Below are 72,089 nucleotides of genomic sequence, written 5' to 3' on the forward strand. Positions count from 1 at the left end.
TCATCCTTCAATTCTATTCCAACACATTTAACATGTTCATACAAGTTCATCAAACTTAATACACCTAGTATCATCTACAATATAGGTATCATACATACCTAATACTTTCCCGCGTTTATTCATTTCATTCTCACCTTTTTGTTCAATATATTAATTCGTTCGGAATCTTTTCAATTCCATAAGAATGTATCCATGATTAGCCGAAGCCGTAACAATCTCGCACACTTAGTGCCATCTCAATAAACCGAAGCTATCTCGGTATCGCACACTTAGTGCCTCCTATAGCTGAAGCTATTCCAATTCACACACTTAGTGCTATTTATAGCCGAAGCTATTTCAAACCGCACACTTAGTACCAAACATAGTCGATTTATCATCGTGCTCAAACCATAGTCAAATATATACCATTTATGCATTATCAAAGCATTAAAACATAATTGTAACATCATTTATTATGTACGAACTTACGTCGTACTCGGAATTGACAATTCGGATCGTTTACTCGATAACCTTCGATCTCCCTCGATCTAAATCCGAATTCCTCTTTTCTTGATCTATATGTATTCAAAATTAACTCTTTTATTCAAAAAATCATCCAATTCAATCCACATACACATATTTAGGGCATTTTACAAATTATCCCTCACATTTTTACATTTTAACACTTTAGTCCCTAATTCATAAAATCACAAAATACACAAAATTTCTTTATACACATGCTTAGCCGAATTTTCATCGAGTTCATATAACCCACATATTTCATTTATTTCATATTTTAGTCCCTCAAAATCTCATTTTTTACAATTTAGCCCAAATTACTCAAATTCATCAAAAATTCAAAGACAAAGTATATTTATCTATCACATATCTTTCATTTTTCATCATTTAACAACACAAAGCTCATAATTTCATCAATAGCTCAACTTAAAATCATCATCAAAATCAAAAATTGAGACATGGACTTAGTAAAACACAAAACAACGATAAAAAAAACATAGAAATCATAAAAAAACCGAACAAAATACATACCTAAATCAAAGAAAACATTGGTTGAACCCTAGCTTGTATTTTTCTTTCTTTTTCCTTGATAATTTTGGTAAACATGGATGAATGAAACACAAATTTCATGTTTTCTTTTATTAAATACTTAATAATACATCATTTACCATTTTGCCCAAAATTAATAAACATTTAAAACATTAATGTATAAGGCCATAAATATCCACTTACCATGTAAATGGAATATTAGCAACATAAGGACCTTTCAATTAAAGAAACATAGCAATTAAGTACTTTAACAAATAGAAGTCCACTTTTACATTTTACGCGATTAGGTCCTTTTATCAAATTGAGCACACAAACGATTATATTTTCATACGAAACTTTCACACACGCTTAACCACATACTGTACACACAAAAAATATTAAAATATTTTTCTGACTCAAATTTGTGGTCCTGAAACCACTATTTTGACTAGGGTCTAAACCGGGCTGTTACAGTATGTCACTTTTTAGTTCGCATCATTATGCGGTGTGTCACTTTTGTGTCCATGCAATTTTTGTGGAATGGATGCTTCACAGATAAGTTTATTCCTTCAAGAGGAGTAGGACAAAGATCTTATTTCCCCATATCTTTTTGTTTTAACAATGGAGAAGCTTGGTCAGATAATTAATTTGGTAGTCACGGAGTCTACTGTTCGACTAGGAATGGGAAGGCTTCCTCTTTCACATCTTTTTTTTTACGGATGATCTAGTTTTGTTTGGAGAAGCAAATAAGAAAACTATTGAATCCATGAGGTCATTCCTTTGACAATTCTGTTGTACTTGGTTCATAGAATGAATGCAGAGAAATCAAAAATCTATTTTTCAGCTAATGTTGATGAATTGGTTAAAGAGATGCTTAGTGAAGGGTTGAATTTTCAAAAGGTAAAGGACTTGGGGATCTACTTGGGAATACCATTGTTCCACAAAAGAGTCATTAGGAGCATGTTCCAATTTGTTATAAATAAGGTGCAGAAGAAGCTCAATAGGTTTGATGCTAAACTCCTATCTATGGCTGGTAGAGTTACTTTGGCTAAGTCAGTGTTGTTGGTTATATCAAGTTACTTTATGCAATCGACCATGATTCTTTTAGGAGTGTGTGAAAAGATTGAACAAGTTGTTAGGAGCTTTGTTTGGGGCTCTATAAGAGACTCTAGGAAAGTGCATTTAGTTAATTGGGATACATATTGCCAACCTATGAAGCATGGGGATTTTAGTTTAAGAAGATTGGTCCCCCAAAATCGCTCTTTTTGTGAAGGTAGATTTTCAGTTCACGACCAATGTAGATGCTCATTGGTTTTGTCTGTTATGGTATAAGTATAAGGTAATGGACTAATGTCCTAAATCTATTTATCGATTTTGTTGTTCTTATGTATGGCATTCTTTATCCAATATTTGGGAACAGTTTAGGCCTAATATTTCTTAGAGCATAGGCAATGGGAAAGATGTGGATTTTCTTGATAACATTTAGATTCTTGAATTGGGGGCCATTCGTAATCACATGTTGTTCAGCTTGAATGTAAAGATCAAGTTAAGTTAGCTGAGATGGTTAATGCAGAGATGTCTTGGAATATATAGACGAGGAGGGATAATTATTTTTGGTAACCACATAGAATTAAGAAGTTCTCTGTCAAATCGACGTATAATAATTTAGTATAGATAGATGGTCAAGCAAGGGATAATGTTTGGAGTGGAATTTGGAATAGCAATTTTCCTCCAAGAATCAAGCATTTTCTTTGGCTAGTTTTACACAAGAAGCTCTTAACAAATTTTGAAAGGAATAGGAGGAATATGTCTCCCATAATAGGCTAGACTCTGTGCGTGGATAAATTATTCATGTTTTGTGTGACTGCACTATTGCGACTAAGGTATGGGAAAATGTGATATCCTTATATTCTTTGTCTCACTTCTTTAGTTAAGATCTTTTGTACTAAGTAGTTGTCAATTTGAATGGTGATTTATGCTCATATGGGATTTTTTACTATTCTCATATGGAAAAATAAGAATAGTTTTATCTTTCAACAAGTAGCAAGTAGGCTTGAAGAGATTGTTTGCAGGATAGATTGCTTTGTTTCTAATATCCGCGAGCCATTAAAAAATTTTGGGTCCTTGGGAGTGAAGCAAGATGGGAGGGTAAAATGGCATCCATCGAGTCTGGGATGGGTTAAAGTCAATGCTGATAGGTCTTCAAGTGTGACCAGACACTGATTGATGGTTGGTGGAGTGGTGCACGATGTAACACCCCATACTTGAGCCCTACGCTGAGACGGGATACGAGGTGTTACCACACTTAATCACATGCATACAACCATTTCAATGTCATTAAGACTCGGTCAAATTAAAAACTTTTTCAAATTTTGTCTAAACTCCTTAATATTGGCCTATGAGGCCCTAAACATCCATTGGAAACCATTTAGGACCAACCCGAGTCCTTTAACTAACTTTAGAAAAATAACTCTTGAAACAGGGCACACGCCCGTGTGGTCATTATAACATGGTTGTGCTGATGGCGCCCGTGTGACACACACGGCCTAAGCATCTAGGGACACGCCCGTGTGAATTAAATTCTAAATTCGATCCTACAGGGGTTTTCACACGGCCTGACACATGCCCGTGTCTATGGCTCGTGTCCCTTACACAGCCATGACACGCTCGTGTCCTAGCCCATGTCTATAAATCTTGACATTCTGTTTCTGACGTCAGCATCCAATAAGGGGTACACGGCCAAGGCACACACGCATGGCCAGAGGCCGTGTCCTCCACACGGCTGAGACACACGGCCGTGTCTTTGCCCGTGTGTTTACTACCATGCATATTAACTTGCAAATTTTACGTGCAGGTGACACATGGCCAAGCAACACGCCCATAGGGCTGACTATGTGTCACACACGGCCTAGATACACTCCCGTGTGTCTACCCGTGTAGACAATATAAGGCTATCTACCAAGCCTTTTGCCAGCTTGAAACACCATCAAATGCCAACCAACATATCAAAGTCTAACTTACTATGATTTCTCAACCAAACAACCATAGTTAAGGCCTATATACATTTCTTATATTAAACCAACTAACAATTTTACATTCATGAAAGACTATCTTGCATTCATATATAAACTTTCAATATTAGCCATTTTCCATGGCCTTATACAAAATGAAGCAAATGCTAAAGTAAGCAAACACATTTGGCCAATTAACAATGACACAAAACTCAAAAGTCAGGGTCCTATACATGCCATAATCAAAATAAAAGATCTAACTATACCAAGCTCTTTGAATGATAGTGTAACTGGCTTCTCTGACATAGGCAATGATCCTCGAGCTACTTTGGTGACACTATAAGAAAATGGAAAGGAAATAGGGTAAGCCTAAAGCTTAGTAAGTTGCATGAAAATAAACAACAACTACTATTCATAAAGCAATATGCTCATAACCTTTCATAACTTATTCATGAATACCATAAATAGGCGTAAGTACAACTTACTCATCATCATCCAATACAACTCATGTAACACCCCTAACCCGTATCCGTTACCGGATTAGGGTTATAAGGCATTACTATATAAAACACAGTTCAGCACACTCATTCCTCACCTTTCATACACCAAGAATTAATAAACATTTAAAACTTATAAATTTCAAATATCCACAATTCACTTATTATAAATTCGAATACATGGGTCATAATTCCAATTCAGAAATAATCATACCTTACTGAACATATATCGCAAATAAGCACATTTCAAAAATTCCAACTAATTCAGTACGAACATATATCAAAACCCAACTGATTATGTTCCATAATTACTAAATTCGAACCAAACTTGTATATATCAAAGACATGTTCACATATGTAATACTTCCAATATTCAGTTCCTTATATCCATCATATTAATGCCACTTTCATAATTAAAATCATATTCCATTATATATCATTACATTTCATACTTCGAATATATGCCAATTTCTATCTCATTAATCGTATATCAAACATATCATTTGATAACTTCTGCACAAGTTCATAATAAAACCAACTGAATCATATTACATGAATTATTATGCAATCACATATGAAACTTAAATACATTATAACATGGCCGAACATACTAATGATGCATATATATATAAGTGCACAATTCATCCTAAAAATAAAAGTCATACTTAACACTTGAACACAAATAACACTCCAGCGTGCATCTAATTCATATCTATATTAATATACCTAAACTTCATATGTTTATTCTATTAACTAACCCAAAACATACTTAATCATTACCATCATTAACAATTTGAACCCAAACCAATACAATCAACCAAAACAATCATAAAACATATTCATTACTTACCACTTAGTAACCGAACATGTTAAGTTAATATACCACCATCCATCACTCTAATTATACCACATTTCATATTTCTAAAATGAGCTAACTATTAAAACGACTACCAAAACCAAACTCATTAAACATTTTAATTAAAAACATGTAAAACCAAACTTAAGCATAATAAGCAAGTCATTTTCGCATGGCTTTAAATACATATTTATTCAAAATAATTAACTCCAAGACTAGCCTATACATGCCACATAACCGAGTCTCAAAATATTATTTACTGAAATGATAATAGGATAGTGTGATGTCGTCTCCATCAACTTCCAACCTGAGCAAATCTCCGAAAATCTATAAACATAGGAAAAAGAAAACACAGAGTAAGCTTTTAAGCTTAGTAAGCTCGTATCTTAATAAACTTAACATAACAAATACTTTCATTATAATGTCGTAAACATAATATGCTATCTCACACAACCTTTCTAAATTTCATAACATGTTCTCATATCAAATTATCATCATTCAATATTATATTTACTCACTTAACCAACTTTAACTTTTACAAACTTATTCAATTAAATTTTCATACATCAACCCTTTCACACTTTCATATAGCCAAATGAACACATTATGGGAAATAACACATTTAATTATATATCTTTCTTATATGAATCTCGTATGATCATTTATAATCAAATTCACTTTTCATTCATATAGCATCTGACAAATTTCACATATGCAACTTTACAAATCACATCTTATTCATTCATTTATGTTTCATTGGCACATAACCATATTTCATTTCCACATACATCACAATACATTCTTTGCATATACTTACCTTATTTTCAAATAGGTAATCAATTATCACGTACCTAATCGTTTTAGCTCGTTTAACGTATTCAACTACCATATCAGCAATAAATCTTTTAGGCATAAACTTATAATAATTCACCGGCATAAAGCCTGCTAGGCCTAAGCTTATATCTCACACCAGCACAAGGCCTGCTAGACTCAAAGTCTGATTTTATACACCGGTAATAAGCCTGCTAGGCATAAGCCCGATTTAATTCACCAGCACATGGCTTGCTAGGCTCAAAGCCCGAATATCACCCTTATAAAGTCGTCTCATAAACAATTCATATAACATAGCATGTATACTTGTTCACTTTGCTCAATTTAATCATTCAATTCTCACATAGGTTCTGTACGTACCTGCATTGCTTAATTCATTTACACTTTCTTTCTCGACTTGACTTTGTCCGTTTAACCATTCGGAATCATTAAGGATACTCGGTATGGTCTTACATGTTATCACATATCAATGCCACTGTCCCACATAGGGTCTTACACGAAGTCGATTAACGATGCCGATGTCCCACACATGGTCTTACACGTAATCGCAATACAATGCCACTATCCCACACAGGGTCTTACATGTAATCACATCTCAATAACCTAATGTCATGACATTTGTATCCTATACTATTCTTAAGGTTCGTAAGGGCTTCCGAACGTCGTAACTCTGTTGATTTTTGGCTCGTAATCATGACCATCCAGTATTCAATTCAATTCAACAATAAATAAGCATTTATAACACAATTAAAGTACGTTTATTAGCATACGAACTTACCTCGTTCGCGGTAACGACGAATCAGATCGACGAATCTGATACTTTGTTTTTCCCTCGATATAGACTTGTATGAGGCTTAATTTGATCTAATCAATCAAATTCAACTATTACAATTCATATTCTATTCATTTTAACTCAATTTCATATTTTGGTAAAATTACTATTTTACCCCTAAAGTTTCAATTTTATTCAATTGTCCCTGAGCTAAAAAAAACATGCAAATTGACCATTTTTAACCATAATTAAGCTTAGCCAAATTTTCATGGTATCAAAACAGCCCATAAATTACTTTATAAAAAAATTACATTTTTGCCCCTGATATTTCAACTTCTTTACAATTTAGTCCCTAAGCTCGAAAAATGAAATTCATTCAATTTTGGCCAAACCCATGCCTAGCCGAATTTGCTACAACTTCATAACAGCCCATACTTTCATTTATTTACACTTTCAACCACATAATTTCAATAATTCACAATTTAATCCAAAATTGACATTTTTACCAAAATTTCACTTTACAAAACATGTATATCCAACAACAATAATTTATTTTCCATCATCAACTATCAAAATACTCATGCATTCAACAATGGCAACATTCAAATACTTTAATAGTTTTGAAATTAGAAATACGGGCTAGCTAAAATACGAAGCAACGATCTCAAAAACATAAAAATTATTAAAAACTGAACACAAAACATACCTAAATCACTTTATGCAAGTGCCGAAACTAAGGAAGATTCAATGGCTTTCTTTTTCTCCTCCATATTCAGCCAAGAAATAAAATTTGCATGGCCATTTTATGTTTTGTTTTTATTTAATACATTTTAATATTCCATTGACCTTTTTGTCCTTTATAATAATACATAATTTCATATATGCCAAACCACAAATCTCCACTATCATAAAATAATGGTTTAATTGATAAATAGGGACTTCTACTTTAGTAAAACATCGCAAATAAACACTTAGACAATCAGAATGCAACTTTTGCATTTTACGCGATTTAGTCCTTTTTGCTTAATTAACTATCGAAACGATAAAATTTTTCAATGAAACTTTAATACCATCTTTTTGCCACTCCGTAAATATTTATAAAAATATTTACGACTCGATTTATAGAAATGAGGTCCCGATACCTCATTTTCTAAACCCACTTGACCTTTGGGTCATACCATTTGAACTTAATAAATCACTTATAAAACAAATATCACAATATCAAAAACATTTTTAAAATCATAATTAACTCGTAACTATTAAATATAATATTTACAAACCTACTCGTCAAATTTGGTGGCCCCGAAACCACTGTTCCGGTTAATCCTAAAAACGGGTTGTTACAACTCATATTGCATACATTGAGTTCATATCTCATACATTTCAATTAGGTACCTGTACCACTCATCACATGATCGTAGCTTTTCTCATTTTGATAAAAATCATAAATCTTTTGTCAAACCATTAGGAATACTATCGGATACTCAATAGCCCTAACATGGGTTAAGATGCCGACGCCATGTCCCAGACATGGTCTTACATTGGCTTTCGTATAGCGAGGCCGATGCCATGTCCCAGATAGGTCTTACACTAACACACAACAAGCTGACGCCATATCCCAGACAGGTCTTACACTAGCTTGTATATCATGAGGCTAATGCATGTCCCAGACATGTCTTACACTAGCTCTCGTCTCAATGTCGATGCATGTCCCAAACATGTCATACATTGGCTTAAATATCTCGAGGAAGAAGCATGTCCCAGACATGTCTTACACTAGCACACAAATGATCCAAATGTCATGGCATGAATATCCGATGATTCCTAAGGCTCAACTAAGAGTTCTACTACCTCAATTCTCATCATGCTTAATCATTTCCACAATCAAATAATTTATGCTATAACAATTCATTCATACATGATAACAATGTAGTTATATTATTTACACACAACTTACCTCGGATTACAGAAAGTGGGCGACTAGTCGGTTTAGGTCTACTTGCTTGGCTTTCCATCGGTCTAGGTTCAGATTTTGTAATTCTTGATCTATAATGATAAAAATTCACAAATTTCATCATTTTATTGATCTAGGTATTCAACAATTTATAATTAGGCAAAATGACCATTTTGCCCCTAGACTTTCACAAAATGACTATTTTACCCCTAGACTCGAAAATTGATTTTTATCACATTTTCTCATTAAGCAAGCCTAGTTGAATACTTTTCATACTAGGAGCAGCCCACAATCCTCATTATTTCACACATTTATCACCTATTTTACAACTTATGCAAAATGGTCATTAGTTAGGGTTTCCATGAAAACTACTTCACAAAAGTTATTTATTTCACAACCATGATTCATTTTCTTCCATAAAATTTCAGAAAAAAACATGAACACTCTCATGGTAAAGCTCTAAACTTTCAACCACTTTGCAAAATAGTCCCCTTATTTGAAGGCTCATGCTACAAAGGTTCTAAAAGTACAAAAATCATCAAGAAAAACCATCAAGATCACTTACTTGTGAGGGTTACAAGTTGTTGAAATTTAAAGCTCCCAAAAACCCCATTTTTGCTGAAAATTTTGGTGGAAGAGAAGGAAGGAATGAAAAAGATGATGGCTAGACACTAGGGTAATATTTTATTATACATTAAGTTACCTACCCATTTGACCATTTGAATTTCTTGTCCCCTATGGTCGACCATCACCTTATAAGGGGTCTATTTTCCCTTTAAATACCCCTAATTTTGGTTCTCTAGCTATTTGACACCCTTAGCTATCAAAATAGGACTTTTGCACTTTATGCGATTTAGTCCTTTTTCACAATTAAGCATGAAATTGCTAAAATTAATTCACCAAAATTTTCATACTCTCATATAATCATGCCAAAACACATAAAATAATATTAAAGATAATTTCTTCGACCTCAGATTAGTGGTCCCGAAACCATTATTCCAACTGGGCCCAAAATCGAACCGTTACACACGACTCTACGGGGAATTGGTTGGAAAGTTTCAGAAAATACATCGGAAGGGGCTTTGCTCTTAAGTTTGAGTTATGGGCTATTTTAGTTGGACTTGAAGTGGCTCGATTAAGGAACCATAGTAAGATTATTGTTGAAAGCGACTCTTTGGATGTAATTGAGATGATATTGGGAAATTCTGTGAATATTCCTTCAATGACAATTATACGAAGGATTAATGAGTTCAGAAGAAAGTTACAATAAGTCAAGTTACAAGAATATGGTAACAGATTGGTTTGCTAAATCAGGCTCAATTAATGATGTTGAATTTACTTCTTTTTTTTTTCAGTTCCATAACTTTCCTGTAAGGAAATTATTGTTAGAAGATAAACTTGGTGCATCAAATGTAAGATTTTTTTGATCTAAAGGTAGTTGGTCGCCTTCTTCTATTATAAATAAAAAAAAAGTAAAAATTTTGTGAAATGCAATTGATAATGAAACAGAGTTTCTTAAAAAAAAGTCACTCATTTTATTCATCATAATCTTCTCTAATATTCCCTTTATTGTTTCTTTCTTTAAAGCTTTATTTTACAACTCATTGGTGGTTACGGACGTGGTGATCGGTTTTGTTATAGTGGATTCTCATATGGCCATCCAAAAAAGCCTATTTTAGGGGATAAAGTGCTTATCAGTTTTTTCTCTCCTTTTGTTTTTTTTAATAACTGAAACAATTTAGTTTCTTTATGTTTTTGTTTATTGTATTTAAATTTAAATTTTTCTTTAAGGTCTTTGTGCCTACACATCCATGAATTAAGCATCGGGTTTCAGTTTTAAGGAATAAGCAAATTCCTTGTCCCATTTTCAGTGAATTTTCTTCAAATTTTATCTGAACTTTAGATTGTTTTTAGCTTTTACATATCTGGATCAGTGGCAAAATCTTATTTTATTTTTCTTTTTTGATTTCTCTAGTTTTTTGGAGATGCTATGGCTACGTTAGGGGGGTTACTTATGTACAAAGCTTCAAGGGATTGGTTGGTAAGTTCTTACCTTGTACATATCTTTCTTCAAATTATATTGGAATTAAGGATGTGTTTTTCTATATGGAACATAAAATATCCTGGCTGGCAGCCTACTGTAGCAGGGGAGATTTAATCACCAATGGCTATTACTTCAGTTGAATTTATTGATCTAAAGGAACCTATAGTGGTTAATTTCACTTTTAACATTTAAATTCTATATTTCTTTAAATTTTTTGAATTAGTAACTAATACTTGTTTTTTTGGGTTTCTTAGATTGTTCCAATACTGAGAGTTGGTCTTACTCTAGCTGAACATGCATCATCCATTTTCCTAGCTACAAAAACATATCATTTAGGTAAAGTTGACATATTATCTTTGTAATGTTTTCTTCTGTAACACCCTATACCCGGTTCGACCACCTGACTCGAACAATAAGGTATTACAGCTATTAAACATTACTATCATACAAATATTTGGCATAAATAATCAACAAATCTATTTAAAAACATTAGCACAAGTGTGATGTAATTTACACTCAATATCAAGTATTAATTAAGCACACGAGACCCTTAAACCAACTCGGAATCATATCAAGACTAAATTGAAACTTTTACAAAAAAAAATCATGTAAAAAGTGTAAACAAGGGTAACATGGTTGTGTGGCCAAATTGTGCGACAAGGCTGAGGCTATGTGGTCCTAAGACATGGCCGTGTTGCCTAACCGTGTGATAGACTAATGCCATGTGAACAGACGTACACCAAAATCAAACAGACCACATGGTCGTGTCAGGCAACCATGTGTGGCACATAGCCATAGGCACTTAAACCTGCTTTTAGAACCAAGCTATCACACCTATAATCACTTAAGCCATAATTCATGCAATTACCATCCATTAAACCTACATAAAATACATCAAAACATACCAAATAACATCCAACCTAAGTGCCTAACCAATATGCCACCATTGGCACCACAATTCAAACATTAAACTTTAACCATTCAAGCATAACAACCTAACATTCCATGCCAATTCAACCATTAAACTAGTATCATTTCCTCATGTTCACATGCATGAAATCAAGTTAACCCAATAACCAAAACTTATGCACATTTCATAGCTAAGGTAGTATGAATAGCACTAAACAAATTTATACTATCACAAGCCAACAAACAACCATCATAGCTTACAAACTTATGCATTAATACATATAGCAAATGGCACAAAATGTAACTAAAAACTTATAACATACATTGCCAAACCCTATTTACATGCCACTTATAACCAGGCCAAAATAAGTAAATAGCTACCAAAAGAGTTGACGGATAGTGTGATCTCTAAAATTGATCCAATTGACAGCTCAAATCCGACAATCTACAAGGAAGAAAACAAAGCTTATATAAAGCTTAGTAATTTTGTAAAATTTAAACATCACATATCTGTCATTTAAAGCATATAATTCAATTTAACATATAACAACAATTCTTGCCATATTTCACATTACCTACCATGCCAAATGATTAGTAATATACATATAACATTGGCAAAATCACAATATACATGTTTTGCATACCATTTCACAACTAATAAGTATTTAGCCATTCATGCCATGAATTTAATTTCTAAACAATTCATTAATTGTTTTGCTCGGGGAACTATAGTAGATTAACTTCGAATATGCAGGGAAATAATGCTACACAAGCTAATCATCGGGACATTAACCATTACATAATGCTACTCACATAAGCTAACGAGAATTTGCAACAAATTCTAGATTCCAGCCATAGGTATGGTATCCACCACCGGTACATAGTATCTGAAAATATATCACTAGCACAAAGTGCCTGGAAATTGAAACACCTATACATAGTACCTAAAAACTATAATCACCGATATCTAGTGCCTGGAATACCCTAATGACATGTCATTTGTATCCTAATCATTCACTAAGCTCACACGGGTCTTAACTTGTATTCTATAATCTTTTCATATTTATAAAATTATACCTTGGTCAACTTGATTACATATATATATTACATAAAACAACATGACTCAACTCAAACATATACAATTGTCATACTTACAATTCAAACCTTTTTTTCCACTTTCAAACTTACCACAATTAACCAAATTCACCATACACACATACATATAAGCATATAATTAGAATTCAAACCATCAATAAGCTTAAGAAATCTAATACGAACTTACATAAACGAAACAACTACAAGCACTATACTGAGAACTACTTGACAACTTTCCTTTTTTCGCGATTATTGACCGGTTGATCCGTTTATTTATCTACATATAATAATTTAGCTCAATTAACTAATTCAAATCTCTTAAAATATCTAAATTCATATATTTGACCCTTTAATAACATTTTACATTATTACTCTAAACTTTTACCTTTTATTCGATTTAGTCTTTAAAACTAAAACTTTTACATATATCACAATCAAACCAAAAACACTTATGCTGAAATTAACCTTATATATATACAACCCATTATTACTGAAATTTTATAATAATTTCATGCTAAATTTATTATTTTATCATTTTAGTCCCTAAACTTAAAACTAACCAAAACTACTTTACAAAACAGTCCTATTTAACAATCAAGCTTCAAACTTAACCATTTAACTTCAAAAATATCCAAAAATCATCAATGATAAGTTTCAAAATGTTTATTAGTTTTACAAAATAGTCCATGGATTAGTTAAATTAAGCTAGAATGATATCAAAAACATAAAAATTATTAAAAACGGATAATAAATTCAGTGACATGAAAGGTGTTGAGCTTGGCCGAACTACTTGAGGTTTATCAATGATTGTTTCGGGTGGAATTGATGAAGAAAATGGAATGAAAATGGTCACATGTTTTGTTTTTATGTTTTAATCATTTTTAAATTATTAAACAATATTATATTAACAAAATATTACACCAAATATGTATAGTAACCAGCCATTATATTCCAACGTGATCAAGTTGCCTCATAAAACCCTCTAAAGATGATTTTATAACCATTAAGAAAATATATACTAATAGCGATTAAATTTTACGATTTTTATAATTTAATTTTTTTTCCTTAATTAACAATCAAATCACTAAAAATTTTGGACCAAATTTCAATTTACTTATATAACAAATCCATAAATATTTAATAAAAATATTTACGGTTCGATTTATAAAAATGAAATCTCAATATCTCATTTTTGAAAACCACTCGACTTTAATTAATTATCCAATTAACAAAACTTACCAAATCAGAATTTAATAAAACACTATAATCAACTCTTAAATATTAATAAACACTATTTACGAACTCACTTGTCGGGATTATGACCCCAAAATCTCTATTTTCGATGTTGCTGAAAAACGTATTTCTACATTTTCTCCGCTCAACCAACAAAAGATAACATAGTTCATTTTTAAAGATATCTTTATTTGGCTTTTGTTTCCTACATGTTACTTAAGACTACCTCTTATCCTACATTTTCTTATATGGCCAACCAGTTTACTTGTTTATGATTATTTATGGCTTTGTGAACGAAGGGCTAAGCAGAGATGTAAAAAGACTTTTGCCAACAGTTTATCTAAATAATAAGAATTTACTTCTCTTTCTATTATGTGGTTCCCACCTCCTAGTATGTTCCCAGTGGAACTGTGGTAATTTAGTTCGGTCAGCCCCCTTTCATCCTTTTGATTTGCTGAGTGCAGGCTTAACTGTGTGTGTAATTTGTGCTAATGTGCTCTTGTAGGTTGCCTAAAATGCTTTTTGAAGGATCTCGAGTTTTTGTGGTAGATCCTTTGTTGGCAACAGGTACTAATCTTCATCTTAGAGCTAGAAATCTTGTATCCATCTTAAAGAAATATAAATCTTTTTGGCATTTGTACCTCTTATTTCAGCATTCAATTTGTTGAAAATCAAGGAAATCATTATTTTTGTGTTGAAAGTGAAGGTAAGTATTATCATGGTAGCTGTGCCGCACAAGCGTTGTGTTTTAAGAGATCATTTTTCTTGAGACTGAGGTTGATAATGTTGCACTGCTTTTGCTAATTTTCTTGTTAAGAGTTTCATGCGGCACAATTGTGGCAGCACTTGACCTCTTAGAGGAACGTGGAATTGACAAGAAGCTAGCAAATGAAAGTGGTAAATAATTTGGAAGAATCTGTCTCTTTTCAGTTGAATTTGCATCTCGGAACTTCTTCGGAACTTCTTCGGAATGTGATTAAGTATTACATCCCACAGTTTGACCTTAGCTATTCCTATGAAGACTGGGAAAACTCTAGATAAAATGTGTCTATATTTTCCCATATTCAACTTTGCCAGAAATCATTACTTTCAATATGCATTTTTTATGCCAACTTACTAATATGAATGAAGCTGTTTTATTACAGATATCTGTTGTGGCAGCTCCTCCAGCCCTTCAAAAGCTCAGCGAGAAATTCCCGGGGTAATTAAATGAATCCGTACGGTAACTTGTGTATTTACTGGTTTTGTGATTATCAGGCTTCATGTTTATACGGGAATCATCGATCCCATGGTCAATGACAAAGGGTAAGCGCTGTCTTATTACAGAACTTGGGCTTATGAATGTTGTGATATGAGAAGTGTAACTTTGGGTGCTTTTAGGATTATCGTTCCTGGACTTGGAGATGTAGGAGATAGTGGCTATGGTACATGAGTAGAAATAAAAACAAGGAGAAAACTATCAATGATGTGAAATTTGGATTTGTTGACTCCATCATCTTGTTTAAAAGGCTTGCTAGTTGCCTTCCAAATTTGTTTACTTCTAATAACTTGAAATAGACTATTCTCATCTGGTTTAAAAGAACTAATGCCCTACGTATGATTCTTTTTGGCTTATTAGACATTCATCTTGGCAATAGCATCACCAGATTATCCAGTTTCTAACGACCACTTGCAATTCCTCCACCACCTACATGATAACCACCATCATCCTTCTCTGTTGATATTGCCACCACTATGGTCGAAGTATCTACTGCCATTCCGCCGATACTGAATCCTATATCTTGCAGCCGCCAGACATGGTTAGGCAAACCGAAAGGGAAACCAAAGCGGCCATCAAAAAGTCATGCATAACTTTACACGTTTATGTACAATCCGTTGCTCGTGTATGAAAGCAGTACTGAAATAATGTGTTTCAAGAGTTGAAACAGAAGTTTCAATAATAATAATAGTTGAAATAGAAGACTCATTCATCATTAGAGATTTTGATAAAACGCTTCAAAAATTTAAAATTTAGTCATTCTATTTTTATTTTCATGAATTTTGTTTCTTTATTTTTATATTTCAAAATTCAGATCCGATTATTAATAATATTTTTTTTCAATTTATTTGCATAATATTTTAACATTAAAAAAATAATTACGAGATAGTAATATAACTAAAAATAACATTATAATAAATTTCACTTTAACAAAATAATTTTAACTATGATAATAGTTAAATTTAAATTTTGAAATATGAAAAATAAAAAGATTAAAATTTAAAATAAATTTTAATTTTTACAAATCAAATAAATAGTAATTTTGCATTGCACTTCAAACATGGATATGAATGAGCTAGGAGGAACAAGCTTTATAATTTACATAATCAAATCAAAAAATGTTAATCTATTTTACATATAGCTTTTATATATATTTGTTGTGTTCTCCCATTGAAGTTAACCAACGAATCTTCGTTTTTTTGTCATTCTAATTACATACGTGATTTGCCTCTTTAACAGCCACCTCCTCCTCCACCACCACAGCCACCACCACCGCCACCTCCTCCAGCGTCAAAACCTCCTCCCCAACTGCTATACCCTGCATCACCAGAACCACCAATATATATGTTTACATGATCTTCGCCAAAGCGATGATGACCAGCATCAGCACCGCCACCGCCAATATTACTACTCCCTACGGAAGCACATCGACTAAGAGCAGCAAACAGAAGCATCATACATAAAAATACAGAGAATATAATAACCGGAATCACCCAAGGTTCCATTGATCTTTTTTTCTTTTTCCTTCTAATGTGTTGATAATGATGAACTACTTCTATATCCATCAACTCCTTTTATAGGTTATACGGTTGTCGTACGTTAGAAGCAATCTCTTATTGAATATCATACTTTTTAAACCCCTAAAAGAAGAAAGAAAGAAAGAAAAAAGTCATAAACCGCGTTTGGGTATATCGAAATTGAATGAAGCAATTATTAGGGTATAGATTAGTAACTACGAAACCATATGTTTAAAGGTAAAAGTCAAACATATATAAATATTTGAATTGATTACATCGGACTAGGCAATGGGCGGAGCTTTGAGTGTTTCTGCCAGAGTAACGCGGAATTTATTAAGGATACACTCTTAGATGCCCAACTTCCTAAGAGGTTAGTTCACGTCATTATGCGGTGTGTCACTTTTTAGTTCGCGTCATTATGCTGTGTGTCACTTTTGCTTCCATGCAATTTTTGTGGAATGGGTGCTTCACAGATGAGTTTATTCCTTCAAGAGGAGTAGGAAAAGTGATCCTATTTCCCCATATCTTTTTCTTTTAACAATGGAGAAGCTTTTTCAGACAATTAATTTGGTAGTCACGGAGTCTACATGGAAGCCTGTTCGATTGGGAATGGGAGGGCTTTCTCTTTCACTTCTTTTTTTTTTACGGATGATCTGGTTTTGTTTGGAGAAGCAAGTAAGGAAATTGTTGAGTCCATGAGGTCAGTCCTTTGACAATTCTGTTGTACTTGGTTCATAGAATGAATGCAGAGAAATCAAAAATCTATTTTTCAGCTAACGCTGATGAATTGGTTAGAGAGATGCTTAGTGAAGGTTTGGGTTTTCAAAAGGTGGAGGACTTGGGGATCTAGTTGAGAATACCATTGTTCCACAAAAGAGTCACTAGGAGTACGTTCCAAGTTGTTATAAATAAGGTGCAGAAGAAGCTCAATAGGTTTGAAGCTAAACTCCTGTCTATAGCTGGTAGAATTACTGTAGCTAAGTCAGTGTTGTTGGTTATATCAAGTTGCTTTATGCAATCGACCATGATTCCTTTAAAAGTGTGCGAAAAGATTGAACAAATTGTTAGGACCTTTGTTTTGGGCTCCACGAGAGACTCTAGGAAAGTGCATTTAGTTAATTGGGATACATACTGCCAACCTATGAAGCATGGGGGTCTTGGTTTAAGAAGATTGGCCCCAAAATCGCTCTTTTTTTTATGAAGGTAGATTTTCAGTTCACGACCAATGTAGATGCTCCCTGTTTTTGTTTGTTAAGGTATAAGTATAAGGTAATGGACTGATGTCCTAAATCTATTTATCGACCCTGTTGTTCTTATGTATGGCGTTCTTTATCAAATATTTGGGAACAGTTTAGACATAATATTTCTTGGAGCATAGGCAATGGGAAAGCTTGATAACATTTAGATTCCTGAATTGGGGGTCATTCGTAATCACATGTTGTTCAGCTTGAATATAAAAGATCAAGTTAAGTTAGCTGAGATGGTTAATGCAGATGGTTAATGCGGAGATGTCTTGGAATATATAGACGAGGAGGGATAATTGTTTTTGGCAACCACATAGAATTGGGAAGTTCTCTGTCAAATCAACGTATAATAGTTTAGTACATATGGATGATCGAGCAGGGGATAATGTTTGGAGTGGAATTTGGAAGACCAATTTGCCTCCAAGAATTGGGAAGATAACATGTTTTAATCTCATTCTTAACGCGTTTTGAATAATTATCTGATTTAATTGTGAATTTTATACTCATAATCCTTTAAATTCATATTTTTATGTTTAATAGAGCACTTGTGAGCGAAAAACGAACAAAAATTGGAGCACCAAAGCAAGTTGAAGAAGTCACATGGGCCACAACTTTTCACACGGCCGTGTGATATGCCGTATCGATTTCACGGGATTGTGCATTGAATAGTAGAAAATCACAATTTTTAGGTTTTTTTTTTTGCATTTTAAGACATATATATAACAAAGATAAAAAGATATGAGAGAGCCGTTAAAAAATACTCAAGAAAACAACTCGAAAAATACCATTGAAGCTGATTTGAAGCAGATTACCATCAATATTGAAGATTCTCAATTGATTTATTAGAAAGTTATCATGAATTTTTTTTTATTCTTTCGTATATACTATATATTTGATTTTTCTCTTCTCAAGTATGAACTAATTTTCTAAATGCCTTAGGGAGTTGAACCCTACGATGAAATATGTCATTTGATTTCTATTTTAATTGATAAATACTTAGTTTTTTGTTCTCAATTATATTTGCTTAATTCTTTGTTTGATATTTCTAAAGTATTAATCCATATTCAATATGCTTAAATCGATAGTTGAATAGACCTTGTTTAAGATTAGATATTGCGTAATTAAGTGGAGTTGCATGCAATCCTAGAAATAGGATGATATAAATCTACTAGATTAGAGTCAAATCTAATAGAAGAACCCATAGCACAAGTTAATGTGATAATAGTGGTTTTAATTAGAAAGAAATTTCAATTAATCAACTTAAGTCAGTTGCTCTTATACTTGAAAGAGATATTAGTATAATTTAAGGATTTCTACGGATCAATGTGCTAAGTAAAGAAATTGCGTTATTTATATTGATAGTGACAGATGAAATCGAGGTAGATTCTTACTTGGATATTGTTCTGTTTCTTAGTTGTTATTCGATTATTTTCGTGTTTTTTTTTGTCGCGTTTGTTAGTTAATTAAATTAGTTAATTTTAGTTTTAACGGATCATTTGAATTATTCGGTTAAATAATAGAAAGACGTTAATTACTAATACTTGTAGTCCTTGTGGGAACGATATCTTTACTTACCGTAACTGTACTATTAATTGATAGGTACACTTACCTTAATCAAATTTTTAATTAATTTCGTGGACATCATATATATATATAAATTAGCTTTTTTACCTATAAACTTAATCATATTAAGCTATTTTTTATAAAATTTTAAGATTTCATTAATAATATAATTGTAAAATTAAAATATAATAAGCTAAAAGTTAAATTTAAAAAACATAATAATTAGAATTGGAATCAATTTAAACAAACCATATATTCATAAATAAAGAAGTAAGATGAGTCCAATAAATTAAATTTTACATTTTAAAACAAACTCTGATCTAGATGTGCAACTTTTTTTTTCTTCCACCAATTTTTCAATCATTAATAAAAGATTTCAAACTATGAATAAATTTTTTTTATTTACAAATTCGAAATAGAAATAAGAACGATTTCAAACTATTAATCAATCGAATAATATGATAAATACGTTGAATATTTGACGGAAAACATGAAAGAAAAAATAATATAAATTACTTATTAATAAGTGTAATAACTTACGTGCAATGAAGTCATTTTATTAGAAATAAGAAGGCAAAAATTATCTAATCATTTACAGCCCGTAAAAGAAACAAAATACCAACAATCTACCTATCCAAAAACCCTTTCACAACAAATCACCAAGAAAGCAAATCAATCATAATCATGACTACTTTTAGTGAACCCACCATTGAAATGCTTCTCAAAGGATCACCAAAACATACCAAAACTATCGAAGCATGTGCAAGATTAAACATGGAAAAACCACTCCTTGATCACCTGAAGGCTCCAATAAATCCGACAATATTTGGTAATGCTAAAGCTCCTTAGAGCTGCCATTCTCCCAATAGAAAACTCAAAATCCACTTCTTATGATAGCATACATCACTTTCAAAAAGAAAGAAAATCATCTTACATGAGGTAGTACAAACATCCAACATGATCATCAAAAAAATTCATGACGAATGCATACAAAACGTCTCATGGAGGTCAACTGATCAAATAAGACTCGTTTAATCCACTTGAACTAGTCCGATTTGTGGAACACATGGAGAAATCCATCCACTTGAAGTCTTAGTGGCCCGATGAAACAATCCAATAAAACTAGAGTTATCAAGATAATTATTGTAAATCCTAAGGGATAAAGATTTTTAGAGTTTAAATCCCCTAGGCTCTCATATTGTAGATAGACACTAATCTCAGCCATTGATATAATTCAATCTGTAGCGTTGGATCTAGAGGAGTTCAACTATAAATAGAGGTCTTACCATCATTTGTAACCACTCAGTTGTAATCATTCATAGTAATCGAATACTATTGAGAACATTTATTCAAACACTTGGCGTGCTTTTACTTTCTTGTGGTTTTTCTGCTTTTTCGTTCTTCTTTTATCTTTGAGTTGCTTTTGCTTTGTTTTCGATGTCTTGGAGAATTTCTATCGAGAATACTCACTTTGTGAGAGTTAAGTTGACTTTGACGGATTTAAAACAAAAAAAAAAAGAATTGCTTAAAACTATATAGATTACAATACTAAAGTTTTAACCCCGTGACACAATATTGAACATGAAAAAATTACTCCTTCATCACCTAAAAGCTCCAATAAAACCAACAAAATTTGGTAATGCCAAAGCTCCTAAGAGCTTCCATTGTCCCAATCGAAGACTTAAAATCTTGTATATTCACATATTAAAATATTTCTCTCATTTTATAAACATAACATAAACACTTAATTTACATGTTCACATTTATCTTTATTTTCACATATTATTGCATATATACATACACTTTTATTCTCACATATCACTTTTGTAGTCCTTAATAAGTCTCAGAGGAGTTCAATAATTCCTTTACTTGTAGAGATCTAGGCTCAACACGAACTCCTGGCCTATAATAGAATTTTGATAATAGGAACTCCAAAAATATATATAGGAACTCTAGTAAACACATTACAAAACCCAATACTCCTCTCCTAATACCCTTCGGACTCCCATATCATCAACTTGATACTCATCTGAATCCCTAACCCTTTTCAACTTCAAAATCATTTCATTATCATATGTCATATTTCCTTTGAGTTCGCTAAGGCATTTATTCACATATCACTTTCATATAACATACTTGACATATCACACATATATCACTTTGTATCATATAACTTATTCACTTTGAATCACATAAATACATTCACTACATTTTTAATTCACATATTTATTTATTCACAATTCACAAAAATATAAACATAACATATATTCACAACACTTAGCGCTTTAGATTTCAATTCACTGTCATTAAACACTTTACTTATAACACTTCACTTAAATATTTTATTTCACTATTTTATCACACTTAGTAATTTTTTTAACATTTTACAATTTAGTCCTTAAATTATTGAAAATTCAATAATTATTATATCACTTTACACTTCACTACTATCACATAATAGTTCATTTAGGTCTTTAATCACAATATTGGTTTCACATAACACCTTTTGTACGCTTTACAATTTAGTCCTCTTTATAATAATTTCACTATGCTACATTTATTTACTTATCAATTTATGACAAATAAATAAATTTTCACTCTTTAAAATTTAATCCTCAGTTCCATGAAAATTACTAGTCACTAAATTATCACTTTATCATTTCTTCCATTACTAACACACCTTCTTCCTTTTTTTTTTGTGAAAACTAAGACACCTTTAATTTTATATTAACTACTAAATTCAATAACATATTCAATAATCTTAATTATATCTTATTTAATAATTTCATATTAAAATTTAAATACTTAAGTATTCAATTTAAAATAAACTAACTTGAGTTCAATTAATTATTTACCTATTTTTTCACTTGAAATTAACATTTCTCTTCACCTTCCTAAGCTTTCACTTTACTTTCATCTTCATCTAAGTTGTTTCCATGATTGAAAATATTCCATAGCACTCTAAGATCTAAAATTAAACTATGATTTTAAGGAAAAACTCAAGAAAAATGCATGAGAATTTTTCTTTTTTTTTTCTTTTCTCTCCTTTCTTTCCCTTTTATTTTTGTTGCCCCAAGCTGCTGCTGTTCAACCTTCTAACTGTGAGAAAACTCTACACTTTTCTTTCTTTTTTCAATTTAGTCCATTTACTCCATCATCCAATCAAATTTCAATACTTCTCATCCTTAATTTCCAAAAATTTTCCACCTCATCAGCTATGGAATTTTAATCCCATCATTATGTCTCTAAATATCAATTAAAGATGGAAATTTTTTTATTTAGGTCTAGGGATGAGCATTCGATCGAGTCGAGTAAAAAACAACAAACTCAATTTGAATTTTTTTAATCGAGTCAAAAAATTTTGAGTCGAGTTAACGAATCCTATTATTTTATACTCAATGTTGCGTTTACATGGACCGATTATTTAACTAGTAGACGAAGTACAAGATTATTTAACTACATAAATACTATAATGGTTTTGCTTTTTAACTTAATGTGTAAATGATTTAGAACGACGTAGTTTTGCCTTTTAACTTAATAGTTTTGACTTTTAACTTTAGAAAAGGTAAATATTTATCAAAACGACATAATTTTTCCTTTTCTTATTCGGATTTTCGGATAACTCAATATTCAAGTTAAACCGAAAATTTTGATTTTTTTTATTCGAGTTGATCTGAATAACTCGATTAACTCTAATAACTTAAACTATTTAATTCAAAATTTAAAATTTTTATTGAGTTTTTCAAATTGAATCGGATCTTGCTCACCCCAATTTAAGCTCCTCTTCCAAAAAAATGGGGAAATTACATTTTAGTCCATATACTTTCTATTTTATTCAATTTAATCCCTATATAAAATTTTCAACTCCACGTATCAATACATATCCATATCACATTCATAAAAAAATTTTAAATTTGCGCCCATTTTTCTAAAATGGTATATTTACACTTTTAATCCATCTTTCACAAATTTTCAATTTAATCTTTACTAAAATTTCACTATTCTTATTTCTCTTAATTGACCTTTGAAATACGTTTTCCTCCAAACACTGCTCCTGGTGTTGAATATATCTTGAATGTTAAATGTTTATAAACTGTTTAATATGAGTTTATTGTTGATGAGTTGATTTTATGTTTGATTGTGAATGTTAATGTTTTTGCTTATTTAACATGTAAAGCGTTTGTCATGGGAGAAAGTTGGTTTTTTCCCTTTTATCTTGGTTTATTGCCTCTAAGATTCACTTTTTAATTACCATCATGTACTTGCTGACTCAAAGAATATATATTTACCTAATTTAATTCATAAAAAAATTATTGAATTAATTTTGCCAAGTCAAAAGTTGGGCCGAGATAGGACAAAATTTCAAACCAATATTTCAGTGTTTAAGGCCCACAGATAGGTGAGCGGTGACTTGATTAAAAATATTGCTAGAGAAAATAAAGCAATATGGTATTATTATCGCAAACAAACAAGAACGGAAATCATTCACAACATTCTTTTCTCAAGGCACCAGGTTTTACACTATCTTAGCAATAAATTCACACGCAAAAGGAACTACAAGTAATCATGAATCAAGTGTAGCTAAATCCTGTCCCAACAACTATCATTGCTTAGGTAAATTCTGCACTTCTTTTCCTTCTCAAAGGAAGGGGTATTGAGTAAAAATATTCTCCAATAAGGAGTCAACACAGAAATGGTCTGCTTTACAGAAACAAATGAGGTACTGACAATTTACAACTTCTCCACTATTGCAAAGATTAGCAGCCTTCAGCCAAACAAGCTATCTTTTTAGAAACATCAACAGCACCCATCCAACCTTACAATAACATGTTGTACGAGTTTCCACATTATCACAACCTTCCTTCACTGCCTGAGGCTGAAACCAAAGAAAGCGGTAACAATAAGAATCATGAAATATAAAACAACCTACCCTGCCTTGTCTTTAAGCCAAACCACCCATGTACAAGAGGCAGTCGACAAAGGATTAGGCATTGATGAAGATAAAGGTTGATAGAATAAGTTGTAAGAGAAAGTAGCAGAGTTCAGAAATTATAAAACCAATAGTCTATACAACACCAACACCATGACAAGAAAATTTTTGAAGCAGTCCCATGATTTACTACACCAAATGTTCAAGAGCTGTTCAAATTAGGAAGTGTCTCGTCAGTCACTCAATTGACCTTTTGACATATAAACCCAAGAATTTTGCCAAATTCGATCTATGAAAAATTTGTTTACTAATCTAAAACAAAATCGAACCTTCCCATTTGCATGCCAAATGCAAACACAATCCTTTTAAGCACTAGGCCAATTACCTAATGTCAAATCCTAGTACCCAGGAGTGAAGCCAGAATTTTTTTTCGGGAAGGACAGAATTAAATTGTATATTTTACATCTATATAATTTTTAAAGGACTAAATCAACTTTTTATTTTTGGGAGGCCAAAGTGCAATTTTACCATTACTATTTTAAAATTTTATAAATTATAAAAGGGCTTAAATGGAAATTTTTCATCAGATGGAATAAAGAACTAAATGATACTTATAAATACTCAGTAACTAGTATCACTACATAGAGAAGGTTTCGAAAATAATGCATTTGTGTACATACAAGATAACACAAACAAAGCAAAGTTTTTAGGAGTGATACCAATATGCCACTGTGCATATGACAGTGGAGAAGAAAACCACAATCATGGAATACATAAAAATAGCATGTGAAATTGTGAATAAACATGATGATCTAAAATCAAGAATGTGAATTTAGTCAACAGATTCACCACTGAAGACTAGAGAAGTAAAACAAAAATAACAGTTGTAAATCCCTAATCAAGGTAAAACCTTAATTTTTTTAAAAAAAGAGGGAAACTGAAATCCGATATAACATTAGATGCAGATATACTTACATGCTATAGGCTATATGAGCTACAGCTCACTGTAATTGCGCCAAACTGCACGGAACTCCTCACGGAAAGTGTTAAGACGAGCCTTCAGGTTAGGTGTTCTAAAACTTGCATGGAGGATAGTGGCTGAGAGAGAGAGATGAAAAATGAGATCCTAAGGGGAAAATTAGAGGTAAAAAAAAAAAAGCATAAGGAGATGACTCACCAAGGAGTGCAATGGCAAGCGCCCAGAGCACAGTCAAGAGACCACAGGATACATACCAAAGGATGAAACTCACTGCAACCAGAATGGTAAAATTAATGGCTTCCTATACTACACAGGATGGAAAACAGATCGGTTCTCATTTATTAAGAAAGAAAACATTTCTGAAACATATCAATACCAGTTGAGAATACGAAGACAAAGACCCAACGAGGCCGACCACATATGTGAATTGTTCTTTTAGCTGACGGACGACCACGAATCACAGGCCTGACCAGAATGAAAAAGTTAATAACCAATCAAGAAAATAAGGCCTGCAAACACAAACAAAGTAATCAAAACTTACGTAAGAGGAGGCCTCATCTTAGCCGCTAAATGTGGAGAGAATTGCCTCACAGTTCTTGTCACCTTCTCACTAAAAGTACCAGCAAAGCTGTAACAAATAAATAAGTTGTTATACACACGTGAACCAGAAACTACCCTAACCATATGTTAACCTTCAATGCCAGGTATATCCATTTCAAAGGTAACATTCAAAATAACTTCACTGACTTGATATTCAGAACACTAAACAAAGAGGTCTAACATAACTTACCTATCATTCAGAAAAGCAATGCTAAGTGCTGTTAACATCGCAGCTAAAATAGCAACCGGTCTCCTCAAGAATCCCAAACCTACAAAATGAAATTAAAACACACACATACAAGGTTATTTAAGAAAAAATACATGAACTAAAATTAAACTCAAGCGCCACCGTTGATTTGTCTACTTACCAAGAATGACAACAATCATGATGAAATAATTGGTTCGGTAGCTGCAACGAGAAAGAAATGCATAAAATTCAAGTACAAAACTAAAAGAAATGACGTATTTGGTCTAGTATATGCAAAAGCACATTCCCGATTAAGATTCAACAATTATCTTCTCTCTTTTTTTTTTCTCATCAAATTTTCTTTTATTTTCTCTTATCGGAAAATAAACAGCATCGATCAAGATTCAAACTGATTCGAACAAAAGAAGAAAATAAAATTAAAAGATTAAAGAAAAAAAATACTAGTAGAGATTGCATTTAAGGCGGCTATTCCATTTGGCATATGATCGAGGGAAGGTGAAACGAGAGAAGAATTCGGGGAGAGGTCGTGGCGGTGATGACCAGTCAACTTCACGAAGCGCGTCGATCAGATCCTCTGCGGTTACGTTTCCCCAATCCATTCGATTTGATTATGTTCGATCCCCTCGTTCCTTACTATACGAAACCCTAGGGGGAAGGAGCGGCAAAAAGGAAACTTTTACGAGGAAGTGAAGCTGAGGAGAAAGAAATCGAAGTTTCGTGAGGGAAAGGGAGAGTTGATTTTTCTACGTGAAGGAAGCTTTACAGATTGTTATTGGAGAGGGTTTTTTGGACAGAAAAACAAAATGGTGTTTTAAAAATGAAAAATGCTTAACTGTGAAGGAATTTGGAAGGTTTGGTTTCAGCGATTGTGAAAGGCAAAACGGAAGTTGATTGTCATGTCTGAGCCCGGGTTCGAACCGGGGACCTCTAGTGTGTGAGACTAGCGTGATAACCAACTACACCACCCAGACAAGCTTTGTGTGAACTTTAACTTATAATATATATAACCATGAATTATTGGCATTTGATTAAGGATGTCCATAGGGAGAAGATGAGGATCCTTTTATGAGATTGCTGTAGTAGATGGGGATCCATAGGGAGAAGAGATGTTGATGATCCAATTATCTATCGAGGGGTTGGTAATGCCTACTTCTTTGTGTGTCAAAGTTGAATGAAGAGGGAATGGAATAAACAAGGTGGTTGGGTTTTTCCATGGCTCCAACCTGATTTGGGGTGATATTCTTGAAAATCAGCTTCTTTCTTCACTTCCATATTATCCATAAGTTGCATGTGAATAATGTGCAAAAGCATCTTGTGTCTTTTTGACCTCAAGCCATTGGGCACACAAATAGCAGACTTGATGTTGGAAAAATGTGTATGAAAAATAGTTAATTCGCACACTGATAATTTAAAATTTACCGTAAAAATAAGATTTGGTGGTAGTATCTATAGTATTAAATTTGTCTGGATAAAATACATGTGTTTTTAAACAAAGGATATATGCAGAATTTAAGATTTGATGCTCAAAATTTTTTAACTTTCAACTGAATGATCTTTTCTACTATCTTCAAGCTCTTAGATGTTTGGATAGTAAGATGTAATTCAAAGAATCAAACACAAGATAAAAATTAAAATTTCTTGAGAGTAGTCGACTTTCTCTTTTAGAGGTATTTAAGATAAAAAAAATTTAATTTCTAAAAAAGCACAATTATATTCTCACAAATTTCAAATAAGAAACACTCATGAAAAATTAAAATTTACTTAATTGAAGAAAATAATTTAAATAAATTTTTCACTAAAATTTAAGGGAGTTTCCCCACTTGCTTTTATATGTTTTTCGGCAACCCCTCAATCTCTATGTTGCACTAGAATAGGAAGATGTGGAAAATATAATATTTTAATAGAAAGTTGACCTTATAATAGAGGGCAGCACACATATTTGCAATCACATTTTAAATTAAATTAAAATAAGTTCGTATAGCACAATAATTTAATTTTCTATTTAAATATGTATTTTTCATAATTAATTAATTTAATGAATTAAATTAAATAATTTAAGCAAGTCAATTTTTATCTATAATATATATAAATAAAAGCGTTGGAAAAAAGTTTTTGAACAAATAAGTATATCTTTTATTTTTCTTTATATTACTAAATTCACATTTAGAAAAAAGTTAAAGTAAAATCAAAGTTGCAATAATTATACATTTAAAATAATTATAATTTATTAAAAATTGAAATTGTGACCAATTATATTTTAAAAATAATTATAATTTAATTTACAATTATTAATTAAAAATGTTGTGCTAATTTTAAAATAGATTTATTACTTAAATAAAAATCTAAGCTTAAAATATAGGGAAAACGTCAATTATAATTATAATTATAATTATAATATTTTCAATCATATTACTAAATTCACATTTAGAAATTAAATAGTTGAAGCAAAACAAAAGTTGTTATAAGTATACATTTAAAAATAATTGTAATTTAATAGAAGTTGTGATAATTACATATTTAAAAATAATTATAATTTAATTTACAATTATTAGTTAAAAAAATTCTACTAACTTTAAAATAGAGTTATTACTTGAATAGAACTCTAAGCATAGAATATAAGAAAATGTTGTGATAATTACGATTACAATTACAATTACAATTACAATTACAATTATTAGTTAAAAAATTTTGATGTGAACAAGAAGTTTTGCTAATTTTATTTTTAAAAAGTTGTGATAATTTTATTAAAGCAAAATAAAGTCATTACTTGAACATAATTCTAAGCATCTTAATTATCACTTAATTAATATTAGAGTTAATTAGTTATTGTTTTGAATAATATTGTTTTGCATAAATTATATAAAGTAAAACTATATTATATGTTCAGTATATTAAAAATATTTTAATTATTATTTAAAAAATTTTTATTATGATATTTGAATTGATAAATTAATATATTTAATTATATTCAATAATTTAAATAAAATATTATTTTAAAATAATTATTATAACTAAAAATAAAATATTTTAAAAATTGAATAAATATTAAGCACGTAAAAGAAAATGTGATGCTTGTGATATTAGAAATTAGTTCCATTAAAAACATGACGGTTTTACCGTATTAGAATTTATGCATAATTTACTTTGATTGTCCTATTAAAGTATAATTGCGATAACTAATTAATATAATTCTCACTTTAGACTCATTTATTTGTTTTATCGAATTAAATAATTCTTCAAAGAAATTAAATTAATTTGCACATCATCTCTTGTCATCTCGAGAAAATGCATTTATTACATATGATAATTCATATAATATATTTCTTATTCATCATTTTCTTCCATTTGTTAAAGAAGTTCTTATTATGCAATCTGTACAGAGCTATATTAAGCTAGCAAAGGAGCTAATTGAAAATATATAATTAGAGTTTAAATTATTTGTAATTAAGTTTTTGACTCTATATCTATTAAACACAAATTATTTAGTTATGGAGTCAGTCCATTAAAATACCATGATTTATCTCTCAAATATATTCCACTAGAAAACACCATAAATTATGCTTTTGTCATATGTGTGTTGCTCTCATAGAATATCTTTAATCCCTTTAGGTTAAATTCTTTCACCTAATACAATCTATTTTATCTTATGGTTATCATTGTATCTTCTATAATGAAAATAGCCATTACTTTCAAATAGTAATGATAGTTATTTGTCCTAGAAAAATAGCCATTGATCACATTCCATTTTCATAGTCCATGCAATGTGTTAGCTTTGATTTTCTAATGTTCTAATATAAAAAATAATCCCTTAATCAAATTTGATAAATTATGTTTTAAGAAAGTATTTTCAAGTTATTATTCATACTTAGAAATAAATTTAAAGCTTCAAAATATTTTTTAAACAAAATTTCTAAGTACTTTTGGGTGGGTGCAATACCTATGCCAAAAGGAATTGATACCCAACTTGGAAATAAGCAATTTGCCTTGGGGGTACCAAACCCTTTTGGCAAAGGAATTGATGCTCAAATTAACAGTGAGCTTTTTTGTCATACTGGTATCAAACTCAGTTCCCTGTATAGTTTAAGCCCCAACTCAAGAGGTATCAAACTTCTACTGATGAGGTATCAGACCTTCTCCATTTCTTGTTCGATATTCACAAGCTCAATACTCACATTTTTAAGGAATGAACCAAACCCGAAAAACCAAGGTACTGGTACTTATTCTCCTACAACTTACATTACATGCTCGAATTAATGTATCCAACGACTCAATTCACTCCAAGCGACTTCAAATCAACAAAAGAGTATAAATAGAGATCAAGAACACTCAAAAGAAGATAAGAAACATGCTTACAAAGTCTATTGTTCATAATTCCAATATTTATATTATATTTATCATATTTTCTTATACACACTTAGGTAGTTATTTCTTTTAATCTTTCAAGTGTTGTAAAATCATTTGAGTGAGTCATATTATTGTAAATCATGTTTTTAGTGGTATTCCTTGTTTTCCAATTTATTTCTTATCTTTGTGAGGGTTTACTTAAAATTTTGGGTAGAAAACCTTAAGGGGAAGTAACTCTATCTTGCCTATTGAAAAGATAGTGTTTGTAAAGGTTAAACATTGTCCTAAAAAAGTTTCAAATTAGTGAATTTGGGAAATCCTTAGCTGTGGTAAGCTAAGGTAGTGGAGATAGGCAATTGGGGTCAAACCACTATAAATTCTTATGTCATTTTTCTTCCAAAAATTTTAAACACCAATTCACTCCCTTTTGGTGTATATTGAGCTTTACATAATGCCATTGAAATGATATCATTTACTCTTATCCAGGTTGTGAATCCCACTATTGTGAGTAAAGTCATGTCATACATAAGTCATGCACCCAATATACCAACTTTTGGCTCATTACCATGAGAGCACATGTTTTCAATATAATAAAGTACATGAATTACATACACAAGGTCAATCATTTACTCAAGATTGAAGTAAGTCACACTATGAAGATCACAAATGAATAAATCCATAAATGAATCTAGGATAAATTTTACTTAAGTTTAGTCTAATGTATAGTCAATCTAGACAATCATATCTACGTCTCCATTTCTGGAAGTCAACCACTCTGATAGCCGAGATAAGCTATCTCCCCAAATCGAACTTATAGATAATATAATAGTCCATTTGAATCAACTGCTCAGTTTGATTCCTATGAATTATAGACAATTTAGATTATTTATTCTTTACAATACAACTTTATATTAGTTAAACATTAGGTAATCAATGAGCTAATATTTATTTATACATTTTGCTTTTCATGCAAAAAACCATTGAGGTCAATCATAAAAAGATATATAATTAATTATATGAAAATTTATTTATTCAATCAATTTGAAAATTATAAGTAGAATGACGAAATCAATACACTAATAGCAAAAATCCCAACACTCGAACCATAAGGCTCTTACAAAATCATAATGGATAAATAGATGCTTCATGGATTCCATGTTTATGAGGCCAAAAGGGAAACAATCATCTATGTTTATATTACACTATGGAAAAATATCCCCTTTTTGGTATATATTTGTTACAAATTTTCCAAAGAAACATGATAAGCTTGAAGGGTAGTTTTAGTTCCAAGAGATATTTCAAAAGGATATTATTACCATTCTTAATGGGGTTGTAAGAGTGTTGAATGGGCCATAGGTACATGTAAGCATTTTTTACTGAGAAGTTCCTATTGTGGTCATGACTCTAAACAAGTCTATCTTTTCCCCTAGGAAAAGCAACATGTCTATTGGTGAGGTTTCGAATAATGGTTGGCTCAAAGTTTTATCTAACTTTCATAGCATCCCATTCCGTTTTGCAAGAGTCAAAGTAATGTTAAGCTTTAATAATATTGTTGCATGTTTACACTAAATCCAACTGAGTGCCACTAGAATTCGAGTTGATCCAACAATCATTTCCACTTCAAATTTGAACATATTTACCTTGATTACAAATGTCTCTTCCAATGAAAATTCCTTTCCACTCCCAAGAGTTAGTAGGTTTAATAGTGACAACTTCGAAGCATGAGCACTTGTAGTACTTAGCTTTAAGGACTCTGGCAATAAAGCTATTCGGAAAAGACATGATTTTCCAAGCTAGCTTGGAAAAGATACCTCATTCATAAGTTTGTTTTAATAGATACCTAGTCAACAGTCATATAATGGGGCATATAATTTAATCCAATTATAAACATGTAATTTTATTTATCCATAATCATGCCCCCACTAGAAAGATCTAATAATTTTGTTAATCTTATCACACACATACAAAGGTGCTTTGAAAGCTGAGAGTATATAGAAAGGCATAAATGAGAGCGTTGATGTGATGAGTGTAACATACCTCTAACATAGAGACATTTCACTTTCCATGTAGAGAGTTTGTTATTAATTTTGTCGACTACTCCTTGAAAAAATTCACTTTTCCTATGATTTTTTCTATGTCAATTCCAAGGTATAGACTTGAACTGTCTAATCTTTTGAAATTAAGAATGCCACTGAACTATCTTTGGGCTTATGGTTTTATTGAGGGACTAAGATAAAGTTCTGATTTGTTAAAATTGATTAAAAGGCCCTTTTTGTCCTTCTTGTTCTTGATGTTCTTAGTGTTAGTTATTTGTCCTGGTCTAGTTAAAATTTATTAAAAGGCATTTACTTCTGCAAAAGCCCAAAGATCAAAAGGACAAATGAGATATTTAGAAAACTGGAATGGTTGGTTAGGGGATGATTAAATTCCAATCCTGCTCTAGTAAGATTGAAATCAGCTGGTTCTATGGTGGGGGACATAATGATTAGGAGTGAGTAGCAACAATGGTTTGTGGAAACTGTTTCGATAGAGTATATATATAAGTTCGATTGTGAATCTAACCACATAAAAGCATCATTAATAAGAGAGAAAGTGAATAACAAAAGACAGATAGCGTTATTGGATACCCCCATTATACTTGAAAGTATATCAAATGGTTAGAAATCTTTTTAAGTGTTGGTTTGGATTCTTATTCATTGACCCTTGAAATTGAAGGTTCGATTGTATCATCTGGATCATCGCCAGTTTGGTTTCGAAGTTATTAGCATTAACCATTGGGCGATTAATGCTACCTCAAACAACATCTAGGTTGGGCATCACGTTGTCGCGCAAAGTTTGTTGCTCCATGGGTAGGTGTGATGGTTGTTGTATCTAGCTTGCGGATTTTCGATAGGTTGCGGTGGGACATCTCTAAGGTCTTGCGCCTTCCTCGTGTGTGTGATGATACGTTCCAGTTTTGGCTCAAATGTTAAGACACTGTTACCAGTTCGAGTCAGACAATGCCTCTTACAAGCATAAAAAGGTAAAGAAAATTAACTAAACTTACAAAAAAATATAGAGAAAATAAAGTCGTTTTTATAAATCATACTTTGACTACTTATCTCTACTCAAAAGTGCACATTAAAAATGACTCAATCTTATACTATCTCCCTGGTAACAGCCCCAACAACTAGACCGATATCGCATATGTGTGCATAAAACAAAAAATTTATAAAACAATTTTTAAAGGTCGATTTTACTGCAAGCTTACAAGTCAATTGTAATATTTATAGTTTTACAATGGAAAAATAGAGTATTCCAAAGATCAAACCCAAAGGAGATGGTGATTGTGTGATAAATGGCATACACGATAGAGTCTAAGCGGCTATTATACAATTTTATAGTACGACAATTCATAACAAGAAAATACTGTAAGAAAACTAAATATGCTAATTTAAGATTAAATTGAAAATAGTATAAAACTAAGAAACTATTCAATAAATAACTAATGGTGGTTGGTTGATTTTGATATGGTTTATCGATCCTCAAACAAAGGAATTAAATCTCTTAAATTACTAAGTGGCTTAATTTTATCTTTCGTTCTCAATTTTATCGACTTAGACAAATTAGCTTCGATTTATCTTTCAACCTCACCAGCTAATCTAGGACTAATGAATAGGGGCGCGATAAGATTACCTTTTGGTCTAACTAGACTAAATAGTCCCTTAAGGATGCCACTTCTTAAGTTTTTAGATATATTCGATTTAGTCCAATTTGTTATGATTTAGTCATTTATTCAAAAATTTTAGTTTACCTACATCTCCATCAACTAACCCATTTGAGGTTTAGCTACTCATGTTGAAAGTAAAGGAAATTAACATGAAAATGGAAAACAAAGCACTCATTAGAGTAAAACTTAACAAAAATATAAATTTTGGATTTTTATGCTAGAAAACTTAAAAAACATAAAACTAAAAGCATTCGATAAGAAAATGTAAAGTACTAAACATGAAAGGAACAAAATTTGATGGATTTAAAGTAAAAGAAACTAAAATACATTAAACTAAAGCTAGAAATGTCTTACAACCAATGTACAGGGACTAAACGTGTAAATAAACCTAAGCTATAGTGATAACTAACTTAAATAACACTAATAGCATCAGGAACAAGAAGTAAATGTAGAAAAATAAACTCTAAACTAAGGAAGAAGAAGAGAATATGAAAACCCTAGAAAAAGTATAAAAAAATTAAGAGAAAACCTAAAGAAAACTAAACTAATGTGCGCCTCTCTCCTCTTCAGCCAATTTTGGCTATTTTAAGTTTTCTTTTGATAATTTTTCATTGCCAAAAATGCCCCTACTTGAGCCTATGGTGATTAGTGGATTGGGTGGACAAAGGCTAACCTTTTTTGTTTAAGTTTGTCTCCTTAATGAAAGTGATGTCGTAATATCTAGAAGTGGATATTGCGATACCTCGGGCAGTGTCAAGCCTTAGGGTCTTCTTTGAAGCTTGGATATCATGATAACACTAAAGAGTGTCTCCATTCTTCTAGGAGGTATTGTAATTCCAAGGGGAGGATATCGTGATACCCTCTCTTTTGGTGCCATTCTCATTCGTTTTCAACCTTCAACACGTCCCTACATTAGGCCTCCCAATGGCATCAAATTAGGTCACAAAATGGGAAAAAACGAGACATTTTCACTTATTAACTAAAAATCTAAAAAAAAACTATGCAAAAAACACTATTTTGCTCGAGAAAAAGCTTTTTAAATATGCCAGAAGAGCCTAATTTACCACATTAATTTGTGGCAGATCAAGGCCTCATTGATATACTCTACTAAATACTAGGGTTGGTTAAGGATTGGAAAATTATTTTAAACTTCCCTTAATTTTGAATATTGTTATATGTCAATTATGCAGAATCCCACTAAGTTCTATGGAGCTAATAAATGGTCTGCTTAAGTGTAGGATAAGATTTCCATCAGAAATCTAGTAGAAGGCAAAACCAGATTTTACCAACCTGAAATAAAAAGGAGTGATAGTCGTACCATGCGTATAAAGGAAGGCTTCTAGAGGTTATGCCTCGGAGTTTCAGGCTAGCCATAAATTCTTCAAGTTTTACATTTAAAATTGTAAATATTGTTGTTAAGAAATAGTTTTAAAATATGTATAAGCTAGTATAAACTATTGCGTGTTGTTGAGTTGTTGAAAACATAATTTAAATAAGGTTAGCCAGTTATCTAGAATTTGTATATCTAAGACCTGGACCCAGACCCAAAGAACTGGTCAGGTATGGGTGTTACAATTTAATGGTATCAGAGCTTCGGTTCAACCAATCCTCTAAACTTAGAAAGGTGAAATATAGTTATATAAGCATGTTACAATAGGTCTCGTTGAGTCATTCGGGTCATTATATTGTACTAACGAATAATAAAGAAGTGACTATAGTTGTACGGATTATGAAAGCTAGTATTGGGCATATCATGGCTGAGGAAAAAAAGAGGAGACAAAGCATGAGTGGTAAGGAGAAGAAGCAAAAAGAATAAATTTTCATTAAAAATCTAGAAAAATTGTTACAAAACAAATGAGCACTTTAATTCTCCCCTAGAGCATACTTTTTTGGAGAATCAAGGTTGGATACATTCATGTTTTGGTTGTAAAAGAATTTCCCAGACCCTCTCTATTCCCAATTAAATTCTTTTTAGCTCACTCCTGAAATGCTGTAAACATTAATGACGAAGTTAATGTTGGTAAACTGATGAATGCAACCGAAGTCTACTTGACTTAGTTCAAAGAGACCTACGACGACCTATGCGTGCAACACTAGGTTAGCTCTTAACCTAAGCAGGAATCTTGAATTCCCTACTGGGTTTCCGCCTTGTATTTCGCTAAGTCCTCCTCATTCTCTTCCTAGATGTGCTCCATATCAACGAGGTATTGTTGCTTGCAGGTCTCCAACTAGTGAACCATTTCCTCAGTTCCCTTACTCTAGTTCTTAAAGATTGGTACTTGGTCTTCCAGACGAAGAAAGACTTAGTGAGCTCAACTATCTGCTAGATAGAAGCCTTATGTAATTAGAGAGGCCGGGCAAGAGATTGTTCACTAGAGAGATGGGCCCATTCTGACTCGGCCTGCCTAGCTTCAGTTTCAGCATAAGCTTGCAAAAAAGCCCAGTTCGTGAGGCCACTCTCTACTGATAACATAGAACATGAACCCACTGACTTGCAAGAGTAGGCTTACTAAAGCCAAAAGAAAGAGAGGAAGGGTAGGCTTCTGGAGACAACTCTTGGTCCTAACGTTGCTGGACAACAAAAGGAGAAATGGGATATTGGCTTACATGGAGATGATTTTGCCAGGGGAAGAAGGTTTGGACCACCCCAGAAGGGGGAGTATAAGTAATGGCACCAATAGGAGATGTGTGGAAAGCTAGGTTGATAATAAGTGGGTCTGCAACATTGACAAACTCAACTTCAGATTCAAAAGGAACCGGAGGTGGAGATAAAGAACGTACTGGAGAAACGAATAAAGGGAATATTGTATTGGGTATAAAGGAATATAGGATACACCTTCTGGAAAGAACGACTGCTTTCTAGGTGATCTACCATAATTTGATATGGAAAATTATGCTTTTCTAGTATACTTAAGGAGTTTATTCTCAAGCAAAGTAGCGTCTTTTTCATATTTTTTAGATTTTAAGTTAATAAGTGTAAATGTCTCATTTTTACTTATTTTTGTAACTCAATTTGGCCAATAGTGACATTGGGGGCCCTAACATGTGGTTGAGTGGTATATAGACGTGTTGGATGTTGAAAATGAGTGAAAATGACACTAAAGGAAAGGGTATCACGATATCCAAACCTTGGAATCACGATACCTCCAAGAGGCTTGTAACACCTCTAACCCGTATTTGCTGCCAGAATAGGGTTTCGGAGCATTACTACCATTTACAGATCACTAAAAAAAATTAAATACTTACTGATTCAATGCATCATATAAATAAATATATTACCATTCAATCAACAGTTTGACACTTGTATAAGCATCAAACAGCAATATTGTTAGTATACTTGCACATATCTCATATAAATTCAACAGTGATATATCTATTTTCTCGACATATCGCACTTGAGTTTAATAATAGTCTCAACTTACATAATTTCCTTGTATCAACATATCAAAGATAATCATATATGTACATGTCATGAAACATATCATGCTCTTACCGTTTCTTCATAAACATATATCATTCATTTCATTATATCAATATTTCATGCTCCATCATTTCCATATATTTTATGTATATTTATTTCGGTAATAGCTTATATCAAACTTAACATAAATTATATTCCATGTACTTATACTTATTTCGTTTATCTATCTTCATAATTATTTCATATAACCATTCGTCATCTGATACATATTACCTGAATATCAATTGTTCAACAGATGTTAGAGCGTCTCCCATCCACGGTCTTATTTATCTTTGACATGATGCCATAGTGTCTTTCAACTATGGTCTTACTCATTTTCTGTCATGTTGCCATGGTATCTTTCAACCATGGTCTTATTCTTTTCATGTCACATTGCCATGTTATCTTTCAACCATGGTCTTACACATCTCATATCAGGTTGCCATGGTATCTTTCAACCATGGTCTTACACATTTCATATCAGGTTGACATGGTATCTTTCAACCATGGTCTTACACATTTCATATCAGGTTGCCATGGTATCTTTCAACCATGGTCTTACACACAGGTTGTCATGGTATCTTTCAACCATGGTCTTACACATTTCATATCAGAGAGCACACTCCCGCGAACCTCATCCTTACAGTGGGATGACCAGTCCAGGCTAAATCCCTTGTAATATAAACTCATAGAGTATTGTCGGGATTACCAGTCCAGGCTAAATCCCCTGCAACGACAATTACTCTAATGAGCATGAATCTGAATTACCAGTCCAGGCTAAATTCAGACCCTAATTCGGATTACCCGTCCGGGCTAAATCCATTTTACACGTATTCTTCGAGAGGGCTATATTAGAATAGGATCACCCGTCCGGGCTAGATCCTTTTTACCGTCAATTCCTTTTCAGAGATCCATCGAATTTTCCTTTCATTCAACTGGGATTTATTTTCAATTTATATCGAGTATTATCAATATTTCATCAAATATCATGAATTGAACATTCAAATCATATTTTCATCACATAACCACATATTTCAAGTATTTAAAATACAATTCAAGTTACACAAACTTACCTCATTGCTTGTTTGTGTTTATAATTTCATTAATCCGATATCTTTTCTTTTCCACGATCAAGCCTCATATTTGAGTCGTCCGGATCTTTATAAATAAATTTGATCATCATTTTCATTCATTTCATCTTCTAATGCATTTAATTAATACTCTAGGCAAAATTACCATTTTGCCCCTAAACTTTTAATTAATGACGATTTCGTCCTTAGGGTCAGGAAAATAAAATTCTTACAATTTAATCCTTATTTCCAGCTATTATTCTCATATATATTGATAACAGTCCATGAATTCTATTAAATATCAGAATTTTCCATAATTTCAACACTTTTCAATTTAATCCCTAAAACATGTTTTCCCCCTGATCTTGAACTAAATTAATAATTTCATTCAATTTTGTAATTTAAATAATAAAATAATCCATTTCATGCAATTTGGTCATTTCTGACATTTTTACAAAATTACCCATAAAGTTTTACTTTTATTCAATTTAGTCCCTAAGCCTAAAATATGCAAATTAGCCATGCTTAATGAATATTCATATATGTTTTTCCTTCTCCTCCTCTTCATTCCACATCCTTAATGTAGATAACGCACTTGTAAGTAACATTATCCATAATTTTTATTATTTACTTTTATGAATATTCAAGCTGTCTATCTGGATCATAGTCACTAAATTATTTATATCTGGATCTATAGAACTCCAAATTAATATCTGATAATTTTCCCTGAATCTAGACTCATATATATTATTACCATAAAATTTTCAGAATTTTTGGTTTAGTCAATAAGTACAGTTTATTCTTTAAAGTTACCCCTATTCTGCTGTCTGACAGTTGTGACCCTTCTTCACTTAAAATTGATTATCTCCTTGTACAGAATTCGAATGATGTTCATATTTGTTTCTATTTAAAATAGACTCATTCAGGATTCTAAACATATAAATTTAATCCCATAATTATTTTTATCCAATTTTTTTATGATTTTACAAATTTAGAACAGGGGAACCCGAAATCATTCTGACCTTGTCTCACAAAATTCATCATATCTCATGATTTAGAATTCCATTGCTTACATAATTTCTTATATAACAAACTAGACTTAATAATATTTAATTTCATATTTTATTCATCCTATAATTAGATTTCTACAATTTTTGATGATTTTTCAAAGTTAGACTACTGCTGCTGTCCAAAACTGTTTTAGTACAAGATATTAATTACCATGTTATAACATCCTTATTTTCTTTTTCTACACCATTTCTCATCACTTTCTCTTATTTTTTTCTTCACTAACATATCAAGAACATAGGACCTTATGTAAGAAAACTCTACTATAACATTATTTCCATGTTTTATCAATAATAACAAACTTAAAAACATATTGAAATCTTGATGTACTTACCTTTTCTTATTGACTTCAATCTTTAACTTGATTTTTCTCTCTCCTCCAGCTTCGATTTCTTGAATCCAACTTGATATTCTTGCTCCCCATCATCTCCTTGCTATCTTTCTCTCTTGATGGCTATGGAAATTCTTTCAATTTTTAGGTGAAAATAATAAATTTTTGGTAGAAGGACTAAATTGTAAAAAAAGAAAACTTCTTTTCTTCTTCTTATCTTACGTTAGTTTGCATGGGAAAGGAAATGTGTTGATAATTCTTTATCTTTCCTTCCTTTTATACTAAATAAATAATAATATAATAATAATAAACATCTCATAAAATGTTAATAAAATAATATTTATCTAATTAATTAATTTAAAATATCATCAACATAATCATTACATTCTAGAATTCTCTCTCTTACTAATTGACCATTTTGCCCTTCATGATCTTTTAGAATTCCATCCTTGAGTCATCACTTAATTTGGTAAAATTGCGATTTAGTCCCTCATAATTTTTTTACCTATTCAATTTGGTCCTAATTCATCAATTTTTCTTGGTTTCTATATCATTCCACCCTTAAAATATTTTCACCATTAGTCCTTCAACTTTTTTATATCACTTCAACCCCTTAAATTTTGAGTATTTACCCTTGTGCAACAAGACTTTTCTCATCTTTGCAATTTAGTCCTTTCTTGAATTAATATATCATAATATACTTCTCAATATTGACATCACTCAAAAATTCCCTTTTTGTCACTTTATTTCCTTATTTTACTATATCACGGATAATATTTTACTGTAAAAATTTTCGGGGTATTATAAGGCTTGAAGATTGGAGACCACCATTTAGTGGTATCGTGTTATCCACTTTGGGTATCACGATATCCATCCTCAAAAAAGACCCCCAAGTTCAAAACTGACTAGGGTATCACGATATCCTCTATTTGGGTATCACGATACCGATATCGTAAGGGGACAAAGTTGGAAAAAAATGGTAGTCTTTGTCCGCCCGATACACCAATCATACAAAGCTTATGTAGAGGTAATTTTAGCAATGACATTTCATCAGCAATCAGTCTAAAATAGACAATTTGGCTAAGGAGAGAGGAGACACACATTAGTTTAGTTTTAACTTTAGTTTCATTAAGTTTTCTTTTAGTTTTCCTGCAACTTTTCTAGGGTTTTTATTTTCTCTTCTCCTTTATTAGTTTTAGAGTTTTTTTTTTCTTTTTTGCATTTTCTTCTTATTTTTAGTGTTCTTAGTGTTAGTTAAGTTAATTATTATTGTAGCTTAGGTTTATTTGTATTTTCAATCCTTGTACCTTGGTTGTATGACATTTCTAGTTTTAGTTTAATGTATTTCAGTTTCTTTTACTTTAAATAGGCTAAAGTTTGTTCATTTTATGTTTATTACTTTAGATTTTATTATTGAATGCCTTTAGTTTTATGTACTTTAAGTTTTCTTGTATAAAAGTCCAAACTCTTATATTTTTCTTAAGCTTTACTTTAATGGCTTCTTTGCTTTTCATTTCCATGTCCATTAGCTTTATTTTTAGCATGAGTAGTTAAACCTTAAAAAGGGTTGGTTGATGGAGATGTGGGTAAGTTAGTTTTTTAGACAAGAAACTAAATCGTAATAAATTGGATTAAATCGAATAGACCTAAAAACTTAGGAATTGGTGCCCCTAATGGAATATTAGACAAGTGAGGTCGAGAGGTAATCTTTTTGTGCACCAATTCATTAGTCCAGGTTTAATCGGTGAGATCGAGAGATAAATCGAATTAATTTGTCTAAGTTGATAAAATTGAGATCGAAAGATAAAATTGAGCCACTTAGTAATTTAAATTGAACTACTTAGTAATTTAAGCAATTTAAGTCCCTCATTTGAAGATCGACGAACCACATCGAAATCAGCCGATCACCGTTAGTCATTTATTGGTTAATCTCATAGTTTTGTACTATTTACAATTTGGTTATTAGATTAGCATATTTAATTTTCTTACAAAACTCTCTTGTTATGATTTTTCGTACTATAAAATCATACTAGTAGTTTAGACTCTATAGTGTACGCTATTTATCACTCAATCACTATCTCATTTGGGTTTGACCCTTTGGAATATTTTGTATTCCATCAGAAATATAAATATTACAACTGACCTGTACACTTGCATTAAAACTGCACTTTAAATTTGTTTTATCAAATCATTTGCTTTACGTGTATGCGATCATTAGGTCGATAATGGGGCGACCTAATGTCATTGCTCTCCGCGGCACTAGAGGACCCCCTTTCAGCTCTTGACCTTTTATGGCTACTATTACCTGCTCAAAGAAACCACATACATAGTTTATTGTGCATTTTCAAATAGGGTCTCAGTATCCATGACTCTTAGATGGAACAAGGGTGTTAGGGCCAAGAAATGAGTAGGACCTGCAAGGGGAACAGCAAGGTCAGTAACATTTTCAGTTAAGTTCCTACCCGAAGACTCACCCCTGAACCCTAGAGTAGAGGTAAACCAGCAGCAGGGTGGAATATTGCACACAATATTGAAGAAATAAATGGGCTTCCTCCGTTTTCCTACAAGAACCTAAACTAACTCGCTATTAGCCCCAAACGGCCACTCCTCTTCGATAGATTGAACTATGTTGGGGTCTACGTCGAGATAACGATTGGATGCACGGTAATCGTTTGGGCTCCTTCCCTCTAAGCAATAGCAAAATACATTTATGAGGGTAAGGAGTCTTCTTAACTCCAAAATCTACCTTAGACTCAACCTATTAATTTATTCTACATCGATATCAATGTCTAAAGACTGAGATTGGTGGCAAGTAGATTTGGTAGGAACAAACCACCTTGTCGGAAAGTTAAAACTGTTGGGGAATCTATTTTTCACCAAAATAAATTTACTATAATCTAAATGAAATTCTAGAGGCCAATTTTTATGAATAGGTTCGTAGCTCTAGCGAATGCTGAAGTTAACCATGCTTGTTGGAAGCCTTTGTGTCAAAACCTTCAACCGATAAAAGCATTGGAATACGGTAAGAAGGGGTGGCTTGTTGCAGCTTTTACATTATAGGAAATATGCCATAAAAGTCCACCAGGAAAAACCAAATAATTGCTTTGCTACACTTATACTCTTTAAGCACATCGCCAAAAAAGGGATATAATGAGAGATAGAAGCCAACTTCTAAAAAATATACGGGTAGGATGAAGCCCTTATTTTATTACTATAGTGTATCTCCTCTGTCACGATATTAAATTGATATGCATAGTTGGGGAACGGATACCACGGGCTGCCAGATGGTTTACCATATCTTTCTAAGTGATAGGACATTTATACAGTGGCATCCCGAAGGAAGTACTGATTCTTGGGAGATAGGAACCACCATCATTTATAATGATAGAATTTCTTAAGGGACCCCTATGATTTGGAGGATTAGAACCCCTGGCTCGTTCATTAGATGTCAGGGGAAACCCGAACATAACATTACTATGTAGAACTAAAGAAAAAAGGTAAAACGTCGGGATGCCAGAAGCTTAGAGATTAGCTTTAGGAGAAAGGCCATGCTAGATTGCCATCTAGAGGAAAAACCTCTAAAATTTTAGAAAATTTGATTAGGTTAAAATATTAAAATTTATTATCAAATAAAAATTTTAAAGGTCATTGTCTAAGCTTGAAATTTGGAACGTTTGGACAAAAATATTAACTTTGGAAAATGGGCTTGTGAAAAAAATTAGCCGCTTAAAATATGTGACAAACTCAAGCTTTGAATATTGAAGCTGGAGTCCTACTCGACTTGACCCATTTTCAAATTTATAATATGAATTTTATTATAAATTATATTTATAAAGTAAATATAAAAAATATGGTAAATTGTTTATCTTTAGAATTAATATAAAATAATTGATAGTAAACATATAATTACTAAATATATATTAAAAAAAAGAGAGCATGTGTAAATGAATTTGTAATAACTATTTGCAAATATTAATGAGTTAGAATGGCTTATGCAATTAGGTATGAAATTGATAACCTATGAAATATGAATACCTATACGCTAGTATCAAAATCAAGACATTTTTATAATGAATATGTTTGGCTTCCTTTAATCGATAATTATAAGTTGAAAACAAGTAGCAAAAATAGAAGTATCCATAAATAAACCATACTAATTAACTTCTTTCATTCTATTTCCAACTTAATTCAGTTTCTTTATCAGAATTGAAAAAATAGAAAGTTATGATAAAAACGAAAATTCAACCATAAAAGTTTAGATTATTATCCTTTTATAATTAGGTTTTTAATTCTACATAGCCTCTTATTTTATTACTTTCTAGGTGAAGCATGTATGTCACTTTTTTTTTTTAATTTTAATAAATAATAAGGAGATATTTATAAGTAGAAGAAAAACAAATCGGTTCTTTCTCACATTCCTAATTCTCTACGCTTTAAGCTTGTGGTCTTACAGAAGCAATCAAAATCACCAAAGCCTAATCCCTAATCACAATTAATTAAGATCTCAATAATTGAGCATATAATAGTAATTAAACTCCAAATCTCCATTAAAAAAAAGTAAAATAATAACCTCACCCTCCTCTCTCCTCTCTCCTCTCTCCTCTCTCCTCTCTTACCTTTCCCTTTTCTTGCTCACCATATTATCCTCACATGGCCAATCAGAAATCCTTTTAAAATACGGGTCGAATCTTCTAAACTATCCAAATACCTCTAACGGATACTCTTTAATATTTAAGCTTCATATTCCGGCTTTGGATCCTAGGGTTTTCTTTTTTGTTTTCTTTTTCTCCAGCTTCGTCTGTAATGGCTCAACCAACAGGGAGGGGAAGAGTGGTAGGGGACTATTTAGTGGGCCGGCAAATCGGGTCGGGTTCCTTCTCGATTGTCTGGCATGCGAGGCATCGAGTTCATGGAACGGAAGTGGCGATAAAGGAGATCGTAACGAGTCGATTGAATAAGAAGTTGCAGGATAGTTTGATGTCAGAGATCTTTATCTTGAAGAGAATTAATCATCCTAATATTATTCGACTGCATGATATTATTGAGGTTCGTTTTTTTTTAACAAATATTTCTGTTTAGTTTTCAGGAGTTGTTTGGATGCTGAGAAAGCAAAGGAAGAAGTAGAGAATTAATTAATTAAGAGTAGAACTTTGAGTCTGTCTATTTTGTCTGTGTTAATCTCTATTTCGTTGAGACTTCTCGATTTAAAAGACCAAAAATTGAATTCAAATTTAAATTTGGTTTCTCTTTGATCTATAGCCATTAATACTATGTCAGAAGCATTTGTGTAACATTGGAAAACTTGCTAATTCGGCAGTGCTCTAGAAAAACTAAATTAAAAAGCTAATTTCATGTAAATGTTTGTGAAGCTCGCCAGGTCGGGGCTGTTTTTGTGTATATCTAAATCTTTTGTCTTCCTTCTGCAGCATTTAATGCTGTTACCCTTCATTCCATGGACTGCATGGAGTGGTTTAATGATTTTCATAGTTGCAATTTTGCTCTATCGATTGGTTAAGTTGAGGTCTTCTGGAAAATGTCACTCATGTTATACTTTGATATGGAACCAAAGTTATTCTGAGATAATGCTGATGTACATGTCAGAAAATTTTTACTTCCGCTTGTTATTTGAGTAATCTTATAGCATATATCTTACTCATATCTTAATTTTGGTTTGGATGCATATCTTTAGGTTCCTGGAAAGATACATCTTGTATTGGAGTACTGCAAGGGGGGTGATCTTTCTATGTATGTTACACGCTATGGAAGTGTCCCTGAGGCAACTGCAAAGCATTTCATGCAACAGCTAGGTATGCAGCAAACCATTGGTGCTTTTCTTTATCCATTGAATTTCAGTCACTCAAGACTCCAGTAACCATCTTCTTGCAGCGGCGGGCCTCCTAGTTCTCCGTGACAATAATCTTATACATCGGGATCTAAAGCCTCAGGTTCAGTTTGTTCTGTTTAGTTCAAGTTCGAATTTTGATCTAACTTTTTCGCTACTTATGTTTATGAGTAAAAAAGCATGCCTACTAAAAATTCGTATTATTTTCTTTCTGTAATTGTAATCAAATAGGACTAAGATGTAAGGGATGTCTCCTATTTTCCCTCTTAATTGGGTTTGCTTTTGGATCAGTATTATTGAATTTGATGAAGTTCTATATGTTGGTAAATTTGCATTTAAAAGCAGGTTCATTTTGTTGAAAGACATTTATTTATATGTCAGTCTTGTCCATGCTGTAAGGTTTTCTTTGGATATTTTCTTTATAATGTTGCTTTTTGAACAGAATCTTCTTCTCTCAACAAATGACAGCAATGCAGTTTTAAAGATTGCAGACTTTGGATTTGCAAGGTAAACTATCACATTGATCCACCCACTTATAGGGTGTTTTTCTTATTCCCTTTCTCTCTTCCCCTTTATTTATTTATTTATTATTAAGGAATCCCAGTGAGTAAAAAGTACACTTCCGTCTTTCTAGTCAAGGGCCTCATCCTTGGCTGTTTGATTTGGGTTTTGTGATGCGTTGCTAGCAATTCTTTTGGTTGTTAAGATTACATGTTGAGACTACCCATCTTCTTTAATAGTTTGTATTATGTGCTCAGCTGTAAATTGTTTGAGACTGGTTTCAATTCTCAAATTAAGAAATATAAGGTATTCTCTTAGGGCATAAGCACTTTGTATATTGCTGCTTGACACTGTGAAGAATGGAGACTGAAGCTTCTGGATATTCTTTGGAATTAATAGCTGAAAGAATTATGGCTGCAATGGTCCAGCATAATTGGTTTTTAATTGCTGATATTAGTCAAGGAAGTTCTTCATTATTATTTCTATTATATTTTTCTTGTTTGTCATAATGGAAATTTTTTGCATTTGCGACCCATTTGTGTATTTTGCAATTAGAATAAAGGTCATTTGTTTATATAGACCTTAATTATGGACAGAGGGAAAGAAGATGAAAAATATATACCTTCAGTACTAACTGTGCTATGCACATATGCTTTTCAAATGACTTTTTTCGCCCATATTCAATAGTTAGAACCTACAATTCTGTTTTGTCAGATCTCTGCAACCTAGGGGGCTTGCTGAAACATTATGTGGTTCACCTCTTTACATGGCTCCAGAGATAATGCAGCTGCAGAAGTATGATGCAAAGGTGATGGTTATTTCCCACACAAGACACGATTCCTCTTGCTCGTCTGCTTCATGCCTGAAATTACTGCCTTCTAACTTGACCTTAATACGCAGGCAGATCTTTGGAGTGTTGGTGCTATTTTGTTTCAGCTTGTTACTGGGAAAACTCCATTCACTGGAAACAATCAAATACAAGTTAAATGAACTTTTAACTTTTTTGTTTGTCTCAAATTATCTCCTAGGGTTCTTGAATTGTTCTAACTTTAGGCTTGCAATTGATCACCTGAGTTGACCGGTGATTATTTTGGCGCCTTTGCAATTTCATTAATCTCTTTATAAACATAAATATATCTGGTGTTTGCAGTTACTCCAGAACATTTTGAAATCAACTGAGTTGCATTTCCCTGTGGAAAATGATTATTTGACAGCTGATTGCAAAGATTTATGTCAAAAATTGCTGCGACGTAACCCAGGTATTCCACAAATGTAGATTAAATTACAAACTTCCAATATACAATTGAATTGTTTGCTAACATATTAGAGACCAAAACAACCATTTTACTGTTAGACGATACTTTATTCTAGGATGATGAGGATTTCCAAATCTAGAGGTGTCTGAAAGAATAATTCCTAGAATTCAACCTCAATCTGAATTCTTTAGTTTGTAATTACCCATTCTTCTCCCTTTTCACTTACACTGATGTTATAATCACAAACGACTTCAACCAACTATTTGTTAAATGAGCTTACAAGAATCATTGTGATGTAAAGAAGTAGTCTCTTCGTGCTAGACCATGCAGATGATGCGAAGATAAAGCTTTAGCGTATGTGTTAAGACAATGAGCAAGGAGAGCCGTCAGAGTCTTGTTTATTCAGCAATGCTATCAATGTATTTTTAGTGCTGAGCAAGTATTTATATTCTTGGCCTCATTCTCGCTGTTCTCTTTATCCTTGTATATGCAGTGGAACGTTTAACATTTGAAGAGTTCTTCAACCACCCATTTCTTTCTGAGGGCCAACCTGACAAATCTTTGAGGTAAATGAGGAAATTATTTTTTTATCATCTTTCTTTTATATGCATTATCCTAAGTTCCTTAATACTGAAACTTTGAGGTATATGCAGGAGTCAGAGATTTCCAAGAGCTGGTTTTCCTCTTTCTGAAAGCGGTGCTGTGAGGAATACTGAGGAAAGCTTTCAGGAGGACTGTCTTCCTTTCTTTCTAGATGATGATTCTAGTGGTCCTGATGGTAGCCCTTCCTTTGCGAAAAAGAGGTCCTCGATGAAATCTGCTTATGGATTTTCTGCTGATGCAAAAGATGCTAGAGAAGCAACATCTAGTCCTGTGAATAGAGTAGACTTTACATCCAAATACAGTGGTGCAAGACAAAAATTGGAAGATGCTAGTTTCAGGCTTGAAAGCTGCAAGGTGTCAAGTGAAACTCTGCACGAACCTCACAAATCCATGGATCAAAGATCTGTGAATACTCATTCAAGAGGTACCAGCAATCTCATGTTCCAATACTTTTATGATGTAGTTCCCAACTTATATTGCTAAGTGTACATTCTTTGCGCAATTTTCATCCTTGGAATAACATGTCTGGTTTAACTGTCACTCCTGCATTGTTTCCTCAGTTGCAGAGTCACTGGAGTTGATTGACCAAGATTATGTTCTTGTGTCTGGACCTCCCTTGGATGTGTCATCTTCTTCAGTTACTTCCAAGCCAAATCATATTCCATACAAATCTGAGAATCCTCCTCTAATTCCCTTTGTCAATAAAACTGCATCAACTGCCCCCATGCCAATCATTGGTCCCTCCAATGTCAAAATCTGTCATGCAGGAAGCTTGGACTGTCAGAGTTCTGCCCCTGGGACTTCTCAAGGATCCATGGATATTGGAGATGCTCTGGAACAACCGTCATCTCATTGCTTGACTAGGATAAAGTCATTACAGCATTGTGCATCTACAATTACAGAATTAGTGCAAGAAAAGGTTAGTTCATAATAAACCTGTTATCAGTGCGTTATGCAGAGTAGGGTGACAGCATACTTGGTCCAGTCGTTCCCTTTATTCTTCCCCATGCTTGCATGCTAAATATTTGCAATAGTATAATAGTATAAATGACACGACTCAATGCCACTCTCAATGTTGATTACTGTTGCTTCTGTAACATCTTGCTAGCTAGGATCTCTTAGTATTTTCCTTGCTATCACAAGGTTTATTGAGGTTATTTTGTATGATACATTATCATGGTTTGTTGATAGATTGAGGCAGGTAGGCAACTGGAAGCATTCTCAATCCAGCTTGTGATTCTTGCAATTTGGAAGCAAGCGTTGCATATTTGCCACACCCAGGCTGCATCAGGTACAGAAGGAAGTCCAAGCCGAGAGGCAAGCAGATTGGGTGCCAGCAGGAAACATGAAACATCTGATACGGAAGAATGTAAGAATGTTGTCAGCCCAGAAGGGCCAGAGGATATATCCTCAGAGATAGAAAGGGAATTTCTCCGGGAAGTTGAGCATGCTGAGGAACTTGCCAAGGTTATTGAGCCTGGTAAGCCTTTGATAATGATTACTCACTCCCTGTATTAGTATTTGTTGTTCCAATTTGAAATTGCTCGCACAATAAGAAAGCAACTAAATGCATATGAAAATTATTGCTCATGAGAAAGGAAACAAAGTAAGCCACTTGAGATTTGGTTAATTTAAGGATTCTAAATTAGCATGTTGTCATCATGGTTGCAGGAAGTACAGAGATGCCTGATGCAATGGAGACAATATTTCAAGCCGCCCTTGCCTTGGGAAGACATGGAGGAGTGAGTCTTTTCTTCTCACCTTGATATTCATTCATCTAAGTTAGTGGGCATGAAGAATGGATCAAGCGAAGATCTTATATAATATAAAATGAAGTTATTACATAGTTGATGAATGTCATAAAAGATTTCTTGAATAAAGGTGATAAAAGGTTGAAGTAAAAAGCTTATCAGCTGAGATGCTTCCTGCATGTGTGTTTTGCAGGTTGATGAGCTCATGGGTGATATGGAAAGTGCAGCTTTATTTTATTCAAAGGCTGAGCGTTTATTGGTCTTCCTTCTAGTGGAAGCACCATCTCTCATTCTGAATCCTCCATTTTCCCTTACAAACTCAGATCGGTATAGACTCCGAACTTACATCGACTTTCTTCGAAACAGGCAAGGTTCCTCGAGATCACAGATGATGGCTCTTCTCAAGTGCAAGGATCAGCCATAGAGTTTTAACCATATTTATTACTCTATTTTTAACTCCTGTTGCTGATGATTTCCATTTTCATTGTGTAAAAAAAATATTTATTTGTACAGTTAATTCTTTTGAGTAACAGGGAATTAGGGTGTTAACATGGGTCTACTCAATTGTATCCTGTTTGAATGTTGTAATATTCTCCCATTTCTGCCGTTAGTGAATGATAATTTGGTTCAAGTTTTCATTCATTCTCCGCTTGGTTTGTTTTTAGCCTTTTCCCTCATTCTCTCATAGAACAGATGGAACCGGACTGGATTCGTGGGTTGAGCTGGGAATTAGCTGATATATCTTTTTGAAACTGTTTGAATTGTTTTTTTTTTCTTCTTCAAATTTAATGATTTTTTTTAAAATAATTTATTTAAAATTGAATTGGTTGGTTGCGTCGGATTTTAATAAATATTGTTGATCTGAACGTGGAATCCTTTGTAATGCCAACAACAAAATCTCCCACCCAATTTTTAATATCAAAATCAGGGTCTTTTTTAATTATAAATATGTAAAATCTTTTTTATAACAAAACAAAAATATTCCAAAAACATAAAAGAGGATCATTTTTACTCCCAAATTTAATATATGTGAGGTTGAAGAAAAATGGAAAAAGTTTGCAATTATCATGGACAGTGGCGATTTCATCCTTTTTGTTGGATTCTCCGTTTTCAAATCCGTCCCTCTTCCCTCATTTTATATCTTTAAATTTAGAATATTTAATCCGATTGAAGTGAGTAATAACCCTCAATAAAACAAATCCAATTTATAATGATGGGAAAATCCTCCCATTTTTGCAATGAAATAGAATTCTAAATTACACTAGTAGTTACTCAATTTTGAGGTAATTGACAAAACAATCACTTAAGTTTCATTTCGGTCACTCAACTTTAGAAAAATAACAAAACAGTCACTAACATTATTAAAAAGTGGCAAATCAGTCACTTATTAACATTTTCCGTTACTCTCTTAATGGAACCACTAATGTGGCTAGTTAACTAGCTGATATGGCCAGTTAACTTGCCACGTTGGAAATCCAATTAGCTCACATGGCAAATTGACATGGAATTTACCCAAAATTTACCTAAAATTAGGGCCTAGAATGGGAAAAAAAATTGGGAAAAAAATTTTGGCGGACGAAACTTGGAAAAGCTCTTAGTTACCATGAAGCTTGATTTTTTTCCATAGTAGTGAAAATTGAAAATCAACTGCGAAAATGTTGAGGCTGGCATCAAAATAGTTGCTTGGGCTAACATCAAGGGAGATCTCATCATAGCCCGTTCATCAGCATTGGTTTGGTCGGACCTCTTGCTTGTGGCAATGTTATGAAACTTCAATTCAAAATTGACGACAAAACAACAAAAATCATCAAAAACAAAAATACCAAATAGCAAGCATCCAAAATCAAACTAGCAAAAAAAAGAACAAGAATCCCAAATTGGCTTGCATCAAAAGATAGAGGTAAAAAAAAGCCTAAAAAAAGAAGAGAATCAAAAGAGAAGAAACCCACACCCATTTCGAGTTTTGCGGGTTGGAGAACTCAAGCTACCAGTTCGATGATTCGAGTGGTCAAGTCATGGTTGGTCGAAGAAAAGTTGTGATGGTGATCAGACGGTGGACGGCAAAGATCTATTGAAGCCTTGTTCGAAGCTTTAAGGTATTAATCTTGGGATTTTGAAGGTCTATTGGGAAATCTGAAGTGAGATTTGAGAAGACTCAAAGAAGAGCCATTTGGTGATGACGATTGGCCAAAGAAGGCAATGAACGACGGCAACTAGAGTTAAGAATAAAAAAGAAAAAGAGAGGAGAAGAAGACAAGAAAAAATGGATAGAGATTCAACAGATAGCAACAAACTGAGTGGTGACTCCACCTTGGAGGAACAAAACCATCGTTAGTTAGGGTATGTCCATTTCTTCTTCTTCTTCTTTTCTGCTGCCTAGCTAGGGCCATGAGGCTGTTTAAATGACAACTAACCCTCCGTTAAATGCCATGTCACTTTTTCGTTATGTCTGTAACGAAAAAGAGTTAAAATAACTGTTTTATTATTTTTCGAAAGTTAAGTAACTAAATTGAAACCAGAGTGACTGTTTTGTCAGCTACATCAAAATTGATTGAGTGACTGTTGGTGTAATTTACCTGAAATAGAATCATAAAACCAAATGCAACAAGTTGTGAAAATGGATAACCAATTAATTATAAATTAATATTAAAATCTTTCTTGTAAGAGGACTAATAGAGAGATTGTGATGTAAATAAATAGGTTGGTATAAATTATAGATTTTTGTATCCATATAAAATGTTGTTATATATTATAAATTTTAGTAGTTGTTATAAAATAGATATGTTGTTATATATACACTATATAAATAGATTAATTTTTTTACCAAGTTAATTTAGTTTATTAACATTATAAGTAATTTTTAAAATATTTTTATAGTCATTTAAAAAAATTAGAAATAGTTTGAATGTATTTAAGATTTTTTTATGTAAATACGAATTCAATGTATTTAACATGTAGATTAAAAAAAAGAATCTTTTTATCGAATTTATTTTAAAATTCTTTTTTGATTTGTGAATTGTTGAAAAGGTTTAAGTTTTACTTAAAAATTAGAAAGAAAATAAGAAATGTTATAAAATAATCAAATAAAAGAATACTTAAAGTAAATAGATAATTTTCTCGTATCTTTTTTTCATTTACGAAAGAGTTTTATTTATAAGTAAATTGAAATTCAATGCAATACAATAAGTGAAGCTTATTTAAGTGCTTCATTAACACATTAAACAACTTGCATAATGAATGAGAGGTTTTACCTTATAAATGAGGGGGTTAGAATATGGACATTCACATTTATTTGTAACACTCCCCCCTTGGATGTCCACTAGAGAAAACTGTGCCTTATTAAAACCTTTATTAGGAAAAACCCTGTGGGATAAAAACCTAATGAAGGAAAAAGAGTACACAATCTCCTATTACAAGTTGCCTCGTTAAAAACTAACAAAACCTTGGTTAAAGGAAAAGAGTACAACGTGTTTTAGACTCCCTCTAATGGCAACATTACATTATATCTTTAAGTCGACGCATTCCAATCTTGTTTCGTAGTCTTTCAAATGTTGAAGTTGGCAATGCCTTGGTAAAAAGATCTGCTAAATTATCACTAGAACGAATTTGTTGAACTTCTATGTCACATTTCTTCTCAAGATCACGAGTGAAGAATAATTTTGGTGAAATATGTTTCGTTCTGTCACCTTTGATATAACCACCCTTTAATTGAGCTATACATGCTGCATTATCTTCGTATAAGATAGTTGGCATATTTTCCTACAAAAACAAATTACATATCTTCTAGATATGTTGGGTTAATAACCTTAGCCAAGCACACTCTCGGCTTGCTTCATGCATGGCAATTATTTCAGCATGATTTCAAGAGGCAGCAGCTAATGTCTGCTTTGTCGAACGCCATGATATGGCAGTACCACCACATGTAAATAAATATCCCGTTTGAGATCGACCTTTATGTGGATCTGATAAATATCTAGCGTTGGCATAACCAACAAATAGGGATTTTGAATCATTTGAATAAAAGAACCCCATATCAATGGTCCCTCTGAGATATCTAAATACATGTTTAATTCCATTCCAATGTCTACGTGTTGAAGAAAAACTAAATTTTACTAACAAGTTTACAGCAAAAGCTATATCAGGTCTTGTGTTGTTTGCAAGATACATCAATGCTCCTATGGCATTTAGACATGGTACTTTAGGACCAAGAAACTCTTCATCATTCTCGCAATGACGAAATTTATTCACATCTAACGATCGTACATCCATCGGGGTACTCAATGGATGTGCTTTATCCATATAAAATTTCTTTAAGATCTTTTCGTGTAAGTTGGCTGATGGACGTGAATTCTATCTTTTAAATGCTCGATCTGCAGGTCAAGACAAAACTTTGTTTTTCCAAGATCTTTCATTTCAAATTCTTTCTTGAAATAATTTACTGCATTTTGAAGCTCTTCAGGAGTTCCAACAATATTTAGATCATCAACATAAATAGCAATTATCACAAACTTTGATTCAGACCTTTTTATAAAAACACATGGGCAGATTGGATCGTGTTTATAACATTCCTTTAACAAATATTAACTAAGACGATTGTACCACATAAGTCTAGATTGTTTTAATCCATATAAACTTTCTTTAATCTGATTGAGCAATTTTCCCGGGAAACTCTATATCCTTCAGGGATTTTAAATCCTTATAGGATTTTCATATAAATTTCATTATCAAGTGTACCATACAAATAGGCTGTAACATCCATTAGATGCATGTCAAGTTTTTCACGTACTGGACTAATAAGGTATCTAAACGTGATTGCATCCAACACAGGAGAATATGTCTCTTCATAATCAATGCCGGGCCTTTATGAAAATCCTTGTGCTACAAGTCTTTCTTTATATGTTACAAATTCATTTTTATCATTTCGTTTTCACACAAATATCCATTTATATCCTACCGGCTTTACATATTTAGATGTTTGGATTATAGGTCCAAAAACCTCACGTTTAGAAAGTGAATTTAATTCTGCTTGAATTATGTCTTTCCATTTTGGCCAATCTTTTCTATTTCTACATTCCTCAATAGATTTAGGCTTCGGATCCTCATTTTCTTTTGCTATTTCAATAGCAACATTATAAGAAAAATTGATGTCGACAACTATATTTTTTCGGTTCCATCTTTTTCCTGAAGTAACATAACTTATTGAGATTTCTTCGTTATCACCATTTTCAGGCACCTGAACCTCTTCTGGGGCTTTTTGATTTGTTATATCTTTGGCCTTTTCTTGGGCACTTGCCTCCACAATATTATCATCTTGAATAATTGCTCCTTTCCTTTTACAAGGTTTTTTATCTTTGAAATCGATTGGCCTTGTAACACCCCCTACCCATATCCATTGCCGGAATAGGTACAAGGCATTTCCGGAGTTTACTGAATATTTTCAGATAATTCTGAGTCATTTATTAATCATATTTTGAAAATAATCATAACGTCTCTCTATTGGGCTCTCAAAGCCCCAAACATACATTAAAAACCAACCAGAATTAAATCGGGATCATAAAAAAAATTTCACAAAATCTTAAATTTTATTTTTATCTAAGTACTTACCATTTCAATGCTTCTTATAATTAAACATGTTACCATTCAATCAATAGCTTGGCACTTGTCTAAGCGTCAAACAACATCATTGTTAGTATACTTGCACATATTTCATATAAATTCAACATTGATATACTTATTTTCTCGACATGTCACACTTGAGTTTAATAATTGTCTTTACTTACATAATTTTCTTGTATCAACATATCAAAGATAATCATATGTACATGTCATGAAACATATCATTCTCTTACCGTTTCTTCATAAGTATATATCAATCATTTCATTATATCAATATTTCATGCTCCATCATTTCCATATATTTTATGCATATTTATTCCGGTAAAGTTTATATCAAACTTAATATAAATTATATTCCATGTACTTATTCTTATTTCGTTTATCTATCTTCATAATTATTTTATACAACTATTTTGTACATATATTTCCATATGACCAGTTCTTGTAAACATTTCACACAACCATTTCATATAACCATTCGCCATCTGATACATATTACCTGAATATCAATTGTTTAATAGATGTCATCACGTCTCCCATCCACAGTCTTATTTATCTTTAACATGATGCCATAGTGTCTTTCAACTATGGTCTTACTCATTTTCTGTCATGTTGCCATGGTATCTTTCAACCATGGTCTTATTCATTTCATGTCACGCTACCATGGTATCTTTCAACCATGGTCTTATTCATTTCCCATCATGTTGCCATGGTATCTTTCAAACATGGTCTTATTCATTTCATATCACGTTGCCATGGTATCTTTCAACCATGGTCTTACACATTTCTTACACATTTCATATCAGGTTGCCATGGTATCTTTCAACCATGGTCTTACACATTTCATATCAGGGAACACACTCCCACGAACCTCATCCTTATAGTGGGATTACCAGTCCAAGCTAAATCTCCTATAATATAAACTCATAGAGTATTGTCGGGATTACCAGTCCAGGCTAAATCCCCTGCAACGACAATTACTCTAATGAGCTTAGATCTGAATTACCAGTCCAGGCTAAATTCAAACCCTGATTCGGATTACCCATCTGGGCTAAATCTATTTACACGTATTCTTCGGGAGGGATATATAAGGATAGGATCACCCGTCCAGGCTAGATCCTTTTTACCGTCAATTCCTTTTCAGAGATCCATCGAATTTTCCTTTCATTCAACCGAGATTTCTTCCCCTTTTTATCAAATAGGTTAATGTTTCATCAATTTTCATACAATGAACATTCAAATCATATTCATATCAAAAACATACATTTCAAGCATTTAAGAATATAATTCAAGTTATACGAACTTACTTAGCGAAATTGCAAAAATATCAAGATTCAGGGACATTTTGGTAATTTACCATTTTCCTAATTTTCACCCTATCTTAAATTGAAAATTTCATTCAATTTATTAATTTAGATAATAAAACAATTCATTCCCTTCAATTTGGTCATTTTGACATTTTTACAAAATTGCCCCCTAAAGTTTTACTTTTATTCAATTTAGTCCTTAAGCCTAAAACATGCAAATTAGCCATGCTAGCTGAATATTCATATATATTTTCCTCCCCCTCCTCTCCATTCCACATCCTTAATGTATATGAAACATTTGTAAGTAACATTATCTATAATCTTTATTATTTACTTTTATGAATATTCAAGCTGTCCATCTATGTCATAGTCACTAAATTATTTATATCTGGAGATATAGAAATTCAAATTAATATATTATAATTTTACCTAAAACTAGACTCATATATATTATTACTATAAAATTTTTAGAATTTTTGGTTTAGTCAACAAGTACAGTTTATTCTTTAAAGTTACCCCTGTTCTGCTATCTGATAGTTGTGACCCTTCTTCACTAAAAATCAATTATCTCCTCGTATAGAATTCTAATGATGTTCCCGTTTATTTCTATTGAAAATAGACTCATTAAAGATTCTAAAAATATAAATTTGAGCCCAAAAATATTTTTATCCAATTTTTTATTATTTTTCAAAGTCAGAACAGGGGAACCCGAAATCATTCTGACCTTGTCTTACAAAATTTATTATATCTCATGATTTAAAATTCCATTGCTTACATAATTTATTCTATAAGAAACTAGACTCAATAATATTTAATTTAATATTTTATTCATCTTATAATTCAATTTATACAATTTTTTGTGATTTTTCAAAGTTAGACTACTACTGCTGTTCAGAACTGTTTTAGTGCAAGATATTAATTACCATGTTTATAACACCCTTATTTTCTTTTTCTACACTATTTCTCATCACTTTCTCTTATTTTCTCTTCACTAACATGACAAGAACATAAGACCATATATAAGAAAACTCTAAATCAACATCAATTCCATACTTTTTCAACAATATTAAACTTAAAAATATATTGAAATCTTGATGTTCTTACCTTTTCTTATTGACTTCAATCTTTAACTTGATTTTTCTCTCTCCTCCAACTTCTATTTCTTAAATCCAACTTGATATTCTTGCTTCCCATCATCTCCTTGCTATCTTTCTCTCTTGATGGCTATGGAAATTCTTTCAATTTTTTAGGTGAAAATAATGAATTTTTGGTGGAAGGACTAAATTGTAAAGAAAGAAAACTTATTTTCTTCTTCTTCTCTTACGTTGGTTTGCATGGAAAAGGAAAGATGATGATAATTCTTCATCTTTCCTTCCTTTTATACTAAATAAATAATAATATAATAATAAATATCTCATAAAAATATTAATAAAATAACATTTATCTAATTAATTAGTTTAAAATATCATCAACATAATCATTACATTCTAGAATTCTCTCTCTTATTAATTGACCATTTTGCCCTTCATGATCTTTTAGAATTCCATCCTTGAGTCATCACTTAATTTGGTAAAATTATGATTTAGTCCCTCATAATTTTTCACCTATTCAATTTGGTCCTAATTCATCAATTTTTCTTGGTTTCTAGATCATTCCACCTTTAAAATATTTGCACCATTAGTCCTTCAACTTTTTTATATTTACACTTCAACCCCTTAAATTTTGAGTATTTATTTTTGTGCAACAAAACTTTTCTCATCTTTGCAATTTAGTCCTTTCTTGAATTAATATATCATAATATTCTTCCCAATATTGACATAACTCAAAATTTTCCTTTTTTGTCACTTTATTTCCTTATTTTATTGTATCACGGATAATATTTTACTATAAAAATTTTTGAGGTATTACAGGCCTTCCACGCTTCAGGCGTGGATTACTTTCTTTTGCACTAACAATTTGCCCTATTGGGATGTCAATTCCTACTGGAGCATTTCCAGTTGGTATGTGAGATTTTGTAATTCTTTTTAGGTCAGTAAAAGAATCTAGCAGTTGATTGGCGATGTTTTGCAAATGTATGATCTTTTGAACTTCTTGTTAACATTGACTTGTGAGAGGGTATAATTGAGATAATGATGATCCATTCCATGTAATTTCTTTTACCAGTTGTATTTTCTCTCCCCCTAATGTTGGGAATGTTGTTTCATCAAAATGACAATCAATAAATCGTGCAATAAATAAATCTCCAGTTAATGGTTCAACATATTTAATTATATAAGGAGATTCATAACCAACATATATTCCCAACCTCCTTTGAGGACCCATCATTCTGCGTTGTGGTGGAGCAATTGGAACATATACTGCACATTCAAAAATTCTAAGATGGGAAATATTTGGCTCTTGACCAAAAGCCAATTGTAATGGGGAGTACTTATTATAACTTGTTGGCCTTAAACGCACAAGTGCTGCTGCATGCAAAATAGCATGTCCCTAAGCTGTAATAGAGAGTTTTGTTCTCATAAGAAATGGTCGAGATATTAGTTGGAGGTGTTTGATAAATGATTCAGCTAAACCATTTTGTGTGCGAACATGAGCTACAAGATGTTCGACTTTTATCCCAATTGACATACAATAACCATTAAAAGCTTAGGATGTAAACTCACCAGCATTATCAAGATGAATAGTTTTGATTGCATAATCTAAAAATTGTGCTCTTAATCGAATTATTTGAGCGAGTAGTCTCGCAAATGCCAGGTTGCGAGTCAATAATAAAGACATATGTGACCACCTACTAGATTCATCTATTAATGCCATAAAATATCTGAATGGTCCACATGGTGGATGAATGGGCCCACATATATAACCTTGAATACGTTCCAGAAATGCGGGAGATTCAATCCCAACTTTAGCTGGTGATGGTCTAATAATCAATTTTCCTTGAGAACAAGTGACACAAGATAAATCCTTGAATTCAAGAATCTTTTGGTTCTTTAATGGGTGTCCAATTGAATTCTCGATGATTCTTCGCATCATAATAGATCCGGGATGGCCTAATCGATCATGCCAAATGGTAAAAGTATGTGGTTCTACAAACTTCTGGTTTGTAGTAACATATGACTCAATTGCACTAATATGTGTATAATATAAACTTGATGAAAAAGTAGGTAGCCTTTCCAAAACATATTTCTTTCCACATTCAACATTTGTAATATATAGATATTCAATATTTTTCTCATTCATAGTCTCAATATGATATCCATTAAGACGAATATCTTTAAAACTCAATAAATTTCTTTGAGACTTTGTGGAATATAAAGCATTATCAATGACAAATTTTGTACCTTTAGGTAATAATAAATAGCTCTTCTAGAGCCTTCAATAAGTTTTGAACTATCCGATATTGTATTAACATGGGTATTACTCATTGTCAAATAAGAAAAATATTTTTTTATCTTTGAGTATCGTATGTATTGTAGCACTATCTACAAGACACATGTCTCCATTGATTTTAGGCCCATCGAAATTTTGTTGAATATTCATATTCTTCATAAAAATAAACAAAATATAATATGAGAAACATTGTAAGTATTTATTAAATATATAAATTATTCTTTATGCAAGAAAATAAAACATACTTAAAGCAACATAAAAATGTCAAAATAAAATCAAATTTTCTAATGATTCTCAAAGAAATCTGCCATAACTAGGTGAGTTATATTATTAAGGTCATTAAATTTATCACCCTCGTAGGCATGGTCAATTTTTGTATTAAAGTGAATATCTTTATCTTTTGCTTATTTTGCCTCCATTTCATCATTTTGGGATATAAAATTTGTCTCCATATGCTTTCCCTTCTTTTTAATGGATGCTTGATAAAGTTTCACTAAATGCTTAGACGTATGACAGGTACATGACCAATGCCCTTTCATACCACATCGGTAGCATATATTCTCAACAATCTTTGAAGAATTATTTTGACCACTTTTTTTCTTTTATTGTTATTCTTTTTTTTGGTGGTTGGAAGTATCATTGTAATAACCACCATGATAACGATTACTAAAACGTCCTCGACCACGTCCCCCACTACGTTGACGACCACGGTCGCGACCTCTATATTTTCTATTTTCATAATTATTGTGTACTGCTACATTCACTTCAGGGAATTGTGCACAATTAGTGGGATGAATTCCATGATTTTTCATTAATAGCTCATTATTTTGTTCAGCCACCAAAAAGCATGAAATCAATTCAGAATACTTTTTAAAATCTTTTTCACAGTATTGCTGCTGCAGGAGCATATTAGTAGCATGAAAGGTTGAAAATGTTTTCTCTAACAAGTCCTCATCAGTTATGTTTTCTCCACATAATTTTAGTTAAGAACTAATTTTGAAAAGTTCTGAATTGTATTCACTTACAGTCTTAAAATCTTGCAACCGTAAGTGCATCCAATCATAACGAGCTTTAGGGAGTATCACTGTTTTCTGATGGTCAAATCGTTCTTTCAAATTTTTCCAAAACTCAAGAGGGTCTTTCACAGTGAGATATTCCACTTTTAATCCTTCATGTAGATGATGACGGATGAAAATCATTGATTTTGCCTTGTATTGATTAGATGCTTCTTTATCTGCTAATATAGTATTTCCTAGACCTTTAGCATTTAGGTGAATTTTAGCATCTAACACCCATGACAAATAATTCTTGCCTGAGATGTCTAAGGCCGCAAATTCAAGTTTGGCAAGATTTGACATTATAATCACTTGAATGAAAATAATAAAAAAATATTATTAAAATAATCTGCATTCTTAATCGTAAAATAATTCAATTATATATACCAAATTTGCTAAATAATAATATGTATGACGAATATTGGCATAAAGAGGTATAGTCTTAATAATAACTTAACACAAATTACATTAATTAGAATTTCTTTTAATAAAAAAAATGTCTATATAATTATCATTATTAGATTTTAGTTGTAAAAATAAATGTGAAAATGTTACCTAAAGCAAATATTTTATCTAGAGAAAAAAAATAAAAGAATTATGAAAATACATAAACCGTATATAGTTTAACGGGAGTTATACGAACAAATTATATAAAGTCAAAATGACGTGAACTTCACTATGAACTCGTAGAAACTCGTGCTGATAACGTGTTATGAAATAATAACAAAAAAGAATACTTAAAGTAAACATATAATTTTCTCGTATCTCTTTTTCATTTACGAAAGAGTTCTATTTATAAGTAAATTAAAATTCAATGCAATACAATAAATGAAGCTTATTTAAGTGCTTATTAAACACATTAAACAACTTGCATAATGAATGTGAGGTTTTACCTTATAAATGAGGGGGTTAGAATATGAAGATTCACATTTATTTGTATATATTAAAAAAATCCTTAAAAATTTAAGGAGAAATTAATATTACTATTTTACATTTAAATAATGATTTAAGATTACTTTATACAAATTTAGTAGTAAAAGTGGAACAGCCAAAATTGATTTTTTTGGGTCAAAATTAAATTGTTTATTTTTATGATAGTAAAAAATGTAACTTCATTATTTTAATAGTCTATATCTTTATAATTTTAAAGGATAAATCAAATTTTTATCATTATAGGGGGCCAAAGTATAATTTTACCGTTACTAATTTAAAATTTTATAAATTATAAATGACCTAAATAAAAAAATTTCATTTTAAAAGGGCTGAATCCCTGTCAACTCCTGACACTGCTACTGTATGATATTATTAATTAAAATGTTTAAGTGCTATTAAGGAAATTTAATATTATAATTGAAGACTATTGTTATACAATAATATGTTTTTTACATTATAATGGTTTTAAAAAAATTAATACAATTAATTAAGATGCATAGAGAAAAAAAGAAATCAAAAGAGAAGTTACATTAATAGTTAAAAGTTTTTATTTTATTTTATTTTATTTAGAACATTTGAAGATTCAATTTTTCGATTAGATTCTGAAATATTTTGAAAAACTTATCTTTCACTTGAACATTTTCAATATAGTAAATAAATTGATAAAACAAATCACACAAAGTAAAAAAGAAATATTAAAAAATAAAAAAGTAATAAAAAATTAATAGAAAATTTTAAAGGAAAAACCAAACCTTGTTTTGTTTATAGTAGTTTCTCATTCCATTGCCAATCTGAATATAATTATTTATAGATAATATAAACATTGTATTCAAGGGTAAAGGCAGAAAAAATTTTTAGAGTGCTGAAATTAAATTGTAATTTTTACGATAGTAAAAATACAATTTCATCATTTTAATAGCCTCTATCTTTATAATTTTTAAAGGATTAAATCAAAATTTTATCATTTTTAAAGGGGCAAAAGTACAGTTTTATCTTTATTAATTTCAACTTTTAAAAATTTCAAAGGGCCTAAATGAAAAATTTTCCATTTTAAGGGTCGGGCCCCTCTGATTTTTCCCCTGATTGCATTTAATATTGTTATTTTCATTTATTTTATTGTAAATTTTCCACTCTTTCCACGCATTGTATGGAAAAAATCTAGATTTAATTTCCAGATATAATTATTTGATTTAATTATTTTAAATATTAATGGAAATAAAAATAGAGTTATTGTACAACTAAATATGAAATTCAATACTTTAATTTATGCTCATAATTTTTATAAAATATTAAGATCGACTAATATGTCGTCTATCTAGTTCAACTGGGGAGATATCTTATCTTGGGCATTAGAGCAGATGACTCCCAAAAGATAAAGATATGAATGTGACTGATTGGACTGACAGTACATAGGACTGGACCTAAGAAGAATAAATCCTAAATCCGTTTATGGATTTATTCACTTGTGACGTTCATAGTGTGGCATATCTAAATTCTGAGTGGATGATGACTCATACACTTTGATGTACGTGAAAGCCCGAGTTTGAATAAATAAGGAACCAAAAGTAGTGCGTTGGGTGTACAAATTCTGCAGTATGTAGCGCGCTATTCACAACAATGGAATTCATAGTACGAGACATGGGTAATGATATCCTCTCATTGGCATTACATAGTTGATGAAAAATAAACATGGTCATAGGCCTTTTGTCTTTGTGATGAATGACTTAATTACTATTTAATAGTAATTGAATTTTTATGAAGGAAGATGTAATGGTTACCATGAGATAAAATAGAATCATATTGGAAGAATGAATTTTATCTTAAAGAGATTAAGGACATCCTATGATGGTAACACACTTATGATAAAGTCATTTGACGAGCACTGAGTAGTTGCTTTTGTAATGGTATGCCGTTGGGGAGAGCTTAGTCATGATACTATAGTGGACTGGCTTCATGACTAAATGTGTTTATAATTAATAGGTGAAAAACTAGAACTTAATTATAAATAATTTGAGCCCCAATCACACATGTCCAATCTGTCCCTCCACTAGCTCGTTGAAATTAGAGATAAATTGCGAGTTTGAATAGAAATGAACAGGCATTACCTATTACATTAGCATTACATTCCACAATTCAACACATACAAACTTACTGTTTTCTATACACTTTTATTGCACATTTATATTGCTAACACAACATCATCACTATCATTCGGCATATTTAATATGCCCATAACTAACATATTTACAAGAGCAATCACAATATATATCACATGTCACATTATCACAACTTAATACTCAATCCACATCACACAATCACATACTTTGCAAATTAAACAAAGGGTATAAGAAAGCTTACACTCAGAACTTTAGGATAGAAAAGCTTACACTCAGAACTTTAGGATAGGGGTTTAGGCTACTCCTAAGCTCCCAGTTAACACTATGAATCGTTTCTACTAGCAGCGATTCCAAACACTCATCGTTCACACTTTCGCCTAATTGCCGAAAGCTTAAACTAGCTTTTCCTTACCTTTCGCCTTGCTCATAGAAGCCTCAAACGGTTCTGATGCTTCACACCTAATAACTACACAATATACACAATCAATTAGTAGCCATAGCACACCTTAAATAAACAAAAACACAGGTCTAAGGCTAGTCCCTTTTGGAATTGAAATTTTCGACTAACAAACTTGAAACTCAAATATATTAATCTTTACTCATTCCCATTGCTTATAATCAATTCCAATCATCTAATTAAACCTTCAAACTACTCTAAACTACACAGATTCATGGTTCTGAAATTTCAACATACAATAGCCATTTTTCATGAAAACCTATTAAAACCTTAGATTCTCTTAATGAGACTTTAGGGAAAGTTTAAAAACCTTCTAATCTCATCAAAACGAGTTGAAAAACACTTTGAAACATTGATTTCATACAAAATCCCAAATTTCACCATTAATGACCTAAATTTTGGCATTTATTCAAAACTCTTGATTCAATAGATAAAAACTCAATCTAAAAGGCTAGATATAATTAAAAACTAATAGGAAAATGAAACATTACCTTCGTTGAAGGAGAATCAAACATTTGATTGAGAACACAGAAAAACTCACGTGAAGAAAAATCAATGGATTTAATAGTGTTTTTGGTGTCTTTCTTTGAATTGAAAGGGATTTTTATATTTAAAGGATAATGGAAAACAAGATATTGGAGTAATAGAAAAAAAATTGAAGGATGAAAATTTTAGGATTTTCTTCTCTAATGGACGACATAAAGAAAAGGGATGAAGGGGTTTCTTTCCTTTCTTCTTCTTTTTTTTTTCATTCATATCAAAAGTAGGTTTAAAAGGGAGAAAATGGGCTGATTTTAAAACTTGGTTTGTTTGCTTTAAAACCACTCTTAATTTAATTCTTTTTACAAAACATTCTTCTTTTCAAAATTGAAGTTCTTTCCTACCTTACTTTCAAAAATTAATTTAATTTCAAAAAACCATAATCGAAAAAAATTTCGGGTTACCATAATTCAAAATTTTCGAACCTATTCCAAGCCAAAATTCCTAATTTACCTTTGAAACTTCTAGACCCAATTTTGGGGTGTGACAACTTTTCCCCTCTAAAAGGAATTTCGTCCTCAAAATTTACCTACTGACATGTCTCTTGCTTAATTACAAAATATGATATTTCTACTTTTAAACCAACCATCACACTTTCACTGTGCAACTCTGATTCCTATCATCTGTAACTTCCTATGGCTTTTCTTGAAGATCCTATTCACTACCACAAATTATTTTACGGTAACTTCTCTAACAATTTCCTCTATTCACTACAACACTCTCGACTAAAGAAATCATAACCATTGTTCCTAATTTAATAGTCTCTCTTGGGATTCTCTATTTATTAGCTAATACACTCAGAACATACGAATACATTCTCACTCACATTGACATGTCTATGGGACATATTGAATCTAATCTAACATACACAAATAAAACCAAAGGTGTAAGCGGCGGGGAAATGATCTAAGTCACGTTCCTATAATAAAACTTTAGAATTAAAGCAATGTGTTCTTTTTTTTGCCTCAATTTCAGACAAATTCATGCAATTCAAATAAAGACATCTCAAATAATTCAAGTATTCAGAGAAATTTAGACACATGAGTTTCGCAACCCTAGCCCATACATCACTAACTTAGGTCTAAGTGTTAGATATACTAAGCTCTGATACCACCAAATATAACACCCTATACTCAACCCGATCACCGAGCCCAATTAACAGGATGTTACATCACCATCACAACATCATATACTACACAACGTCTCATTAGCATGCTAACGTCAACAAAATTTGAACATTCATAGAGAATCCAAGTGGAGAATACCCTAGGGGAGGTTAAAATTCATTAAACATACATTAAACGATCATATCATGAAATAGAAGCATGCTTAAGGACTATTTAATAAAAAATGCCAAAATGTTACGTATGTATCGATACTAGCTCAATGGTATCGATATTTCTCATAGACGATATCGATACCGTTTAGAAAATTAATACCAAATCAACATTCTGTTTTCTTGCAAAATTTAAATCTAGCAAACTATCGATACAAGTAAAAAAGTATCAGTATTTTTACCTCGAGTGTCGATACTCAAGAAATGGTAGCGATGCCAAATTAAGTTACTGACTTCTTGCACATTCGAAATATCATGAAGGTATCGATACTAAATACACGATTATCGAAACCTCTACACGAAACAACAAAAATAACACCAAAATAGAGCATTTAACACAACCATACCTATATCAATTCAACATGCATCTTAACTCCGAAGTTCGACATAAAAATACCCAAAATTACAACTCAAGCATCGTCAATGATTTAAGCTAAGAAATACCAATAAACTAATGCCAAACATCTATAAATTTAGAGAGTAAAAATCCAAAAAATCATCCAAAACATAATGGAAATATTCATGCGACAAATCTACCACGCTGCCTTATTCCCATAGTTCAAATAATGATAATAATAACACCTACTCAAATACTAGCCTAGCTTGGATCACTCCCTTGGAAACTTTCCGCACCACTCACATCCTATTGGCATGTCAATCATATACTAGCTAACTCATTAAGCTACTAGGCTTTGTTTTATTAATCCAGGTTATTAGAAGATTTCGCTTCAACTTAATTCAGTTTCAGTTCAGATTTCCATGACTTATGTCACTATAAAAGAATTCAGTAACAGTTTCATGGCTTATGCCATTATAATAGGGTTTAACAAAAATCTCAACTTACTTTATATGTCATTATCCATTTTAGTATTAAGTTCAGTTTCAGTGACGAATTTCTTATGGCATTCGCCATTATAACATGAATCAGTAATGGTTTTATTTCTTATATTCAATTTCTAAATAAGTCCTTAATAGTGAAAGGACATTTTTCATTCATATAATAGTTTTCATTTAATTATTTTAATACTTTTTATACTTATCTTTCTTAGTTTTACCTTGTATAAACAGTTTTCAACATAAAGTAGGAATTTTCATTTTGACATATGTTTTTCCATATTGGCCTTATCCAATCTTTTCAGATTCAACATGGTTCATACATGTCTACCAATACTTCCATGGCTGTAACACCCTATATCTGGCCTGGTCGCCAAGCCTGAATATCAGGATGCCACACTGCCGTCTCACATTATACAAATACAAAATGACTCATTATTAATGGAACATCCTCTATTTTAACATTTGCATAAGTTTTAAGTCAAACAAATCCTTAGATGTCTTTACAAATTGTTACACATACTTTAATTAAGTATTTACTAACACTTGAGCATGCATTAGAACAACTTGGAAAAATTTCCAAGTGGCATTATAAAGAACATTTACATTACGAGAAAGACAACTTACGTCAGTATATAATCTAAATGAGTTCGTAATCTCGTAAAAGAATCAAAGTGAGTATTTGATTCAAATACTAAGAAGAATTATTATGTCGTTTACAACTCCAACTAGAGAGACGACTAGTCTTGGCTATCAGAGCAGATGACTCCATGAGTAGAGATATAGATGTATTTATTGGTGGAATGGTACATTGGACTGGACCTAAGATGAATTAATTCTAAATCCGTTTGTGAATTAATTCACTTGTGACGTTCATGGTGTGATTTACCTAAATCTTAAATTAGTCACTTACCATACGTATGCAATTTATATGCTTTGATATAAGTGGAGGCTTATGCTCTAAAGATGATCGAGCAGGTAGCCGGTATGTTGGGTACATAACTTGTGTATGTCATGACTTTACTAGCAACAGTAGAATTCATAGCTCAATTAAAGATTTAATGATATCCTCTCATTGGCATTGTATGGATTGATAAATATGGAACGTGACCACTGGTTGCTTGTTCTCGAACGAGCAATTTATCATAGTCATTTATTGATAGTGATCATATCAATCATTACGAAGACACAATGGTGTCAATGAGATAAAATAGGATTGTATTAAGTGAACAAATTTAACACAAAGGAATCAAGGATATCATATGAGGGTAACACATACATAATGAGGTCATTGGACAAAATAGTTGGATGAATTGCTTTCGTAAAAAGTATACAATAAGAAGTTTTCAATCATGGTACTTCTTGTGGATCGACTTCATGATTAAGTAATTGTGAATTATCGGAACGATACTTCTGGACATAATTGCAATCACTAGAGCCTAACTATATATGCCCGATTGGTCTCTCTGCTAGCTTAACAAAAGCTCGACCGGACTGCATTTGAATCAAAAGAAAATTCTATGACTTTGAAAATAATGTAATTGAGTCGATTTATTTGATGTGGAGTTAATTTAGGTGGTTGTAAGAATTGTTCAACTAGAGAATTTGATTAAAGAATTTTTTGAAAAATGAATTTGGAAAATCTAAGTGATTTTTAGAAAAATTAATTTTGATCGAGTAAAATTAAATTAATCAAATTAATTAAAATTAATATGATATTTTGAAAGTTAATTTTCAAGTCAGACAATTGGTCAAATGGGTAATTGAACTTGAAAATTGGACCTGGGATCGTAAATTAGGCTAAGATGCCCAAAATTGAGACCAAAACCCAAAAATTGGTTAAACCAGGTCCAGTATGTGAAACTGGGCCGACAGTCCAATTGGTGGCTAGATCGGACCAGTCAAGTTGTCATTGACTGGATCGAATCGGCTCGGGGTTTCGTAAGGGTGTCGCACCTGCTATCAAATACAGAGAAAACAAGAAAAAATACTTAGCAGAATTTTTAACTGTTATCAAATTCTCTCATCCTCATCTTCTTTTGACATGAATTACAATATACATGGGTGCAGTGGTTACAGATAATTCAACAAACCCCACTAAAACACCTTGAAAATACAAAGATGAAACTTATACATAGATTAATTACAAAATATCATCCGCAAAATATGCCAACCCTTCTTGTAATACATTTGGGGTTCGCCAACAACTTAAAACAACTTGCATCTAACTTAGCAAGAAACATGAGTTGAGCTCGTATCTTTTGATGAGCTCGTACTTTTGATTGAGCTTGCAAACTTATTTGAGCTGACAACTTCAAGTGAGCTCGCAACTTGTAAGGAATAGTTTGCCATTTCATGAATGGCTACTTCGCAACAGAAATCTTATGGCAAAATTCTTGGAAAGCTTTGATTTCCATAAAGATACACTTCTTCCTAAACAACTCTTTACTAAGAGTAAGAAGTTGATTTCTAGGTTAGGAAATGGAAGTAATGCTGCAGTATATTTCAGTTTTTTCTTCGACAATGATAATGTCTTGAGGTTAATCTTCCAGCTTGTATTAGCCTAATGTTGATAAACACTGTATTTCAAAATGAAAGAACGAGCTATAATAGTATCCGAATTGCATTTTTAGATGACATGGATAGGTTTTCATCAAGTGATGGTAGCAATTTGATGCTTCTGATTTGGGTTTAGCAATCAAGAGGAGACTAACATTATAACTTGAATTATAGAACAGGGTTGTGGGAAATCATTTGGGAAGTTGTTCTACAATTGTGTAAAGTACATGGGATTTAGGAATGGGATCTATGTTAATACACCAAACCTTCCAAAATGCTCTTCCCTGCCTGGATACGAGATGGCCGACCCAAGTAACTAGAAGAAAGGTTGCAAGCCAAGGTTCAATAAAACCTTTTCAGGGTCCCAACAGCTAAAGACATTCATGGAGATTCCTTACGTGGATTTTTATGGGTATGATATAGATCCTTACATTAACAAAACATTGGATTGGTACAAGAATGCATGCATGAACGAAGGAAAATGTTTATTGAAAGTTGTGTTGTTCAATGGTTACAAGTCTCTTAATGTTCAAGTCTCTACATATTTGAAAGTACCTTTGTACTTAGAAGCATCTCAATACATCATTCCCAATGGCTCCGCTCTTACATGCAGCTTAAAATGTAACACCCCGTACCCGAGACCTTTGCCGGAGTCGAACACGAGGTGCTAACAGACTTAATTCATTTATTTTCACAGTCCATTTTAAAAATTTCCAGACAAGCTGGCTAACTGCGTCACTGTCACCTTAAAAATCATATCTTGAGTTCCAAAACTCGAAAACCAGTTTCGTAAATTTTACCTGAAACTAGACTCATATATCCATCTAAAAATTTGTTTCTAGAATTTTTGGTCGAGCCAATTAGTACAGTTTATTAGTTAAAGTTTCCCCTGTTTCAGGGTTCGACTACTCTGACCTTCATGCATTACGACTTAGATATCTCCTCGTACAGGGCTGCAATACTTATTCCGTTTGTTTCGAAAGAAACTAGACTCGAAAAGGAATCTGTACATATAGGGAATGACTTCTAATTATCTCTGGTTAATTTATAGTGAATTTCCAAAGTCAGAACAGGGGATCCAAAAATCGCTCTGGCCCTATTTCACAAAAACTTAAGCATCTCATAAAATACGGCTCATATGATCGTTTCGTTACTTTCATATGAAAATAGATTCATCAAGGTTCGATTACATAATTTATTCACTATTTAATTCCATTCCTACTATTTTTAGTGATTTTTCAAATCCACACCACTGCTGCTGTCAGCATTTGTTTTTAAGGTAAACTTTACCTATTTCATGGTTTTCCATGAATCAACTAGAATTTGTCATACAAAGCACCAAAATGATCATGATTAACCATTCCAATGGCTAATCGTTACCAAACATTTCCATACCTCTCAATGAACAACATACAAAACGATTATAATGCTATGCTCAAAGTATATATAAGCCATTTTCGCATGGCTATCCAAATTTATACAAAAC

The 72,089-nt window shown here is 32.0% G+C and overlaps 3 protein-coding genes, 1 non-coding gene and 1 pseudogene across 4 annotated transcripts; 2 read left to right on the forward strand and 3 right to left on the reverse strand.

The window, feature by feature from the left end:
• The first annotated feature begins 1,836 nt into the window (after positions 1-1,836).
• On the forward strand, positions 1,837-15,660 carry LOC107960803 (uracil phosphoribosyltransferase-like; annotated as a pseudogene).
• Positions 15,661-15,886: 226 nt separating this feature from the next.
• LOC107960802 (eggshell protein 2A-like) lies at positions 15,887-16,991 on the reverse strand. Its single transcript, XM_016897079.1, has 2 exons — positions 16,730-16,991; positions 15,887-16,002 (listed from the first exon to the last, which is right to left on the reverse strand). The coding sequence occupies exons 1-2, from the start codon at positions 16,989-16,991 to the stop codon at positions 15,887-15,889; spliced, it is 378 nt and encodes a 125-aa protein (XP_016752568.1).
• A 7,256-nt stretch (positions 16,992-24,247) lies between these two features.
• On the reverse strand, positions 24,248-27,493 carry LOC107958740 (PRA1 family protein A1). The gene is made up of 8 exons (XM_016894589.2): positions 26,969-27,493; positions 26,688-26,728; positions 26,510-26,588; positions 26,261-26,347; positions 26,096-26,184; positions 25,918-25,989; positions 25,716-25,838; positions 24,248-24,686 (listed from the first exon to the last, which is right to left on the reverse strand). The coding sequence occupies exons 1-7, from the start codon at positions 27,124-27,126 to the stop codon at positions 25,735-25,737; spliced, it is 630 nt and encodes a 209-aa protein (XP_016750078.2). The 5' UTR covers positions 27,127-27,493; the 3' UTR covers positions 24,248-24,686; positions 25,716-25,734.
• On the reverse strand, positions 27,425-27,498 carry TRNAV-CAC (transfer RNA valine (anticodon CAC)). Its single transcript has one exon. It is a non-coding gene; the product is annotated as a tRNA-Val (tRNA).
• Positions 27,499-45,060: 17,562 nt separating this feature from the next.
• LOC107958739 (serine/threonine-protein kinase ATG1c) lies at positions 45,061-51,104 on the forward strand. Its single transcript, XM_016894588.2, has 13 exons — positions 45,061-45,555; positions 46,199-46,316; positions 46,396-46,454; positions 46,794-46,858; positions 47,567-47,660; positions 47,753-47,833; positions 48,003-48,111; positions 48,602-48,674; positions 48,762-49,135; positions 49,272-49,630; positions 49,903-50,191; positions 50,383-50,453; positions 50,656-51,104. The coding sequence occupies exons 1-13, from the start codon at positions 45,313-45,315 to the stop codon at positions 50,884-50,886; spliced, it is 2,166 nt and encodes a 721-aa protein (XP_016750077.2). The 5' UTR covers positions 45,061-45,312; the 3' UTR covers positions 50,887-51,104.
• Positions 51,105-72,089: the final 20,985 nt, after the last annotated feature.

The sequence above is a fragment of the Gossypium hirsutum genome, chromosome A04, assembly GCF_007990345.1.
Source record: "Gossypium hirsutum isolate 1008001.06 chromosome A04, Gossypium_hirsutum_v2.1, whole genome shotgun sequence".
Lineage (NCBI taxonomy): Eukaryota > Viridiplantae > Streptophyta > Magnoliopsida > Malvales > Malvaceae > Gossypium > Gossypium hirsutum.

Excerpts from the sequence above, each read along its gene's own strand:
- LOC107958740 (XM_016894589.2), bottom strand. The coding sequence starts at position 27,126 with ATGGATTGGGGAAACGTAACCGCAGAGGATCTGATCGACGCGCTTCGT. Across the intron at positions 26,729-26,968 it reads CTTAAATGCAATCTCTACTA|CTACCGAACCAATTATTTCA; the intron begins GTATTTTTTTTC and ends TTCTCGTTGCAG. Across the intron at positions 26,589-26,687 it reads CATGATTGTTGTCATTCTTG|GTTTGGGATTCTTGAGGAGA; the intron begins GTAAGTAGACAA and ends TTCATTTTGTAG.
- LOC107958739 (XM_016894588.2), top strand. The coding sequence starts at position 45,313 with ATGGCTCAACCAACAGGGAGGGGAAGAGTGGTAGGGGACTATTTAGTG. Across the intron at positions 47,661-47,752 it reads TGCAGAAGTATGATGCAAAG|GCAGATCTTTGGAGTGTTGG; the intron begins GTGATGGTTATT and ends CTTAATACGCAG. Across the intron at positions 48,112-48,601 it reads ATTGCTGCGACGTAACCCAG|TGGAACGTTTAACATTTGAA; the intron begins GTATTCCACAAA and ends TTGTATATGCAG.
- LOC107960802 (XM_016897079.1), bottom strand. The coding sequence starts at position 16,991 with ATGGAACCTTGGGTGATTCCGGTTATTATATTCTCTGTATTTTTATGT. Across the intron at positions 16,003-16,729 it reads CTGTGGTGGTGGAGGAGGAG|GATTCAGTATCGGCGGAATG; the intron begins GTGGCTGTTAAA and ends TGCAAGATATAG.